This window comes from Musa acuminata, chromosome BXJ2-5 (genome assembly GCF_036884655.1).
Source record: "Musa acuminata AAA Group cultivar baxijiao chromosome BXJ2-5, Cavendish_Baxijiao_AAA, whole genome shotgun sequence".
Lineage (NCBI taxonomy): Eukaryota > Viridiplantae > Streptophyta > Magnoliopsida > Zingiberales > Musaceae > Musa > Musa acuminata.
The window spans coordinates 36,701,485-36,773,573 of record NC_088342.1 but is presented as its reverse complement, the minus strand read 5'-3'; the positions used below and the strand labels follow the sequence as shown (position 1 = coordinate 36,773,573).

Here is a 72,089-nt window from a genome sequence, read left to right as displayed (position 1 = left end):
TTTTAGAAGGTAAACATACTTCAAAATTTCCAAATTGGTGTCAGAAGAAAGATATATGAATCTAGTTTCCAAAGAATAAAGTTTTGCATAATTCAGAATTTTCACTAGAGAGTTATGAGCAATTTAGTGATACAAGGCCAGAATTGATCATCTCTGTTTTCCAGAATTGATAGAATAGATGTTTCAGAAGGCAATCATACTTAAAAATTTCCAAATTGATGTTAATAGAAAGAAATACGAATCTAGTTTTTAAAGAACTAATTTTTCATAATTTAGAATTTTTACCAAAGTGTTATGAGCAATTTAGTAACAGAAGGTTAGAATTGATCATCTTTGTTTTGTAGAATTGATAGAATAAATTTAAATGATTGTTTTAGAAGGCAAACATACTTCAAAATTTTCAAATTAGGTTTCAAAAGAAAGATATGCGAATATAGTTTTTAAAGAATTAAGTTTTGCATAATTTAAAATTTTCACTAGAGAGTTATGAGCAATTTAGCAACAAAAGGTCAGAAGCTATAGTATCTATTTTACTGAATTCATAGGGTCTTTTCATTTATATGTTTGGATAGGTAAATTTACTCCAAATCTTTTTTTTTATATAACAAATGAAAGCTCTATAAGTCTTCTTTCATATGAAAGAGGTTTTTCCTTAATCTGAATTTGGTGTAAAAAGTTATGGACACACGAGTACTAAAAGGTCAAAATCTGAAAAATTTCGGATTAAATATTTGATGTATAAACGGCATAGATATCTTACATGCAGCCACAATGTTCCAATTTTCTCAAAATCAAGGTGAAAACAAGGATCAAAATTTATCTCTAGGATGGGTTAGAATACTTGCCTTTAAAAGTTTTGATTTCCAAATGTGGGGGAATTGATGCAAAGCCTTAAGTCAAGATAAAACTTCTTCTTCTTCAATTCTTTCTCTTTCCAAATGAACTATTAAATGCTTTTCATGATTTATTTGATGAATGTAAATCAATTAGTAAAAAATATAAATTATTAAAAAAGGAGCATGATTCTCTTGTTAGTGATTATAATAGATTAAAAGTTGAGCATAATGATAGTTTAGCTCTATGTACGAAATGCCATGAAGTAAAAACACTTAGAAAGGAAAACTTGCTACTCAAAGAAACTTTAGAAAAATTTAAGATTGGTAACAAGTCATTGAACATGATCCTTGCCAATAAAGGTCGCGTTCATAAAAAAAGTGGAATCGGATTTGTGAGTAGCTCTCACCAAAATATAACCACCTTTGTTAAAGGCCCTATCTTGCATATTTCACCTCAAAACAAAAGTAACTTTTGTTGCAAACTTGGACATATAGCTTATCATTATCCATTTAAGAAGTGTAGTTTACATAAATTGATTTGGGTTCCTAAACGAACCATAAAGGATTCAATGCAAAATGATAAGTTAAGCCGATCGATTTTTAAGGCACTGAAGGTCAAATGGGTACCTAAAAATCATCCTCTTTTGTAGAAATGTATACCATCACAAGCTAGGAGCAAGAGATGGTACCTTGATAGTGGATGCTCAAGGCATATGACCAAAGATTCATCTCAATTCTCTAAGCTCACTAGCCTAGACGAAGAATATGTCACCTTTGGAGATAACAACAAGGGTAAAATCATTGGCAAAGGAACTATAGGTAACACATCTAACTTTTTTATTGAATATGTGTTGTTAGTTGATGGCTTAAAGCATAACCTTTTGAGCATTAGTCAATTGTGTGATAAAGGATATATTGTTAGATTTAAATATAATGCTTGCATTACAGAAAAATCATACAAAAACACATCTATGATTGCTCTAAAATAAAATAATGTATACACTATCGACATTTATAATCTTTATAATGAAATATATTTTTTGGTTTTAAATAATAATGCTTAGCTTTGACATAAGAGATTAGGTCATGCTAGCATGAAACTAATCTCTCAAATTTCATCTAAAGAATTTACAAGAGGAATTCCTCGTATCAAGTTCGTCAAAGATAATGTGTGTGATGCATGTCAACTAGGAAACCAAATAAAAGGTAGCTTCAAACCTAATAACCAAATAAGCACCTCTAGATCTTTATAATTAGTCCATATGGACTTGTTCGGATCAATTTCTACATCAAGCCTAGGAGGTAGCAAATACGCATTTGTCATCGTGGATGATTATAGTAGATCAACATGGACTTATTTTTTTACACACAAAAGTGAATGCTTTGGGTATTTCTCAAGTTTTGTAAACTTGTTCAAAATGAAAAGGGTTTTATGATTTCATCAATTCGAAGTGATCATGGTAGTGAATTTCAAAACTGTGATTTCCAAGAATTTTGTGAATTTAATGGATACAACCATAACTTCTCTACTCCAAGAAATCCTCAACAAAATAGAGTAGTAGAAAGAAAAAATAGAAATTTACAAGAAATGATAAGAATCATGTTAAATAAACATAGCCTACCCGAATATTTTTGGGCCGAAGCCGTAAATACGATATGCTATGTCATTAATAGAGTTCTAGTAAGACTCTTACCAAAACTCCTTATGAATTATAGAACAACAAAAAACCCAATGTTTTATATTTTAAAGTTTTTGGGTGTAAGTACTTTATCTTGAATGAAAAAGATGCCTTAGGAAAATTTGATGCTAAATCCGATGAAGGAATTTTTTTTTTACTATTCTTCTATTTCTAAAGAATTTCATATCTTTAATAAAAGAACTTTGATTATAGAAAAATCTATTCATGTTTTTAATAAAGTTTCCGAAGTTAAGAAAAATGATTTTGATGATGATGTTAATTTTGATGCCTTGAATTTAAATGAAACCCTTTCTCCATCTAGCAACTTGGATGTATCTACTTCTGAAACATCCTTACCCAAGGATTGAAAGTATGTAGATGCTCATCCTAAGGAGCTAATCATAGGAGACACATCTAAAGGGGTTCAAACTCATTCCTCTCTTAAGAATTTTTGTGTAAACGCTGCTTTTCTCTCCCAAATTAAACCTAAATGTATTGAAAAGGCCTTAAAAGATGATTCATGGGTCATCGCAATGCAAGATGAGTTCAATTAATTTGAGAGAAATGAGGTGTGAAAGCTTTTTCGTAGACCAAATGATCATTTAGTTATTGGTAGTAAATGGGTCTTTAGAAACAAGCAAGATGAATTTAGTATCGTGGTTAGAAACAAGGCTAGATTAGTGGCTAAAGGTTTCAACCAAGAAGAAGGTATTGATTATGAAGAAAACTTCGCTCTTGTGGCTCGATTAGAAGCCATAAGGATGCTCCTTACCTATGCTAGTAGTAATAATTTTAAAGTATTTTAAATGGATGTTAAAAGTGCTTTTCTTAATGGCTTTATTTCCAAAGAAGTTTATGTTGAACAACCTCCCGGATTTGAGAATGATGATTTCCCTAATCATGTGTTTAAATTGACTAAAGCTCTCTATGGATTGAAACAAGCCCCAAGGGCTTGGTACGAGAGACTTAGCTCATTTCTAATTCATAATAATTTCTCTAAAGGCAATGTCGATACTATATTGTTTATCAAAAATTTTAAAAATAATTTTCTTAATATTCAAATTTATGTTGATGATATTATTTTTGGTTCCACGAATGAATCTCTTTGTGAATCATTTGCTAAAAGTATAAGTCTTGAATTTGAAATAAGTTTGATGGGAGAATTAACTTTCTTTTTAGGCTTACAAATCAAACAACTAAGTAGTGGTATTTTTCTTAGTCAAACAAAATATACTTTAGATTTGCTAAAAATGTTTAATATGGATAGCTCAAAGGCTATCAATACTCCCATGAGTACCTCCATTAAGTTAGACATTGATGAAAGTGGAGAAAGCTTTGATCAAAAAGCTTATAGGGGTATGATAGGAAGTTTACTATACCTCACTGTAACTAGACTGGATATCATATTTAGTGTAGGTCTTTGTGCTAGGTTTCAATCTAATTCTAAGATATATCATCTTAAAGCAGTTAAGAGAATTCTTAGATAGCTTAAAGGTACTACAAATCTAGGATTATGGTATCCAAAATCTGAGAACTTTAAACTAATTGCATGTGCTGATGCAGATTTTGCTAGATGTAGATTAGATAGAAAAAGCACATCCGGAACATGTCAATTTTTAGGACGCGCACTTGTTTCTTGGTCTTCCAAGAAACAAAACTCGGTTGCACTATCTACAACCGAAGCTAAGTACATTGTAGCTATTGCAGGTTATGCACAAGTTGTGTGGATGAAAAACACTTTAGAGGATTATAATATTCATCTTAAAAACATTCTCATAAAATGTGGTAACACAAGTGCAATATATTTAACAAAAAATCTCATTCAACACTCTATAACTAAATATATTGATATTAGGCATCACTTTATACGAGATCATATTAATAATCATGATGTAATCTTAGAGTTTATTGATACGAAACATCAATTAGTCGATATCTTTACAAAACCTTTAAGTAAAGAACAATATGATTTTATTATAAGAGAGTTAGGAATGTTAATTTATCAAAATGCATGAATATGATGTATATCTTTTTCGGATTATCTTTTTGTATCTCAAAAATGGAGCTTTGATGAACTTATTTCATTTTTATCTTCCTTGGTATCAAGTTTACTTCATACCCTTGCTCCATCACTTAATGATTTTTGATACACTCAATCACTCCATAGATTTTATTGACAAATACATCTCTCATGGGTTTATCTCTTGTGAATTTTTTGAGAAATGGATTTGACTTATGAATTTCTTTTTCATATGATGCTTCTTAGTTTTCTCATGAAAGATGAATTATAAATGGATATCTTGATCCTTGAAAGATAAATTTTTAGTATGAGATGAACACTTGTAAGAGTGAGGAGTTGATTTCATATGAATATCTTGATCCTAACAATTGGAGTTGATTTGATTTCACATGAATATCTTGATCCTTATGAAAATTGAAGCATGATTTAATAAAACTCTTTTATCGTTTTTGACTTGATTCAAATCATTTCATAAAGTTGGTTCTTAATGGATTTTCTCCTTGTTAGGATCAAAAGCACTACAAGGCGGGGGGGTGAATTAGTGCAGCGGAAAACTTTCGACGTTTAAAACTGCGTTCGTACGATGAAATCGTTTCCGACATAAAACCATTTTCGGAAACTTAACTTGAAAGCGAGTTCGTAAAGGAGTGCAGCAAAAATAAAGAGGAAGTAAAGCACATATGGAGGTTTGCAATAAGGTAAGCAGTAAGAATAAATGCAAACCAGAGAGCACCGTAATTTTAGAGTGGTTCGGTCAATCTTGACCTACATCCACTTTTGGCTTCCTCCTCCAACGAGATCACCGACGTCCACTAGAGGCCTTCCTTCAATAGGCGAAGGCCAACCACCCTTTTACAATTTCACTCCTTTTGACAGGCTTAGGAGACAACCCTTACAGAATTTCTCTTCTCTCTTGAAAGCTCAAAACTTGGAAGAAAAGAGGGAGGAGAACTTCTAGCCTTTACAACACTTTTGAGCTCTAAAAATCACAGAGTAAGATTGGATTTTTGGTTTCTTTAGTTGCCCTTTCATGCAGGAAAGTGTGGGGTTTATATAGGCCCTAAACTGGTTTGAATTTAGAGCTCAAAAGTGTCTTTTCCCGAATTTTCGGGGTCTTGGCAGTACTACCTCCTGACTGGGGCGGTACAACCACCTGGTAGCTCGAAGACTGAGCCTCTAGGCGGTGCCACCGTCTGACAGGGGTGGTTGCACCGCCTAGTCTCGCTCGGAGACTGAGCCCAAGCGGTGCCATCGCCTGACTGGGGTGGTTGCACCGCTTAGTAGAGCTCGGAGATCGAGCTCAAGCGGTTCCACCGCCTGTCAGGGGCGGTTGCACCACCCAGCCTAGCTCGGAGACTGAGCCCTGGGCGATGCCACCGACGAACCAGGCGGTGCCACCGCTGGCCAAGAAATCTAGGTCCGAATGAGCTGATCCATTCGGCCTAATTTGGGTCTGTCAAGGGCCCAATTGCCCCAAGATTAAATTAATGGGATCACCTCTCATTTCTAACTTAATCATCGTGCTAACTACGATATTTCTTAAGACATTTACTGCAACTTGCTCCGATGCGTCAATCGCTTCTTCCGGCGGGCTTCCGGCGAACTTCCGTCAATCATCCGATGAACCCTCGGTGATGCTCCTGCGGACTTTCGGCAAACTCCTGGACTTGCGACGATCCACTTGGCGAGTTCCGACGAGCTTCTTTTGGCAAGCTCTTGGACTTCTCGGATTTGTTCCCGCAGAACCTCCGACGACCGTCCGGACTTCCGTCGAATTCTCGAACTCCCAACATGATCATAGTCTTGACTCCGACGTAACTCTTGTTGCATGTCTTACTTCCATCATAGTTAATCCTGCACATGTAAAATAAAACTTCGATCAAGACAATTAATCCTAAGCAATTAACCAAGTTGTCTTGCATGTCATTGGTCCCTCAACGCTTCGTCCAACTCTTCGGCGCATCATCCTCTCCTGCGGCCTATTGCCCAATCGGCTAGTTGACTCCGCAACTCTGATATTCTTGGTGCAATACCCACTCTTCTTGGCCTAATGCCCAAGTCCACGGCCCGAAGCCTTCTTTCGATACGTCGACCGATCCACCGGCCCGACGTCCAATCTTCTGACATGTTCCTCCGGCATAACATGATATTTCCTGCTTTAATTGTCTCATCCTGATCGAAGCATCCTGCGTTACTCAAAATGCATATTAAATCATAATCAAGTGGTTTCATCATCAAAATACGAGATTCAACAATCTCCCCCTTTTTGATGATGACAACCACTTGACGACGGAGTTAACCTTAACTCCCGGAGTTTAAACAAACTCCCCCTATCAATATGTCATATTGATAGAAACTCTTAGATTCAAAACTCCAAGCAACATGTCATCATAAACTTATGCATAACTTATCATGTCATCAACATACTTCTCCCCCTTTGTCATCAACAAAAAGGAGAAGTACAACTATTCTTGTGTTTGTGATATAAGTTCAACTCATTGCATGAAAAACATAATATCAGGTTTTATCATCATGTAGTTTTGAAGCTAGAAAATTTATCAAGTATTACATCATGCTTAGAACATTCAAGCTATCAAGTTTTCGATATGCAAGTTTTACAACATATAAGATAGCACTTTTGCTTCTTTTGAGATAGCAACTTCTACATCATGCAAGCTAGCAAATTAGAGATGTTCAAGAAGGCAACTCTTGCTTCTTGAAATATGCAAGTTGCAAGCTAGCAAATTTTTGCTTCCATTGCAAAGTGCAAGTTAGCATGCTTTGCATCTTGAGATAGGCAAGATAGCACATTTTTGCATTTTCTTGAGATTTCAAGCTATCAATTCTCGGTGATGTTCAAGATAGCAATTTCTTCTCTTTTGAGAAGTGTAATTTTTGCTTTCTTCTTGAATTGTGCAAGCTAGATATCTCCCCCTTAGTCATTGTCAAAAAGAAGGGAAGACCCTTTCTAAAGAAGGGAAGACCCTTTATGTCAATTTCTAAATCATGACAAAGGTGAGTAATCATTCTTATTTTAAAATTCCATAATTGAGATAAACCTTGAATTCAAATTAAGACAATTTTAATCATGATTCACATCATATGCAATACATCACATAAAAAGCATAAGTATTGCATGCATCATTTTAGCAACAAATCGTAGCATTTCATCACATGACAAGATATCAACAAGTAAAATTATGATGCAAGTTCTTGATATCTTAACATAATGCAAACATGGCATATGACAATCATAGCATTTCAATTATCAATTTACCATATATTTCGATGCAAGCTTCTTTTGATATCTTAACATAATTCAAATTCAAATATGACACTTATAGCATCAATTCATATATTTCTCATTCAAATATGGCACTCATAGTATCAATTCATATATTTCTCCCCCTTTGTCATCAACAAAAGGAGAAGTAGCTCTAGCTATTTTAAAAGATATGCAAGTTTTTGTAACATGAAGCTAGATTTTTAGCACAACATATAAGCACAAAAGCATAGCAAGATTCTTAAGTTCAATCATGGCAATTCAACACTCCCTTCTTGTGCAAGATTGCACTTTACTTTTCTTTGCATGTTCTAACTAGCAAAAGCTTTCTCCCCTTTGTTTTTGTCGAAAAGAAGGTAAGAGTATAAGCTGGCCAGCATTTGCCTTGAGCTAGCAATCTTTCTCCCCCTATGTCATTGCCGAAAAGAAGGGAGAAATCAATGGTTAAAAAATTTTAATCATTATACAAGCCATATTACAAAATCATGTCATGATATCAAGAAAATTCAAGAATGACATGATTCATTCGACAAATCTTTTTAATAGAGCAAAAGAATTATACAACCAAGGATCATGATTAAAATATATCAATATCATAGATCAAGTCATGATTCGTGATTCATCATAAAGCAAATTAATTTTCAGTCATTATATAAGGCATTTAAAGAATTTTTGAAACATAGGAGAATGATTAATTTAAGCATGCAATGTTTCAATCAAATTCAAGTCATGAATACCAATACTTTCATATTGTGAGTATCAATTCATGAATACCAAAAGATATTATTTGTGATTCTAATTTTGCAAGATCAAGATTATGAATTCGAAAAAACTCATTCAAATCAAATCGTTAACTTGAAACTCATAATCAAGTCATCAAAATTAATTTCGAGATTTACAAAATATTATGAAATCATTAATCTCGATCAGATGGGAAAAATATTTTTTAAGTGATTCTTTTTCATCTAAGCATGCCTTAGTCTTTATATGCCAAATCAAGATAAGCATGAAAGTTCAAGACGTAAAGGCAAAATCTTATAAAACAACTCATCAAGCAAGATTTTAAACATCTATTTTCAAGCCATATAAAGAATAAGTCAAGGATTCAATTATCTCATGTCATGAATTCCAACAGGCATCTCAAATTATCAACATCACATTGAAAAGATATTTCAAAAAGATATATCGATAAGTGATTCATTTGTATCATTTCATTCATTCAGAAGATTCTCCTCTTTGGTAAATAAATCTAGGAGAACAAAATGAATTAAGGGAGATATAACATGATTGAAGCATTGAACATGATTCATATTTAAAATGTGTCTCATGTCATAAGTATGAATCAAGCATTTGTGAAATCTGAAATTATCCTCAAAGTCACATTCAATAAATTCATACATGACAAGCATAGATTTATTGAAAAGTCGATAAGATAGAGGATCGCATTTCGTTTTTATAAATTTCTATTCATGTGATTTGCTTCTTATAAGCATGCCTTTACCTTTAATAAAACAAGTGTCAACATTTAAGACGGAAAGGTAAATTTCATAAAACAAATCATCAAGCATGATTCCATGATAACATCCTTTTAATATCTTGATATTCATCATCAAGTATGATTTCAAAAAGTATGTTCAAGAGAAATCATTAAGACCAAATGCATGATACACTCATTTATTTTCAAAATATTCATCATGTTTATTTTCATGAGATTCACAAGATTAGTCAAATAAATTCATTAATTTCTCTTTTTGAAAAATCAATAAAGTTGGAAAAATAATTTTTTCAAGAAGAAACCTTTCCACTTTTTAGTTGTTTTAATTCATGTGATTTATTTCATACATGCATGTTCTTTTCTTTTATGCCAAATAAAAATATGCATCAACGTTTAGGATCGAAAAATGAATTTCGTCAAAAAAACCATCAAGACCAAATTATCATGTATAACTTTTAAAATCTCATGTATAAAATCGTCAATCATGGTATCAAAAACATTTAATATTTTCATTACATCATTATGCATTACTTCAAATCAAATATGATTTCATTTAATCAAAATCGAGAAATTAGTTAATCAAACATGATACCATTCAACATTGTTAATCAAACATGATACACATTATTACTTCTTATCCACATATAGCATGATTTCATAAGGTATTTTTTAATTATTTTGTTTATCATAAACATGTAATTTTCATGAATATTTTCAAAATTACTAGAATGATAAGCATGATTCCTAATTTTTGCATTTTAATTATAACACATGTAATTTTTAAGAAAATTAATTCTAAACAAAAAAAAAGAAAATGCATCATGAAAAATATCAAGTAATTTCAAAATAAATTAAGGGGGTTTCGATTACCTCATCGTTGAATGTCCTTAAGGCGTAGTTTGCCACCTTGCCTTTCTTGATTTTCTCCTCGTCTTCGGAGGAGCTCGATTCATCCCAAGGTGTATTCTTTTTCTTGCGTTCAAAGCAAGTAGTTCCATTCATTTTGCTTTTTAATTTTTGTTTTATGAACTTTTTAGATTTCATTTGTAGTTCTTGTTCACCATCACTTGAGCTTATGCTCGAGTGGTCTTCAAATGTTCTATGTCTCAAATCCTTCCTGTTCTTTGCAAGGTTGTTTTGTTCATCATGTACATTGTGCACCATTTCATATGTCATCAACGAACCAATTAGTTCTTCAAGTGGAAAAATATTTAAATCTTTTGTCTCTTGTATTGCGGTTATTTTAGAATCCCACCTTTTTGGAAGGGATCTTAAGATCTTGCTTACGAGATCAAAATTCGAAAAAGTTTTACCAAGAACTCTTAGATTATTGATGACATCCATGAAATGGGTGTACATGTCACCTATAGTCTCGCTTGGTTGCATTCGAAAAAGCTTAAAATCATGCAATAAAATGTTAACCTTCGAGTCTTTGACTCTACTAGTTCCCTCGTGCGTGATTTTAAGTGTTCGCCAAATATCAAAAGCCGTTTTGCACGTAGAAATCTGATTGAACTCATTTTTGTCCAAAGCGCAAAATAAGGCATTCATAGCCTTTGCATTTAAAGAAAAATACTTTTTCTTCAAATCCGACCATTCGTTCATCGGTTTAGAGGGAAGTTGAAAACCACTTTCAACAATATTCCATAAATCCAAATTCATAGAAATTAAGAAAACTCTCATTTGAGTTTTCCAATAAGTGTAGTCCAATCCGTTAAACAACGGTGGACAAACAACCGATAAGCCCTCTTGAAAGCCATTAAGAGTTATTTCTCTCGAGTGTAAATCCGAAATAAGAAATACTGGGCTCTGATACCAATTGCCAATTGTTAGGATCAAGAGCACTAAGAGGGGGGGGGGGGGGGGGGGGTGAATTAGTGCAGCGGAAAACTTTCGACATTTAAAACTGCGTTCGTACGATAAAATCGTTTCCGACGTAAAACCGTTTTCGTAAACTTAACTTGAAAGCGAGTTCGTAAAGGAGTGTAGCAAAAGTAAAGAGGAAGTAAAGCACATATGGAGGTTTGCAGTAAGGTAAGTAACAAGAATAAATGCAAACCAGAGAGCACCGCAATTTTAGAGTGGTTCGGTCAATCTTGACCTACATCCACTTTTGGCTTCCTCCTCCGATGAGGTCACCGACGTCCACTAGAGGCCTTCCTTCAATAGGCGAAGGCCAACCACCCTTTAACAACTTCACTCCTTTTGATGGGCTTAGGAGACAACCCTTACAGAATTTCTCTCCTCTCTTGAAAGCTCAAAACTTGGAAGAAAAGAGGAAGGAGAACTTCTAGCCTTTACAACACTTTTGAGCTCTAAAAATCATAGAGTAAGATTGGATTTTTGGTTCCTTTAGTTGCCCTTTCATACAGGAAAGGGGTGGGGTTTATATAGGCCCCAAACTGGTTTGAATTTGGAGCTCAAAAGTGTCTTTTCCCGGATTTCCGGGGTCCTGACTGGGGAGGTATAACCGCCTGGCAGCTCGGAGACTGAGCCTCTGGGCGGTGCCACCACCTGATAGAGGCAGTTGCACCGCCCAGTCTCGCTTGGAGACTGAGCCCAGGCGGTGCCACCGCTGACCCAGGCGGTGCCACCGTTGGCCAAGAAATCTGGGTCCGAATGGGTTGATCCATTCGACCCAATTTAGGCCTGTCAAGGGCCTAATTGCCCCAAGATTAAGTTAATTTGATCACCTCCTATTTCTAACTTAATCATCATGCTAACTACGATATTTCTTAAGACATTTACTACAACTTGCTCCGGTGCATCAATTGCTTCTTCCAACGAGCTTCCGGCGAACTTCCGTCGATCATCCGATGAACCCTCGGTGATACTCCTGTGGACTTCCGGCAAACTCCTGGACTTGCGACAATCCACTTGGCGAGTTTCAACGAGCTTCTTTTGGCAAACTCCTGGACTTCTCGGATTTGTTCCCGCAAAACCTCCGACGACCATCTGGACTTCCGTCGAACTCTCGAACTCCCAACGTGATCATAGTCTTGACTCCGGCGTAACTCCTACTGCATGTCTTACTTCCATCGTAGTTAATCCTGCACATGTAAAACAAAACTTCAATCGAGACAATTAATCCTAAGCAATTAACCAAGTTGTCCGGCATGTCATTGGTCCCTCGACGCTTCATCCGATTCTTCGGCGCATCGTCCTCTCCTATGGCCTATTGCCCAATCGGCCAGTTGACTCCGCAACTCCGATATCCTTAGCACAATACCTGCTCTTCTTGGCCCCATGCCCGAGTCCATGGCCAGAAGCCTTCTGTCGATACGTCAACCGATCCACCGGCCCGACGTCCAATCTTCTGACATGTTCCTCTAGCACAACATGATTTTTCCTGCTTTAATTGTCTTATCCTGATCGAAGCATCCTGCATCACTCAAAACACAGATTAAATCATAAACATATATCAAGTGGTTTCATCATCAAAATACGAGATTCAACACTCCTTACTTTCCTTTTTCATGCCAAGTTTTGAAGAAAAAAAAAAAAGGAGGGGGAGAAGTTGAAGGAAGTTATCTCTTTAATATTTATAACTTTTAATATGAGAACTTTTGAATGATACCATATCGTGAATACTTGAAATATGATTGGTATATAAATTAAAATGTGGCATGAATTTTTACCATACTTGCATTATTGAATCGTTCTCCTTTCTGTTGATAATAAAGGGAGAGAAATAATATCAAAATATGATAAATTGATGACAAATGTATGCAATATATTTCATCATATATACTTGAAATGTCTGCTTGATAAATTTTCTTCATTATGATAAGATATCTAGAGCTTAATTTGCTATTTTACAATTAATATCTTGCCAAAGAATGATGAATTGCTATCTTTGTCATCTTTTATATTTGAAATATCATACTTGAAAATGGATGTCATGCCTTGACATTATTTTGAGAATGTTAGATCATGATAGTAATCATGATGTGCATGTTGATAAGTTTAAATGAATCTAACTTATAAGTTTGATACTTGAATTCAAAAGCTTTGAATTCAAGAGTGTCTTTTCTCAAGTATGACATATAAATAGGGGGAATTAAGGTTAACTCCGTCATCAATTGATTGTCATCATCAAAAAGGGGGAGATTATTGAATCTCGAATTTTGATGATGAAGTCAATTGTAATTTGTTTGATCTAATCCATATGTTGAGAAAAGTGTGCAAGATTAACAACGATAGCAGTAAGACATATAGCAGGTGTTGTGCCGGAGTCAAAATCGAGATCACGTTGGGAGTTCGAGAGTTCGTCGGAAGTTCGGACGTTCATCGAAAGTTCTACCGGAACCAACCGAGAAGTCTAGGAGCTTGCCAAAGAAGCTTATCGGAACTTGCTAAGAAGATCATCGTAAAGTCCAAGAGCTTGCCGGGAGTCCGTTGGAGCATTGCCGAGAGATCATCGAAAGTACGTTAGAAGCTCGTTGGAAGAGCAATTGACGCACCGAAACAAGAAGAGCTGTGATCATGTCTTAATTATCATAGTTAGAGTGTAAATTAAGTTAGGATTGAGAGGTAATCCTACTAACTTAATTATGGGCCAACTAGGTTCTTAATATGGCTGATTTGGGTCGGATTGAATAGCCTAATCAGCCCTTGAAAACATGGTCGACGGTGGCACCGCCCAGAAGACCCAATCTCCCAAGTGGTTTGGGCGGTGGTATCGTCCATACTAGGAGGTGGTACCGCCAGTAGTTATTGCTGCCAACGGTGGTACCGCCCCTGTCAAGCAGTGGTATCGCCAGAACTCGATCTCCGAGCTCTATCAGGCAATGGTACCACCTAGATTGAGCGGTAGTACTGCCCAATATTAGTTGTCAAGCGGTGGTACCGCCCAGTAATGGCGGTGATACCATTAGGACCCCGAAAATCCGAGATTAGATACTTTTTAGCTCCATTTTCTGCATAAAAACATTGAGATAATCTTGAGTTATTGGGGTGTAAAAGTATTATAAACAAGTGCTAGAGTTCTCCTCCTCCCTTTCTAAGTTTTGAGATCATTCAAGAGAGGAGTGAGACTTGTAAGGGTTCTCCCCTAAACCCGTGAAAATGAGAAAGTGCTGTAAGAGGTGATTGGTCTTCACCTATTGAAGGAAGGTTTTAGTGGATGCCAGTGACCTCGTCGGAGGAGAAATCCGAAAGTGAATGTAGGTCACATTAACCGAACCACTCTAAAACTTGGTTTGCATTTACTTTGAGCAATTTACTTTTATAGCAAATTGTCTCTTCTCCTTACTGTGCTTTTACTATGCCTATGTCTTACATATGCTTTCAAGTAAATACCTCATGAGATCACTTTTAATCGTACGAAAATTTTACAAAATCGACGCTTTTCATTTATGCAATTTATATTACTGTAAATCTCTTTAATATTCTCTTACACTTTTACGAAAAGCTTTCAAGTTCAAATTCTCTCCGAAACGGATTAAATCAAAACTATTTTCGTCGGAATCGATTTTAATCGAAATAATATCTTTCGAATTCGGAAAGTTTTCTACTGCACTAATTCATTCCCCCTCTTAGTGCCGCTCTTGATCCTAACAGCTTACCCCTTTTGATTTCAAGCACAAATACAAACCCACTTACATGATATATTTCTATGTTTCAAGGCTAATAAAAAGTCTTACAAATATGTTAATAGTTTTTAAATGAACGAGACTCTTATTAATCAGAGAATAAAAAAATTAAAATTTTCTTTTCATGTAATACATACTAATCGATAAACTATGATTTCTCTTTGTAGTATTTTATATATTAAAGAGGGTAGCTTTTCTTTAAAATATCATAGTACTATGATATCTCCCCGTCATTTTCTGATTTATGTTTTGGATTCTCGAATTCAAATAATTCAACAAGGGCTGAGTATTGATAAGCAAATTTTCTATGTCAAGCTAGTCTGGTTATCCTCATTAAATCTGTTTTTGTGACTTCCCCGGTTCATATGGTAGCAATTTCTTGGATGTCTAAATCTGTTCTGAAATGTATTAATAAATTATCTAGGCATTTCTTATGACACGAAGGCCATAATAACCATGGTTATATCTTCTTTCATGGGACACTTTCACTGCTCGAAAGGAGAAGGATAACCTTGATATTTAAAATCTTGCTTTGATGACTACTATTTTGCAGGCTACAAGTATCCACAGCTACTCTATAGTATTTGGTGTCAAGTGGTGTATGCTAAATATGGTTACGTGTCTTCTTGGCAGATTAGCCATACTTTTAATGGTAGTGGGTCATAGACATTATTTTTGCGGGGAATGCATAAGCTTCATTTCGATTTTTTTCTTCCTTATGAGTGATGGTTTTTCTATCAATATTTTCTATCGTAATTAGATTTTTGATATGTCATTGTCTTTCGAACCCACTTTCGTTAATATAGAGTGTGTGAATGAGTTTTCTATAGTTTCAAGCTTGATTTCTGATCAAAAGTGGGATTCTTCTAAACTACATTAGCTTTTTGTTCCAATGATTGCTTATATGATTTTGAGGGTTGATTTATTGGATGTACTTGAGGATGACAAATGGGTTTGCATCTCTGATGTAAAAGGACAATCATCAACTAGGCATATATATGCTTTTTAACCTCTAGTATACTGTTGGTCATTTACAATGTTTTGACCTTAGCTTATGGAAAATATTGGTCATTCCTTATTCTGTTTGTTTTTGTTGAAAGTTGCTTCATGGCAGTTATTGACTTCTTAGTATTTTGCTCACCTTGGTTTTATGGATGTGAAACTCTGACTATTTTATGATGGTCACACTGATGATTTATCTCGCTTATTTCTTGGCTACCAATTTATCTATTCTATATATTTAATCCTCAAATATAAGCTGGATATCTCATTTTGGTTCTATGGTCAACGATACACTGATGCTTGGCTTACGGAAGGATAAAATATAGGTAAACATTCTTGTTTATAACCATTAGAGCAATTATTGCATATACCTTTTGGTTAATTTGGAAGACTCAGAATGATACCTTATTTAACAGGAGAAGGTTGTCTCTAATGAAATTTTCTATAGGGTGGTGACATTCTTCGTTGTTGATCCTATCCAGATTCCTCCTTAGGCCACTGTCGTTCCTCCTGCTCACATTGTTATATTATGGAATCGACCAATAATGGGTTGGTTTAAATTGAATGTGCATGACTTTTTTTATAAAGATTTTGACTTTTAGGGAAATGCTAGTTGTGCTTGAAGGACTTACCTCTACGTGGAAATGCTTGTTGTGCTTGAAGGGTTGCAGTTAGCTGTCAAGGAAGGGGAGCAAGCCATTGACGTTGAAACAAACTGGTTTGAGGTTATGCAAATCCTCGACAATGAATCCATCCCACAGAGAAAGGGGTGCAAGCCATTGACGTTGAAACAAATTGGTTTGAGGTTATGCAAATCCTCGACAATGAATCCATCCCACCTTGGAACATGATTGGTATGGTCAGAAATATCAAAATTATATTAGGTCCTTTCCGAATTATAATATTATTCATATCTTTAGGAAATGAAATGGATACGTATAGTGATTGGTTGATTTTGTTATATCTATTAAAGATTAAAAAGATCATGAATATCTGTTGTTACTTTTTGAGTGCTAATTATTGATTGTACTCGTTTCCTTAAGTAATACAAATTTTTTTCTTGGAAAAAGAAAAAAAAACCAATCTCCTAAGGAAATATATAAAAAGGATTTAAGATTTTTCTATTATATTGAGAAAAGACAGTGATGCTCTTAAAGAAAAGAAAAAGGATATTTTGCGAGAAAATAAAAAAAAGGGACTTTTCCAGGAATTCGCCATTAAGCAATATCTCCCCGTTTTAAACCCTACTTCAAAACCCTTCGGCGCCGGTGAGGAGCCATGCTTCCCTTTTTCCAATCGCCCGCCGTTAATATCCATGCCCAAGTGCCCAACGATCCCTCTCTCCAACAGGTATTCTCTTTTACTCCTTTCTCTCCTTCCCTATTAGAGTTGTTTTTTGCCTTAGCAGTTTCTAGATTTTTTTTTTCCTTGCCAACTTTTATCGTATGGAAGCAGGCGGCCCTGTTCAACCAGATGCAGTTTCCAGACCCTTCTTTCGTCAATTCAAGCAATCGGAATACCAATTCGAACGGTTTCAGTGCGACAAATGTTGCTGCCGCCGCCGCTGCTGTGGCTCCTCTGATGGCTCCGTCTTCCTTTCTGAATTGCCCTAATATTTTGCCCGTGGTGCAAAATAATCGCTTGAGCGTCTTCCCTCAGCAGCACGTTCAGTTTGGGCCTGCTCAACACCTGAACCAGCAGCTTTTGGCGTTGCAACTTCTCGGGATATCTCGTGGCATGCCTCAGAATGCACAACAGTTCCAAGGGCAACTGCAGAACCTGAACATGTTCACCCCGCTTCCACCTGGTGTTGGCCCCTTTTCTGTGAACAATCGGCCTCAAAATTTCAACTTTATTGGTGGCTTACCTAATGGACAGATATGTTTTCCAACTACGATGATGCACAGGAATCAAATTGCTGATCTCAACTCTCCTGCATCATCGTGCTTGGGTTCTAACAAACCTGAGCATCTTGGGAATCACCCAATGGTTGCTGTGGGAAATTCACATACAAGTTTATGTAATGGTGCATTGTGTACGGGAGGGAAGAAAATTTCCTTCACTCATGAAGGCAAACATGAATCTCTTGTCAATCCTAAGAAGTTGCATCAGCCTAATATATGGAGTCCTACGAAAAATCATCATCCTTTGAAGTATAATCAACCAGGAAACTTGTGGCCTCAGGTAGCAATCACCAGCACTAGCCTTCCTTTTAAGTTAAATAATGCGTGGATATGGGAAACCTGTTTAAAATTGTAATACTTCTCGTAGACTACCTTAATATGAACTTGTGAGAATCCTTTGCACATTGGTAATCTTGTGTGAAAATGTAAAAACAAAACCGAGGTAAAAAGGTTAACCTAGTGTACGAGGTTCCCACCAAATGTGGATCAATGTATGTAAGTCTCCTCTTTATATAGAGATTGTTTCTAAGATATGAGCAACCTTACCATCATGCCAGCATCTGTCCTTTAATCTTCTGTGAAATATGTTATTCTTAATTAGATCATATTTATTATCATTTGATGAGATAGTATGGCCATGATGGCAAGATGCAAGTGTGGTACATGGTTATGCACCCTTGTATCTATTATTAGCTATGCAATCTAACTGGCCCTATGGTTTATATGCTTGATTGAGATGATTCATCATGAACTAACATCCTTAAGCTGGCATGCTGTGTGACAGGGCAGGACTTGTGGATAACAAATCAAACACTTTGGTTATGCCTAAAGCACGATGAGTTATATCATGTGTATCTCATTCTATGTTTCTTCATATGCTATTCCTTATATTCTTACTTTATGTGCCAATTATGAAAATTTTAAGTATGGTGGCATCCATATGAGCTTATGAAGCCAGTTAACATATGAAAACTTGGGTGGAACCATTCATTTGGATGCTTATAATAATAGTTAATTTGGAAACCAAGGGTAACTTTTCAACACGTGGTATGTTGGGCTCACCCAATTCAGTAATCGCAACTGGCCTCTCGCATATCAGAAAGTTTCAGGATTCCAGCTTGGTTCTTCTTATCTCTTATCTAAGATTGTTAACTTTGCATTTAGTTCTTTTGGTGCATCAACTTTTTAATTCCAAGTGTTCCACTTATTTATAGAGTAAGGGCATAATTCATGACAGATTTGTTAACCTGATGTAGACATAGAAGGTGCATCTCTTAAATAAGTGCATGGTTGGTCTTGATGGTTAGTAGTGCATCTCCGTACGAGGACAAATGATCCATCATCATGCTAATTAATATCTAGTGGTCTTGATTGATCAAGAAACAAGTACATAATGGATTGTATTTGAAGGGGAAATTATTTATACACTTGTTATGTTTTGGATAGTGTTTTAAAAGCACTTGGCGCCAAAAGGTGCCAAGGCGCCAAAAGGTGCCAAGGCGCCAAAAGGTGCCAAGGCACCAAAACGCCCAAGGCACTAGACGCTTGCCTAAGTGTCCACTCAAGTGAAGTGAGGACTCCCGAATATTAAAAGTTAAAATATATATAGTATGATTGATAAATATGATCACAATGTGGTGAACTTAGAACGACTAAGTTTTAACTCTTAACAAAGTAACAATGCACCACCTCAATATGGTGCAACAAGTTACTTGAAAGTATTACCTATAAAATGAGAAGATGGAGAAGTAACTGGAGGCTGTGGAGGAAGGTGGGGGAAGGTGGAAATCAACGGTGGACAAAGCTAGGGAGGTTAGTGGACGAAGCTACAGCGACGAACAGACGAAGTTGTAGTGGCGAATGAAGCAGTTGAGGTTGCTGACGATGGCAGACGAAGTTGGAGAGGGTGACACACAACGTTGTTGACAACGACAGACGAAGTGGATAGACTGTACTGTCACAAACTTAGCTGGAATTGCCTAAGTCGTGAGGCACCCTTGCGGCAAGTTACGGACTTAGCTGGAGTTGCCTAAGTCGTGAAGCACCCTTGCGCCAACTCTTCAGACTTAGTTGGGATTGCCTAAGTCATGAGGAGCATATATGTGTTCGCAAAGAGTCAGCCTAGTTGCAACCTCGTATAGGTCCCGAATGATCTGTAAAACATAAAGTTGATTAGTTTGAAAACGAGCGATGGACAAGTCTAGACATCTCACGAAGAGGGAAGCTTTACAAGAAATTCAACGAGCACCTTAAGTGCAAGAGAGAAAAGAGAGGAAGGGGAAAACAAGGACTTTAGAAGGTTGAACGAATAGTTGCAAGTCCGCAAATAACTACTTATCGGGTGTCGGGCACGAAGGCAAGTTCCTGTCAAGTTAATGTGCGAACTTGTGAAGATTGTTCAACACTTGACACTACCTCGAAGCCCCATCCCCCCTAGTGCCACCCGGCGGGTTCCAGGGTGCTGAGATGGCTGATGTTTCGCGTGAGGTTGTGGTCTACAGAAAATAGGCCATAACACGCGAAAACGAAGCCATTTTATGGTAGTTTGGCCTGACACGATGAACGGTCGCACTGCAGCACTGCGACTTGTTGTTGCTTATATTTTTCAAGCAAAAACACATAAAACCAAAGTAAAACATGCAATGTATCTGTACAAGCATGCAAAAGCGACGAACTGTTCGTTGAAAGAAGTTGTTGTGGGTGGGTGACGATCGTTCGTGATATTCTCCGCCACTTAAACTGTCGACGCCCTCGTCGATGCATGCTGGAAGGCTTTGATGGATGCTTCTTCATGTCGTCGAGCGTCTTCAGGCTCCCAACTAGCTTCGGTCCGGGGAAGCTTTCGTCACTTCACCAAGTACTCGATCTGCTCAGCTTCGTTGGGTAGCTTTGTCTTGCGATCCACTAAAATGGTTTCAACTCGCTTCTCGTAGGAGGTTGTGGTGTGAGGTAGCTAAGTTGGGACATTTCGAAAAGCATCTTGCGGATCTTAGTGGTAGGCTTTTAAGTTGCTAGCGTGAAAAAATTATGAATTTTGAGCCACGTCGACAGTTGCAACTTATAGAAGACATTGCCTACCCTACTAATAATTGGGAAGGGCCCTTCATACTTACGCATCAATCCTTTGTGCACTTTGTGCCTAAAGAACTAGAGTGATACTGGTTGGAGTTTTACCAACACCAAATCATCGACTTTGAACTTCTATGGTTGCCTTCCCAAGTCTGCCTACTTCTTCATCTTTTTGGTCGCCTTCTCCAAATAAGCCTGCGTAATATCTGCATTTCGGTGCTATTCTTTTACAAAGTGATATGCTGACGGACTACTCCCTGTATAACCGATAGCCAAGGTGTAAGGAGTTGACGGTTGTTATCCTATAATGATCTCGAAGAGGCTCTTGATGGATGCAGAACTCCACTGTAAGTTGTAGGAGAATTGGGCTATGTCTAACAACTTTACTCAATCTCATTGGTTGGCACTTATGTAGTGCCGAATGTATTGCTTAAGGAGTGAGTTTATCCTTTCAGTTTGGCCATCCATCTAGGGGTGAAGGCTTGTGGAGAAGTACAACTTACACCCTAGTAATTTGAATAGCTCGGTTTAGAATCATCCTAAGAATCGAGCATTTTGATCACTGATGATGTTGTGTGGGACTCCCTAATACTTCACCATATTCTTCATTATCAACTTGGCTGTCTCCTATATTGAACAGTGTAGGGGTGCAACAATGAATGTTGTATACTTCGAAAACCAATCGACCACCACAAGTATCGACTCGAGTCCCCTTACTACCGGCAAGCTTGATATGAAGTCCAAGGAAATACTCTCCCACAGCCTTTCTGGTATGAGCAGTGACTCCAAAAGTCCTATCGGCTTCCGCTGCTCCATCTTATCTTGTTGGCAAGTAAGGCATGTTTGAACATATTCCTCCACATCAGTCTCCATCTTCGGCTAGTAAAAGGCCCTCTCCACGAGAGCCATTGTCCGGTGGATGCTCGGATATCCAGCCCAAAGGGAATCGTGGCACTCTCTCAAGAGTTCATACATCAAATTATTCACTCGAGGAACATAAACTTTATTCTCTTTGGTGTAAACGACTCCCGTCTGGACCCAAAATCGTCGTGCCTTGCCTTCTTTAATTAGTTGCATTAGGGTTACTGCCTGAGGATCACTGTATAGTCCATCCCTGATTCTAGAAAGGAAGTTATAGTGCAATTGACTTGTTTGGCCTCCGCCTTCCAACTGCATGGAATTCACCAGTTCTACCTTTCGGCTCAATGTATCTGCCATGACATCTGCTCTTCCGGGCTTATACTCCATTGTCATGTCAAACTCAGCCAGGAAGTCCTGCCATCGTGCTTGTTTTGGGGAGAGTTTCTTTTGAGTTTAAAAGTAACTCAAAGCGATGTTGTCCGTTCTCAACACAAATCGCGATCCGAGAAGGTAGTGCTGCCAAGCTCATAGATAGTGGACCACTACTGTCGTCTCTTTGTGCATCGGATATCGTCGCTCGGTCTCGTTGAGCTTGCGGCTCTCGTAGGTCATTGGGTGACCCTCCTGCATGAGTACTCCCCCAATAGCAAAGTTTGAAGCATTTGTATGGACTTCAAAGGGCTTCTCATAGTCCGACAATTCGAGTACTAGTTCTTCCAACATAACAGCCTTTAGATATTTGAATGTCACTTCACATTTGTCGGACTATCGCCAAGGCTGCTCCTTCAGCAACTCCGTCAGTGGAGCTGTGCGCTTCGAATAACCAGCTATGAAGCGCCGATAGTAGTTGACGAAACCAAGGAAGGATCTCAGCTTCGACACCTTCTTTGGAGTTCACCATTCCGCCATAGCTTGCACCTTTGATTTGTCCATCTGAATGGAACCGTCACCGATTCAATGCCCCAAGAACAAGATCTTCGTCTAAGCAAAGTAGCACTTCTCCCTTTTCACGAACAAAATGTTCTCCCTGAGAACCTTGAAAATTATCCGAAGGTGCTCGATGTGCTCCTCGAGCATTTGGCTATAGACGATGATATCGTCCAAGTAGACGACCACAAACTTGTCCAATTACTCATTGAATAGTTGGTTCATAAGAGTGCAGAATATGGCCGGAGCATTGATTAAGCCGAAAAGCATCACCAAGAACTCAAACACTCTATATCTAATTATACAGGTACCCTTCGCTTCGTCGCCTTCCGCAATGCGCGCTTGCCAGTACCTCGACCAAAGGTCGAGTTTGGAGAAATACTTTGTTTTACTCAGTTGGTCGAACAAGTACTCGATGAGCGGGATGGGATACTTGTTCTTCACCATCACCTTGTTGATGGCCTGATAGTTTGACGCATAGTTGGAGGCTCCCATCTTGTTTCTTTTGGAAGAGGACTAGAGCTCTGAATGGTGCTTTGGAACTGCGGATGATACCGCTGCTTGGCAGTTCGTCTAACTGCTTTCTGAGCTCTGCCAACTCTGGAGGGGACATGCGGTATGGTGGTCTTGCTGGAGGTTTCACTCCTGACTCCAACCCAATGTGATAATCCACGCCTCTACATGGTGGCAGGGTTTTCGGCAACTCGAGTGGCATAACGTTTGTGTTCAGAACGTTCGCCACCGCAACAGGTTCATGAATGGCCTCCTCGTTGAGTGACTTTAGCTTCACAACAACCATAGAGGTTAATCCTTCTTTTCGTACCCCTTTCTTCAATTGTAATGCAGATATTTGTTGGGGTTCCTTGGTTCCTTTCTGAGAGACGGGAACCACGCAGGGGTCGTCACCTCTCATCAAACACAGGGAGTTTAGGGATGGTATTGGCACCAACTTCACTGCGTGCATGAACTCCATTCCGAGAATCACTTGAAAGTCGCCCAGTGGCACCGCTATCATGTTTGTGCACTCGCTTCATATTTCGATCTTGATGGGGACTCCCTTTGCTAGCTTGGAGATCCGCTTGGCCTCTGAGTTCACCGCTTTCATCCGACTTGGGTTCTTCTCCAAGATCAGCCCAAGTCGCTTTGCTTCTCGATCGACAAGAAAATTATGGGTAGTGCTCGTGTCCACCATTGCACGGCTTGTTTGACCATTGAGCTTGATGTCCACGTATATAAGCTCGCTGTTCCTTGCTTTCTGTGGCTTTGACTTCATGTTCTCCCCCACTTGACCCTGCAACACATTCAACAAACGCATTGCTCCCATCCGGGGTCCTTGCGACTCCTTGTTGTCGCTGTTGGATTTTGAACTACTTGAACTAAGAGCGATGACCTTGCCCTTGTCCGATTTGGGGGGGGTGGATTGAAGCTGTTAAGGCATTGAGTGTTTGTTTCTATAGGCACTCCCTTACCATATGCGGTCCTCCGCACAAAAAGCATTTGTCAGGTTTTGGGGCCTTGCCTTTTGAGCTTGGCCCTTTGTGGGAACTCTTCTTCCCCTGTTCGCCCTCGAACTTCTTCCTTCGAGAATATTTTGGTGGTCGATTTCCTGAAGATTGTTTTTTTCCCCGAGTCCTCCGAGGAAACAAAGTCAGTGAGCCTTTCTATGGCTGCAATTGCTTCGATCATATCGGTGACATTCCTTCGATGCAGTTCTTGTTGTGCCCACGACTTCAGGCCATCAAGAAAGCTAAATAGCTTATCCTTTTCGGACATATCCTGTATGTGAAAATTGCTTCACGTAGTCCCGAATGGAAGTACTTTGGCAGAGTTGTCTCAACTTCCTCCTTGTGATGAACTCTGTGTTCTCGGGTAGGAACTGAGTTCTTAACTCCCGTTTTAAGTCCTCCCATGTGTCTACTCGACACCGACCTTGTTGGATCTCCTCCTAACGGGTTCGCCATCAAAGTTTTGCATCTCCATTCAGATATATGGTTGCTACTAAAACTTTGGTATCTTCAGAATCGGGCCTTGCAGCTCGAAAGTACTGTTTCATGTCAAACAAGAAATTCTTGATCTCCTTTGCGTCCCTAGCACTTCTATAGCAATGAGGCTTAGGTGCTCTCAAGTTTTGTGGTGGTGTAATGCGGGTGTTGCTCCCTCCCACATTTAGTACCCTTGTGAGCGCTGTCACTCTGGAAGTGAGTTCTGCCACGACTTCGTGCAGATGTTTTACGGAGTGTTTGGTGTCTTTCGTCAGTTGATCGACTAGGGACTCGACCTTGTCGATTCGAGATTTCGCTTCTTCTTGTGAGCTCTCTACCTCAAGAAGCCTTCTTTGGCCTTAGTAGAGTTCCTCCAAGCTCGCTTCAAGAACATCCAGGCGGGTTTCCGCCGTTGCGAGTCTCTCCTTGTGACTATTTTTCCTGATTAGCGCTCCAGATTATGCCTCTCCCATTCGTGGAGAGTAGCCAACTTCTCGCTCGTCAAGTTTGTTGCTACGCTTCTCCTGAGCGGTTCCAACAGCATGAGAGTGAGTTTGCACTTGCAGCCCACCTGTGGCTGCTTGGGGCAATTGTCTGGCTTGCCTCGTCTTGCTCGATTCACCACGATGCTTTGCTATAGAGAGATTGCGAAGTTTATTCGTTGCTTGCTCGAATTGCTTGCCCGTTCTGATACCATAATGTTATGGACTTAGCTGAAATTGTCTAAGTCGTAAGGCATCCTTGCAGCAAAATCACGGACTTAGTTGGACTTTCCTAAGTCGTGAAGCATCCTTGCGCCGACTCCACGGACTTAGCTGGGATTGCCTAAGTCATGAGGTGCCCTTGCGACATATGCGTCTACAAAGGGTCAGCCTAGTTGCAACCTCGTACAGGTCCTGAAGGACCTGTAAAATAGAAAGTTGATTAGTTTGAAAATGAGTGACGGACAAGTCCCGACGTCTCGCGAAGAGGGAAGTTTTACAAGTAATTCAGCAAGCACCTTGAGTGCAAGAGAGAAAAGAGAAGAAGGGGAAAACAAAGACTTTCGAAGGTTGAACGAACAGGTGCAAGTCCGCAAACAACTTCTCACAGGGTGTTGGGCGCGAAGACAAGTTTCTGTCAAGTTAACGTGCGAACTTGTGAAGATTGTTTAATGCCCGACACTACCTCGAAGCCCCATCCCCCCTAGTGCCACTCAGGGAGTTCCAAGGTGCTGAGATGGCAGACATTTCGCATGAGGCTACGGTCTATAGAAAACAGGCCGTGGCATGCGAAAACGGAGTCATTTTGGTGTAGTTTGGCCCGATACGGTGAGCGGTCGCACCTGCGAACTCTCGTTGCTTACATTTTTCAAGCAAAAACACACAAAACCAAGGTAGAACATGCTACCATGTGTCTGTACAAGCATGCAAAAGCGATGAACGGTTCGTTGAACAAAGTTGTTGCGGGTGCGCGACGATCGTTCATGATAGTACGAAGGCGGTAGACGATGTTGCAGTGGTAGATGACACATACAAAGGTGATGAATGAGCAGTAGGGTTTTTGCTTCTGGTTTCTTTCAATGGGTTCATGTTAGGGTAAGTGCCTGTACAACTTACATTAGTCGATTTGATTGAACCGACTTACTCGCCTAGTTGAACCTTGACTTGAAGTCGACCTGATTTGGCTTAGGCGCTCGCCGGAGGTGCCTAGCGCTTGGGCTCATGCATGCACCTGAGCAACGTTTCATTGAAATGCCTTGCCCTGAGGTGTTGCAAGGTGCTTGGGTCTTGCCTTGAGTAAATTGTGAATAAACTCACAATTGGTCATATGATCTTCATTAGCTTATTAAAATTGATCAAGTAAATATATGCTTTATTGGATAAATCAGAATAAAATAGAAGCTGTACCTTTGGACATTATGAGAAAGCAAGATTAATGAGCCTCATTCCTAGGTCCTATTAGTACTGGCTCATGTTGACATACATACTTAACATTTTTTATAATCTTTTCTGATCAATTATGGATCAGAATACAACGTAAGGTCACATTTTTCCTTGGCATTATGAATAAGAGGTTATCATAATATTTTTACATATAACAGTTGAATGGATATTGGACTTCAAGTGGAACTAATTTCAATGTAGTGCATCTGATTCATATTCCTTCCCTCTTTGGTCTCCTTTTTTCCTATTTGCAAAGATTTGATTTTTGAATAAGATTGTATGCTATATATGATTCCATAAGTAACTATACATCTTATTATGTGAATTAATTTAATTTGTTTTTTCTTTCTCATTAATTTCCACATGAATTGTTGTGCCTACATGCCAACCCAGGCTGTTGATTCATATTCCTTCCCACTTTGGTCTCCTTTTCTTTTCCTATTTCCAAAGATTTGATTTGTGAATAAGATTATATGCTATATATGATTCCATAACTAATTATACATCTTATTATGTGAATTAATTTAATTTGTTTTTTCTTTTTCATTAATTTTCACATGAATTGTTGTGCCTACATGCCAACCTAGGCTACTGACAAGAATATGGCTAATGTAATGTTGGCCAACCCGCTTAATCTCTCCTTTAATTTTCTTTTAATGATTTCATGTGGTCAACACACGTGATCAGAAAGCACATCATGAAGCACTTACCATGCCATACATTGAGTAGAATGAGGCATGCAGTAGCATGTATATCCTTGAATTCGTCATTCATAATTTATAATGACATGTTTTATCTTAAGAGTTTATTTGTCTTCCTTTTCCGTGTTTCAGTGTGACCAATTTTCATTTAGAATTATTGACATTGTATGTTGTTGTTATTGGCCAAAACACTTCCATCCTGGTTTATGTCTGCTAAGTTGTGATCTTATTTTAAAAATTATGTTGAACACAAACTAACAAGTGAGTCAACAAATATTTGTGGGCTGAATCTTATTTTAAAATTAAATGTGTCCATATGATTATTAATATCTTCCTTGAGGAATTTGAAAACAGTACATGTCTTATGGCTATCTCTTAGCTTAACTCTCTTGTTAGTTTGTGTTCAACATAATTTTGATCCAAAAACACTTCTTGAAGTCATGAGGTACTTGCTACACCATACATTGACTAGAATGAGGCATGCAACAATGTGTATATCGTTGATTCTCATCATATTTATAATGACATGGTTTACCTTAGAGTTTATTTGTCTTTCTTTTCTATGTTTTTGTAGGATTAATTTTCATTTAGAATCATTGATATTTTATGTTGTTGTTGTACTAGACACCTCCATTATAGTTGATGTCTACTAAGTTGAGAAATTAAATGGTTTTCAACAAATACAGAATTGGCTGAATCTTAATTTCAAAATTTAAGTGGTTAGATTATTCTTCATATCTTCCTTGTTCAATTGTGGTATAATTTTTCAACAGTTGAAAGTGGTAAAATGAACTGCTGACTTCAATTATAGGATGAAAGATGTGATGTTTTACTAGACTGCCTTAATATATCTTAGAAGATTTGTCATAGCAAAACCTAGAAGACTTAAAACAGTACATCTTATGGTGTGTTGGAAAGTTGACTTGCATGGTTTCCACTAAACCATAAAATATCATGTAATTTGATGACAACATTACAAAACAATAATCACTAGTTCCGAGCATCAAGTTACCAAATCTCAAGTTATCGAGTTCCAAGCTACTATGTTCGAAGGCACCAACTTGTTACATGGTAGTGCTTAACCACCCTCAAACCATGGACAAACTGACAGGTTGGAACTTGAAACAATAGGATTTGATTCTATCTAAAGTGGAAATCACCTATAATGCTTCTAACTCTTTGATGACAATAATTTGTTTGGAGATTATTATGGTTATTTTCCATTTGACCTAGACCTTGCTACTATACTTGCATCGTATTCTCAACTTAAAAGGGAGAAGTTTTTGCAATTACCATGGCAAAGATTCATATAGAAGCTAGAAGTCGAAACCAAATTTTAAAAGAAAATGTGAAGAAGCATTGTGTGTGAAGGTCTTTAGAGGAGACTTTGTGTAGCTCCATCTGAAAACAGAACATGTCCCAATAGTAAATTGCAACAACCTTAAAGAAAAGAAAATTGATCCTTGTTGAGTTTTCAAGAAAATTAATGATAATACATATAGGATTGAACTTCCTCTTGATATTCACAATCACTCCACATTTAACACTTAAGGCTTATTACCTTATCATGGCAATGCTAATGACAACTCATTGATGAATTTATTCCCCATGTGGTTTGGGGAAAATAAAATTTTAATTTTAATTTGACTTGGATTACATTAATATACTTGATTTGCCATAATTTTGCCATAAGACTTCAAACTTGACACTGCTCAATATGATTGAAACCTGATTTGTAGGGTTTTCTAATGAGGTAAAAAATAATATAAAGATTCATGGCAACATTTAAATAAGAAATAATCTCAGGTTTAAAAAAATCAAGTTCCAAGCTGCAAAACTCCAAACTATCAAGTTGCAAACTGCTTTCTATGGGACCATGAATTAGCGATGTTTTATAATTTGTTTCTTGGTGAATTGAGTTGATTAACTAGGTTATTGAAGATAGAGTGGAAAGGGCTTGTGAGGCAATCTTGTATTAGCCCATATGAATCTATGAGTTATTACTTAGCTTAAGTTCCTAACTCTTAGTTAACCCAAGAGAAAAAAAGGGTTTGTTTCTCACAAGGTTTTAATTTGAAACTGGTTCCAGAACCTATTGGACCGGTACCATACTTAGAAGTTTTCCTTATACCAATTTTTATTTCTCTCTCTCTCTCTCAACTTCTTCCCTTATTCAGCACCCTCAGTCTAATACCAATCTCTCTTCCTTCCTCACCTGCAACGTAAGTGGCCAAGTTAGGGATGAGTGCTGCTTAACTGAGGCATGGTACAAAGCCCAATTTGAAAAGGGGGTGTAAGGAACTAGCACTAGAATGTGACATGATTCCCACACTATACACCTAAATATTCTCCAATCAGATTTTGAACCTTCGACTATTAGGCATCACTTTTTGTTATTTTGATATGAATGTTTGTTGGTTCTGTAATTATATTCTTTCATATGTTTGTTGGTTCTGTAATTATATTCTTTCGTATGTTTGTTGGTTCTGTAGTTATATTCTCTCTTATGTTCATTGCTTCTGTAATTATATTCTCTCTTAGGTACCTTGTTGTTCCTTGTTTTCTTTGTTTGTCTTTTCTTGTGTGATAATTCACTCATTCTTCTTGACAGGCTCTTGCATAAATTTTTGGACTTGGAGATGCCTATCAGAGTCATTAAATCTTTAAACGTCCAGTCCTTCTTGTTCATTTGCTTTCATATCTCATTTCTTTTACATCCTTAATATTAGCAGTACTTTCCAAGATTGAGTGCAAGAGAAAGCTTAAAGATGATGTATAAAATCCAGAAAAAAATCAATAATGTAATATTGCATTTGAACTTAGCATTGCAGCACTGTGGGTGCAGTAACTGCGAGGCAGATTTTTTTTTTCTTGGTTGCTGTTGTCACTTGGTTTTTTTTATTTTAGTGCATGAAAGGTTCACAACAGCTTGGATCAATGTTAGAGGATTTTTATCTTGAACTAACTTTGTTTGTGATTGACCATGTAGACATTTATTCTATTGACCTAATATCGACCTAGCTATGTTACTATTTAGGTAACTATATTTCCAGCTAGATAAGATATTCTATAAGGAAAAGGGATGCCTTGAGAATGAGGAGCTTCATAAAAAAGGGTGAGAAGCTTAGAAAGGAGAGTGATTTAAACAAGATTCCTAGAAGACCAAATTTTTTGCATATGATGATATGAATAAGTTGAATGAAAAACTCCCATTTGAGAAAGTCAAACTCAAAGTAGGGTACAGTTCATTCCAGAAGGATAAGTAAAGTTGAAATTTTTTAGTACAGCTCCAGTAAAGGTTAGGGGTGAGATAAGTAGAGTGGAAACTCGTGCTTACTGTGCTTTTGTTTCCCTTTTTGTTCACTGGCCATGCCACCAATGTTTGTATGCTTTAATTTCATTAGAGCCTATATCAAGCTTGCTCTTTCCATAATAAGCCAGTCAGTGGTTAGGAAATTTAAATTGTAATGTTATATTACCCAGGTAGTAAGTCTACCTGAGTGGTGATTATGGGTTACCCTCATCAAAGTGAAGTATTTGCAAAGAAAATCATATTGTCTCATTACAAGAATTTCATATCTTATTTCTTACCAAGGATGTTTCCATTTTTCGGCAATAACTTTATTAATTCCATTATGGATTTTCTAACAACTGAAGCATAGAATAGATCCAAAAAAGATTATTTTGTTATATGACTAGCTTATTTTGAGCTTTACTTGATTAACATATGATTCTCTGTAAATGTCCATGTTACATTCTTTTAAAAATGTAAGTTTTTTTTCCATTATGTGTTCTTTCTCATGTGATGCTTGGAGTCCAAAGCATAAAGTCAATAATATTTAACCTCCTGAAGTCATAGGCTGTTTTCTTGACAATTTTAGTATGCACATAGGTCTCTTATACTCTAGCTTGGTTTTAATTACAGGTCCATTGTCTTGAAGATGGTGGAAGTGATATAATTTCTGTAAATTCTGCAAAAAAGGGTTTCACTAGACATCTTCATGGGCAGAGAAAGACAAAATATACAAGGCATGCTCATATCTTGAATCTATCTTTTACATGTTTGGTAACTAGTTGACCATGAAATTACTTTTACAGAAAACCACAGTTTCAAGATTCCAAAAGCATAGAGAGCAATAAGAGGATGTTTAATGGAACTAGTGGAAGAGGTACTAACTTTTGTGATATGACACTTAGCTTATTTTTATATTTGGTTGCTGTGATATCAAAGATGCATCTATTTGTTAAATCGTGAGCTGTTCATACTTAGTTTGTAGGGTTGCCAAAAATGATTAAATCTAGATATATAACAATGCAAGAAATTTCTTTATGCACCCTTAAGCTTCTAGATTTATAAACTGCTGTATATAGATCAAGCCTTGTGAAATAAACCCTATGAAAAGTTGAATGAGGTGGCAGCAATAAATAAACCAGTATGTTGATTAGAGTTAGGTATACAACATTGCAAGTATTCAAGAAGTTGGATCGCACAAGATGCTGATACCATTAGTTTAGATAGGTATGTTAAATTTGTTTATCGACAATTTTCAAGGCAAGATTGTAGGTTTTTTTTTTTTTCAGTTCATCACACTTAAATCGATGAATAAATTGAGGTGCTTAATAGGAGTTTAGGTTGAGGTTTGATGTTTGGCTGGTGATCCTGGGTTCATTTGACATCAAATACTCCCCTTAGTTGAATTTTTGTATAGCAGTCTTGTCAGTCATTTTACAAAATTTAGTCCTTTTGAAATAGTCACTAGACACCATCCTTAAAAGTCTATTGATCTAATTCCTATTCATTCACAGGGTAGACCTAATAAATTTGTTACATCCTTTTATAAGTACATTCATGATTTGGAACTTTAGATTAAGTTTTTACGTAGTTTAATGATGACAAAAGATACATATAGCCGATTTCAAATTGTCAAGGCGTCACTGTTGTTATAGGTTGTTGCATGATTGGCTTCTTAGAAGATCCTAATGAAATGAAAAAGTAATTATAAAAAAGTATTTTATTAGCTAAGAACTTAAAGGATAAACATGATTTTTGAGAGACACCATGATGGTAATAAGAAACATAAATAATTAATTTTTGATTACCTGATCAAAGAACAAAATGTTATTAAAAGGGAATTGCAAGCCTTAAGACATGGATTAAATATTCTTTAACTCAAAGATGGTCCTGAGAACATATTCGATGAAATTATATATGATGAATTTAATGAACTGAGCAAACCATTAAATGGATCCTTTGAGTATATAAACTCCACTGAAAAATACTATAAACAAAAATGTTAATTTGGTATCTCATACAAACTAAGGTTTGGTTTTCATTGAAACAAAAAACCCTGAGATTCCAAATCTAATGTTAATTCTATTAGGGAGGGATTGTCCCTGTTAAATACTTTGAAAAATTATAAGTTGTATCAAAACATCCAAAATACATGTTGGCAATGGAAATGTTCTAAAGGTTAACTGCAAACTTCCTGAATTCATTTCTGTTCCAATAGGATTTTGTATTAAAACATCTTTCTTGTTGTTAAAAGCCTCAAACAAGGAGTTATTTGTTTCACTCCTTTGCTTTCATTGGAGTTATTTGTTTCACTCCTTTGCTTTCATTAATTACACCATTCACAGTAACTGAAGATGGAATTTCTGCTAGAATAAATGGTATACGGACTAATATAAAATTAAACAAAACCTGAAGAATCCATTTTACATTAGTTAAAAGAAGCTATATTATACAGAATATTTTGTAAATGAATAATCTTCACTTCATAATCCAAGGTACAAGGATTGAATAAAACTCTCGAAGACCCTGTCTTCTAACCCAAAGTAACACAACTGAAAGAAAAAATATTGAAAATGATATTAAAATACGGATCTTTCTTTGGCCTTTTGCCACAAATGGACATGAAGTTTAACTTTATTATATCCTTGGATTTGATGAACACAAAATATCTACCAAGGCAAGACCAATATAAATGAACAATATTAGAAATTTGGAAAAATTGTCTTTTAGACAAAGAACTTAATTGAATAAGTGCTCTTTGGAGATGTTTTACATTTTATGTTGAAAAACACTTCTGTGCGAAAGAGGAGTTTTTAGATTGATAATTGACTAGGAACCCTTAAACAAGGTCTTACAATGAATTAGACATCTTATTAGTGTTTTCAAAAGGAACTTGGGCAACACCTCGGGGCAAGGTGTTACATTGAAGCATTGCACAGGTGCGCACCTGAGCCCAGGCGTTGGGTGAATCGGGCGTGCACCCGAGACAAAGTGGTTGCTGTTCATCTCGAGTTTAAGCTTGAGCGAATAAGTTGGTTCAACAGAACCAACTAATACCCTTTACTCCACCCCACCCGTGAAAGCAACCAGCGAAACCCTACTGCCTCCTCCGCCGTTGTAGCTTCGTCCGTTGCTTTCGTCTGCTTATTTTATTTGTTTACCATGCTGTCTTTTATTTGTCTTTTTAGAACTTAAATTAGGAATTTTAACCTCAATCACTTAATATGGTTTGAAGAAAGGAACATTTGAACAACCATGCACCTTACTTGGCTAGTATAAAAAGACAACCAGATCCAGTATAGTTTCCATGCTTATTAATCTTTATAAAAGAGCTACCATGATATCGTTTCTATGGCTTGTGTCCATTACCTCTTCTAGAAAATACACACACATTATGTATAAGTAAGCTTAGAAGAGCTGTTAGGTAGGTGTAATTACAAGAGATGTAATTTGGTACTTTATATAATTCCAATTTGATATGTCATTTTTATTTTTGTGATCATTTTTAATTATTTATCAATTATAATATATATATTTTAAATTTTAATATTTTAGAGCATCTCGTTTTTGTTAGGCAGGCGTCTAGCACTTTGAGCATTTTGGGACCTTGGAGCCTTTTGGCTTCTAGCGTTTTTAAAAACACTACATCTTATTCCTCAAACAAGATCTTATTAGGAGAATTCAAGGATCAAAAGTTTATTCAAATTTGATATGAAATTTAGATTTTTTGACTGATTCAAATTAAAGAAAAGATAATAAGACTGTTTTCATTAAACCATTTGGGCATGATGAATAGAATGTCATGCCTTTTTTTTTTAAAATAAAAATGCTTCCTTTGAAATTTCAAAAAATTATGAATTAGATCTTCCTTCCATGTACTTATTTATTTTATAATAGTCTATATTGATGATGTGTTAATTTTCGGAACATATTAATCAATGCTAGAAGCATCTTAACATTTTAATTAAAATTAGTATAAAAAGTGGTCTGAATCATCGAAAGGTCCTGAGTCGAATCCTGCATTTGCCACTTACCCTTTGCAAAAAAAGTTCTACCAAATAATTTCAATCAATCAGGTAATACAATTTGCTGATGAATTCCCTGATGAAATGAAATACAAAATAATTATAAAATTTTTAGGATGTTAAGATTATGTCTCAGACTCATAACTTTTGCTAATGACTGGAAGATTTTTCCTAACAGACAAGAAAAATCCACCTGTTTGGAATGAAAATCGCACTCAAGCTGTTAAAAGGATCGATGATAAGGTGAAAAGATTACCTTGCTTACACATTAGATACCCATATGAATTTACTATGGCTGAAACAAATGCATTGACATAGAGGATATGGAGGAATCCTAAAGCTAGGAAAAGGAAGGAAGCACTGCACTGTTAGTAAGATTTACATCAGGAAGGTGGAACGAAACATAAATAAACTAATCAACAATTAATAAGGAGATCTTGGCTATTCTCATAGTAATATTTAATTTTAACTTGGCTATTCTCAAAGTAATATCTAATTTCAAGGAGAAATGTTAAACCAACAATTGCTTTTAAGATTTAACTGCAGGTTTGGTAAAGAGGTCTTGCAAAATGATATCGAAAATCTAGTTCAACAAATATTTGCTAGGTGGCAAACAATATTATCTTGCTTTGACTTTACTATTGAACATAGTAATGGAGACAAACTTTCTACCTGACTTCGTCTCATAATTTTATGTAGGGACAAGACTGGTAAAAAGGAGCTATTCTCATAGAAAGTATCTATAGAAACTCCAATGATCAGAAGAATATAAATATGGAAAGAAGTTCATCTCCCAATAAAGAAGGCCAAGATCAAAATCTTTATATCTTAAAGACTGAGGATCTGATGCCTGAGGTTATAGATTCCACGTCCAGTTCTAAAGAATTAGTCCTAAATATCTTCTTTGAAAGTCTCATTTTATTTCTAAATTAGATTGAGAAAAAATTATCACTTAAAGATTGGAATTTAACTCAGAATCTTAAGACTCCAAATTTTTTTTCTGATGTTGTATGAAAACATAAATATAACTACTAGGAGTGTCAAGATCCATGGATAAATATCAACAACCAATTTAATTATTTTAGTTTCATTCGTCTCAAAACCAGGATCAACCATCTGTCAAAAAATATGTTTCAATTACAGCTGGTGGTTTAAGTTTAGAGTTCTGCTAGATATGCTCTCTCAAGAAATCTGAGTGAAGATCAGTAACGATTTATATGATGAATTATATAAAGACCCCTATCTAGTTATGCAATTTTGTGGAGAAACTGGACTATCTTGTATCCTTAAATTTTGTCAACAAGATATTTGTGAAAAGATGGGATGAATTTGATTCCATACTGATTGTATAAGGACAAAATATACCCAAAGGACTTTATAGATATATTACCAGATTCAAAGGGAAATGTTACTGAAGAATTAATATGAAAAAATCCTACTTTATCTGTAAAAGATCTTCAAGTTTAGGTTTGTGGAACCATGTTTAAAATTTTGGAAGGATCTGCATAACCCTTGGAAATTTCAATTCAAACACCTTTATTAGGGAAAAGTGCTTCAAGCTCTATGCGAACATCATCCACAGACCTTTACAACTATATTTGCGCCTTAAGCAAGAGAATGAAGAATATTCTTACTCAAATTAGGAGGATTACTCTGGATATGAAATGCAGTTAAAAGATTGAAAGTATCAGATGACAGAGAAGTCAACCAAGAAAAAGTTACACAAGATTCTCAACAAAGATTGACAAGACCGAAGATTCTCAACAAGGACTGATAAGACAAAATACCTCACAAAGGCCACTTGATCAAAGATTGGAAGATAAAGTAAAGCTTCAACAGTAAAGGTTTCCTTCATTAGGAAACCATCGCACAGAAAACAGTAAGATGAACTTTAGAGGAGAATTCCAGAACCATCTGTATAAGAGAGAACTTTAGAAGACGGGGACCAGAGAACTCGTCTCCTAAGACTTTGCCCACTTTGTTTTTATTCTATAATTGGAGAGTCAGCCCTAAGAAGTCTGAGAGCTACATTATCTGAGCAATCTTGTGAACTCAAGAGGAATTGTTGTAAGAAGATAATATATCTGTAAGCACTTTCTTTAATATCTCTGCAAAAGTTTATGTTGCACTATTGGTTTTGCTTCCTTCAGAAGCAATTACTGTCGCAGATCGACAATGCAATTACCACTCTTGCTAATTATGAATAATCATGGTAGCAGATCCACTTACTGCTGTAGCGACTCTAGAAATATCTGTATAAGCACTCATTTTTTTGCTAGTTTACAAAAACAAAATATGTTGCATGATTTGTTTTGCTGCCTTCTGGTCTCTTGGGTAAGAGTTCCTCAAACAGTTGTCATACTCACCGTGTAGAAATTGGTATTAGAGCCCACAATACAAAGAAAGTTGTTTTGTATGCCGAGTAATTTAGCCTGGTGAAGGATGGAGCTCCCCTTGTTGCTGTTGCCATACACCCCATTCTCTGGATTTTGGATGGCTTAAAAGTCTGACAAACAATTTCATTAGTAGTAATCAACACATTTTATGGCATATTTTATTAGGTCTTTTATTTCTGTCACTCTATAAGCATGGGAGAAACCTGTTAGTGTGTCAGAACTATATTGGTAAAAAAAGGCCTCTTCTGCATGTTTTAATGATATAGAAACAAGTATCGAAAATGGTTAAGTTTCTACGATTTCCATCGAAGAAATGTATCATCTGGGCATTTTCCATTTTATATCAGATTCTTATATTAAGATTTGGTATCAAAACTTGTCAGAATATAAAAGAGACACTGATGAAGGGAATGATTCCAAGATGAGAATTTGGTGGTTTGCCAATATATTTTGCACGTGACCTGTTTTATTCATTCTCAGGTGACATATTCAAACAGATAAAATGATATTGAAATGCTTTTTTATATCACTGTTATTTAAGGCCACTTACACATCCTTTCCAAAATTAAAGAGAATGTATCGGTAGTGCATAATTATCTTATCCTGCCATGAGGTAATGTTGTGAAGAGATGCACGAACAAACTTTACATGCAGACCTCAGAAATCTTCTTAATGTGCCAAACTCTCATGAAAAGCATGATCTCAGTAAATTCCATATGCCCATCTTTTTGTTCTGGTTTCTTATTGAATTACTTTCTACAGTGTTTCTATTTATGAATTGTGTTGTTGACCATTGGCCTTTTTCTTATGAGATCCTGCATTTGCTCATTAGAATTATTAGTTTGCTTTTTTATTCTTTTACATCATTGACTATAGGTTAACATCACTATTATTTATAAATAAATGAAATCCCAACCTCTATGTCAAATTACCATCTCTGTTCAATCTTATCCCTAATCACTTCTCTATAAAATGGATATAAAAAACTGGCCTGCATAAAATCTCCAGTCATACAAAATTCCAGAGAAAGATTGTGATTGCAGTAAGTTCATTGTTTTAGTATTTTGATAATATTTGAGAAATCATCTACAGATGATAGTAAACAGCAAATTGTATATGGTGTGTCCTTTGTTTATATGCATGGCAGTTCCATTGGACTAGTGCTAATAATACTTCTTTGGTACATGTCCTCTTTGGAGAGTAATTTGGGTTTGGGTACAACATTTGTTTTGAAATGGCAGCTTGTCATTCTTGTTATTTAGGACTGTCACTGTGAACCTGCAGAATTATATTTCAACCTTTTAAATAGGAGCTTATCAATATTAGCATGTCATTATCTTAACAGGATGAATAGTATTATCTTATTGCAGGAGATTTATTTTATGCAATAAGGAATATCTGATTCGGTTTTTTGTTTGTTGTGTTGGCTAAGCAGTTCAGAAGAAATGGAAAGGAGAACCTCAGTTTGCAAAGTGTAACAAACCAATTTTAACAGAACGCCCAAGGTACTGAATTACTCAGTGATGCACTCATACAGATAAAGAAAATTTGAAGTACTTTTGCATGCTACTTAGCACCATTATAGAAAAAGGCAAACAGGAATACTGTGGAACAGGTAAAGTGAGGATGTGTAGAGATGTGATGGTCGGGGCTAAACAGGGCTATTTGTGTACACAAATGCATACACACACACACACATACAGGCATATATGTATCTGAGTATACATATTTATGTGTATATGTACATTTTGTACGTATTTATAATCAAATTCCCTAATAAGGTTTTCACAGTAAATTTGTCCTGTCCACAAGGTAAGGATGAACATGTCCCTTCACATCTTTCTCTGCATGGCTTTTACTTTTTCGTTTTTCTTCCAAATGATCTTCTGTTGCTGTCTTGAAGGTGCCTTCCTGTAACTTACACTGAACATGAAATCCAACAATGGATTGAAGCACGACGGAAGAATTTCCCGACCACAGCCAACATCAAGAAGGTAACTTGAATATTCACTCTCTATCAGATATTCAGTTCTCAAGAAAGTTTTTTGTGCTGCAGAAATTGGTTCAATCTGATGTCAATAATGAAGATGCTGATGACGATGCCCAATTACGCCGCCAGGTAATCGATTATGTTCAAATTATTTAATCTCCACATTCTATCTTTTTTTTCTTTTGCTGGTTAAATTTATACAGATTAGCTGAAATATGCTTTAAAATTTTTATTTGCCACTAGTCCTATAAAGATTGTACTTTGTATTATCAATATACATCCTTTGGTCATTTGAGACTCTTGTGGCACCATCTTGTCTTTCAGCAATTGAAGCAGGTTCTAGCTAAACAGGCAGAATTGGGTGTTGAAGTAGCTGAGATACCCCAAGGCTATCTTTCTGAACTGGAGAACCAATTTGGTGGGCAGGAGAATAATTCAAAGGTGCTGAATATGACCAACAATTTTCCAAACAAACACATCTGCAAGAGGGTCAGGCATCAAGAAAAGTGGCAAGCAAAAAGGCTGAAGTTGACAAATGAATCATCTGCTGATGCTGCTTCAATTTTGAGAAGGGAACCAACTCTTTTGCGAAAGCTCCTGAGTTCTGATATTAGAAGAGACAACAGCAGGCTTTTACAAGCTTTTAGGTTCATGATCCTAAATTCTTTCTTTGAGCATTGGCCGGGAAAACTTTTGGAGTTTCCATCTTTTACAGTGAGAGGCATACAATGTGAAAATGGGACTGCAGTGGAGAAGACATCATCTTTGAATTGCATAAACAATGTTGAATTTGAGGTTGGCCAGTGTTCTGTAGTTAAGGAAATTGAGGGTCCGAAACAAAATTGTGTTAGGGATGATGCAGGTTTTTCAAGCGAGAATGGCCAGTAATAAAATTGGCAACACCGAACTGGATTACCCGTGATCACAAAGGAATATTCTTTTGATAGATCAGTTAATAGATGTAGAACATTATGTTTTGCTATGTATTATATGAATTAGCTGATGTCTGAGATTTGTCATCATCGAAGTTTAAGCTGATGTTTTGAGGTGAGAAGAATTATGGTGCTTACTTTAACTGTTCTTCTGTACAAATTTGAGACCTATGAGTTAACTGCTGATTCAACTGCTTACTTTAACTGCTGATCCAGCAAGACTTATTGCATCATCGTAAACAATAAGCTATTATGTTAAAAGTCTGCAAAGCAAAGTTGTTCATGAGCTTCAGGCATCTGCTTTAAGACAAGCTGCAAGCATTCTGTGGTTATGATTCTCCTTATTTTCTCAAATTAAACATCCGCATAGTCTATATTAAGTTCACTCTATAGTCTATATTTAGTTTAGTAATAAGAGGTGCAGAAGGTCAGAGGACTCTATAGAATTAGGAGAATGAGAATAAGATGTCAGAGAATTAAATATCGAGTCAAAAAAAATCAATCATCGATCCTGTGGATCGATTAACATGAATGGTCAACGTGTTAAATGATTGGTTAACATATTGGAGTATCAATTAAAATTTTGAAGAAAAAGTTAATATGGCAAAGGATCGATCAGTACAAACTAGTTAGGGTATTGTTTTTGGTCGGATGGTGGTTGTATTATTTGTACCCTTTCGAGCCTTGAAAAGGAGGAAGACGCATGATTGTTGACTTGATGTTGACCAGCCAACCTTGGATCAAGTTTGATCTACATAGGAAACCTCAGTAGTGCCCAAAGTCTCGAGTTCTCGAGGTCATGTAGTTCTCAGCATATTTCTATCTAATAATCTTTCATAGCTAATTATTGAATCTTATCCATAGGATCAATAATTCAGGGGTTTATTGGATATATAATAAAATAGAGGCTCCGACGGATATCTCATATCCGAACTTCTACTTATCGCAACGTCTACCATATATGTGTAACCCTCTAGGCCCAATATCGAATTGACCATGAGTCATACTTGTAGGACTCTTTCTAGTTTAGTGAATTATTATCTTCATAATAATTCACTTAACTTATCGATTACGAACGTATTAAGCTACTATACCACAACCCCCCAAATGATACAGGGCAATCCAATCCTTTGAATCTATCTATTCTCAATTACCGTATAATATAGTCCCTCATCCATCTAATATATTAGAGATCGTATAACAGACATGGTGTTATCAGACTCATACGGTTTCTACTCAAGGCTCGCTCTAATCGGAGTCTCCTAGAGAACTATTTGTCTCTTAATCCGAATGACCCTGGCTAGGGATTTGTCTAAATAAGAACACATGGGATATTCCTCTCATGACACTAAGAGAGGATGGTCTTCTATCGACACTCAATAGCCCTCATAAGTTTGACTAGATGTATCGAGATGCCGATAGAATCGTTGAGGATGAGATGGACGATTAAAAGGCATAGAGATGCACCACTACACACATAGATCTTGATGTGAGTGATTAGGCCCACTAGCTCGAGCCTGATCGAATTAGGTTGTGGTCTATAATCATCTAGTATGATTGCTCATATGATGTGTGATTGCTTGTACACATACTAGATATGTATATATATTTGCATGCGATGTAGATATATATTAAATCTGTATGTGTGTGACATATCATTTTAGGAGATCAAATCAAAATCTCCTCTCTCGACAATAATAAGTTGGTAAATATGAGATAATTAGATTAATCCACGTTACCTTCCATTGTTATAGGTAAGGACCAATTCTCGATGTAGGTTGAGTTGGTTGAGTCTCTCGAGACACCTATATCACGATTCGCTATCTTGCCTATGACATAGAGATGTCACTGGTGATTTGAGGACATAGTATGCTTGGTTAAGTCCCTCGATGGTATATTATCGAATTAGACTCATCTTGTAATGATGGTGTTGACTTAATCGAACATTATAGTTGGTCGAGTCCCTCGATACCATGGTGGTTCAGAGGCCGAACAAGACAGGAATTACAAGGAGTTATGATCGGAAAGAGTTGCCTACCTTTTGGGCTAATTGTGATTGGTCAAGTCCCTTGAGGTTATACTAAGATGCTGATTAGATCTCGATCCCCACTAGAAGTCTATCTGAGACTTCCGTTTCACATGTTGAGGGTGTCTCGTGACTCTTCAGTAAAATAGTGGGAGCAAATTAAGATAGAAGTCCATATCTTGATTGTTTATTTTTTTATAAAATCTACATGTTATTTATTTATGCTACATCTTTATTTTCAGAAAATGTCGCTTTCAAATCCCTTACGTAAAATACTTAATAGCAACCGCTTCATTGGTCCAAATTATACGGATTGGCTCCGCAACTTAAGAATTATTCTCACTGTGGAGAAAATTGTATACGTCCTTGATATAGTGATGCTCATGCTCGAGGAAGGGGTAAACGAGGATGAGACCGCTCGCTACGTGAAGTACATAAATGACTTCACTCTTGCTCAGTGTTACATGTTGGGCTCCATGAATCCTGAGTTATAGAGACAACATGAAAAGTGTTGAATCTTAGATTTTGATAATGAAACCAATCGATATGTGTTTATGTTTTAATATGTGTTTTGAGTGACGTAGGATGCTTCGATCAGGATGAGATAATTAAAGCAAGAAAAATCATGTTGGGTCAGAGGAACATGTCAGAAGATTAGACGTCGGGCCTGTGAATCGGTCAACGTATCGACAAAAGGCTTCGGGTCGTGGATTCGAGCATCGGGCCAAGAAGAGCGGACATTGCACCAAGGATATCGGAGTTGCGGAATCAACTGGCCGATTGGGCAATAGGCCATAAGAGAGGACGATGCGCCGAAGAATCGGACGAAGCGTCGAGGGACCAATGACATGCCGGACAACTTGATTAATTCTTAGTATTAATTATCTAGATCGAAGATTGTTTTATATGTGCAGGATTAACTACGATAGCAAGGCATAAAGCAAAATGAAGTCCCGAAGTCAATGACGCGATCATGTTGGGAGTTCGAGAGTTCGTTGGAAGTCTAGACGTTTGTCGGAAGTTCTGCGGGAACTAGCCGAGAAGTCATGGAGCTTGCCAGAGAAGCTTGTCGTAACTCGTTAAGTGAATCATTGCAAATCCAAGAGCTTCCCGGGAGTCCGCCGAAACATTGCCGAGAGTTCGTCGGAAGTTCGCCGGAAGCTCGCTGGAAGAATAGACTTACGGACTTAGTTTAGCTTAGAATATGTCTTAGGAATCGTAATTAGCACGTAATTGGGCTAGGATTGGGCCAACCCAATTACGGGCTAGCTAGGCCCATGTAAGAACTATGTTGGGCCCAATAAGAAGCCCAAATAGTGCCCCAAGAAGACTCACCATCATGGCACAGTTTTCGAGACTGTGTTAGGCGATGGTATCGCTAGTCTGGGCGGTTGTACCACCCCTTGCGGGTGCCAGGTGATGGTATGCCAGTTTAGGTAGTGGTACTGCCTAGCACAGCATCCTAGGTGGTGGTACTGCCAGACCTGGGTGGTGGTACCGCCCAGGACAGTGTCAGCCAAACTGACACTGGGCGGTGGTACCGCCCGTGCCCGGGGAACGCGAGATGAGATATTTTTAGGTTCTAAGTTTGAATCAACATGAAGCCTATAAATATCTCTCTCATCCCTCGTTAAAGCACACAAGTATTGAGAGTAAAAAAGTATAGAAACCTTGCTGTAATCTTGTGTGAGCTCCTCTCATAGTTTTAAGTGTTAGAATAGTTTGAGAGAGGAGTGAGTGGGATGTAAGGGTTATCTCCTAAACCCGGTAAAAAGAGAATTGAGCTGTAAAAGGGTGGTTGGCCTTCGCTTGTTGAAGGAAGGCCTCTAGTGGATGCCGGTGGCCTCGATGGAAGAGGAATCAGAGAAGTGGATTTATTTTTGCATTTATTTTTGCTATAAACAACCGTCTTCTCTGGTTTGCATTTATTTTTGCTATTTATATACTACAAACCTCTTTAATAGCTTACTGCCTTCAATATGTTTATACTCGCTTTCAAGTTAAGTTTCCGAAAATGGTTTTATGTCGGAAACAATTTCATCGTACGAACATCGTTTGAAATCGATGAAAGATTTTCCGTTGCACTAATTCCCCCCGCCCCCCTTTTTAGTGCTGACCCTGATCCTAACAAAAAGATGGACATCAGATTCATTCTTCTATATGTCCATAAACTATTTTTGGAACAAGAAAGGACTCAGTGATATGAGATATCCAAGAGCCTCTTCCACGCTAGGATGGCTGAGGGGACACCAGTTCAGAACCATGCCCTAAAGATTATAGAGTAGATAGAGAAACTCACAAGTCTAGGAATGGTCCTAGAGGATAACTTATGTGTAGATCTTATGCTTTAGTCCATACTAGATTCCTTTTCACAATTCATAATGAATTTTAATATGAACAAGCTTGAGGTGACTCTCCCTGAGTTCCTCAAAATGTTGAGGGAGGCAAAGAGCACTATCAAGAAAAAGAAATTAGTTCTATATATTGATGAGACCAGAAAGAAAAGGAAGGTAGAAAAATCCCCTAAGAAGGGTATGGGCAAGGGCAGATCGAGTAAAGAAAAGGTTGCCAAGAAAGACCTAACAAAGGACAAAGGCCAGTGCTTTCACTATGGCAAAGATGGGCACTAGAAGAGGAACTACAAAAAGTACCTTGTAGAGAGAGTGAAACAAAAGCTTAGAGAAGCTTCAGGTGCTATTATGGATGTAAGTGTGTCCAAGAGGAAACGAGATTATGTCACATCAATAAGGGAATGATTCAAAAGTTGCTAAAAGATAGATATCTAGATCCATTTAGTAGGATTGGAGAGAGAGCTATTGAGCTACTGAAACTCATAAATAGTGATGTATATGGTCCCATGTCAACTCATTTCATAGGTGATTACTCTTACTTCATTACTTTTACTAATGATTTCTCAAGGTATGGATATATATACTTGATGAAGTATAAGTTCGAGGCCTTCGAAAAATTTAGGGAGGATAAGAATGAAGTGGAAAACCATACTAGAAAGAGTATCAAGACTCTTTGATCAGATCAGATCAAAGAGGTGAGTACTTAAGTACAAAGTTCACTCAGTTCCTCAAGGACTATGAGATTTTGTCTCAATGGATACATCCTTATACACCTCAACTCAATAGTGTATCCGAGAGGAGGAATTGCACATTGTAAGAGATGGTATAGTCCATGATGAGTTTCACTGACCTATCTATCTCATTTTGGGGATACACTCTATAGACCATATCTTACCTTCTGAACAAAGTTCCAACTAAGTTGGTAGTATCTACCACATATGAGATATGGAAAGGGAAGAAGCCCGATCTTAAGGTTGTTAAAATTTGGGGTTGTCTTGCACACGTTAAAAGACACAACCCCGATAAGTTGGAATTTAAGATGGAGTGGTGTAAGTTTGTGGGACACCCCAAAGAAACTTGTGGGTATTATTTCTATCATCTCGAGAACCAAAAGATTTTTGTAGCCAAGCGAGCGGTGTTCCTTAAGAAGGAACAAATTCTTGGTGGAGATTCCGTAGTCCTAGTGGTGTATCTGGTCCTTAGACTTGAGACACTAAGGATATCCTATATGAGTACTCCACTCTTTGATACCAAACTTATAGGTCTGGAAGTTCTAGATCTAGCATAGTTGGTCAACGGGAGTGGTAGTTAATCATACGAGAGCTATTGAGTGTCAATAGAGGATCATCCGCTCTCGGTATCATAAGAGGAATATCTCATATATTCTTGCTCAATCAAATCCCTAACCAAGGTCATTCGGATTATGAGAGAAAGAGTTCTCTAGGAGAATCCGAATAGAGTGAGACTCGAGTAGAAACTATAAAGACTTGACAGCACCATGCCCGGTATATAGTCTCTGGGATATTAAATGGATGAGATACTATAGGTACATAGTAACTAAGGATAGATATGTCCAAATGATTGGATTCTCTTGTATCGTTTGGGGACTACAGCGTAATAGCTTAGTACATCCATAATCGATAAGTCAATTGAAATTATTATGGAGATAATAATTCATTAAGTCAAAAGGAGTTCTGACAGGTATAACTCACGGCTAGTTCGATATTGGGCATAGAGGGTCACATATATATGCCAGGCATTGCAACGAGTAGAGGTTCAGATAAAAGATATCCGTTAGAGCTTCTATTTTATTAGATATCTAATAAGCCTCTGAATTATTACATCTTATAGATGAGATTAACTAAAAACCAATGAGAGATAATTTTATAGAGATCCATTAATCTAAGAGGCTTGGGCAGTTGGATGAAGATCCAATAACCAATAGGGAGGATCTATTAGGGTTAATATGATAAGGGACATCTATAAATAGGAGGGAGTCATAGGCTCATAAACTAGAGGTTTCTTGGTTGCTACCTCCTATTCTCCTTTCCCCTTCTCCTCATTAGATAGTAAGTGTGGAGATTTGGGTAGCGATTTGAGGAGTATCATCATAGCCCTGTTATGTGGATCACCGTTAGAGAGGAGGACACTTGACCTCTTTCATCTACTCCTATAGATTTGTAGCGATCCAGGGATATACAATCTCCCTAGGGAAAACACTATCTCACACGTGGATTTAAGTTTCATGGGTTTTTGCACACCAATCTTCATATGACGACGAACACATCATTGAAAATTTTGAGAATTTTGGTTTTCTGTTCTTCCGCTGTGCATGTGATGTCACCCCTAGATTTTCCTGTTGGGAAATCATAGGGGGCGACATCATATGCGCAGCAGAAGAACAAGAAAACAAAAATCCCCGATTCCCAAAAAGATGTTCGTCGTCGTGCGAAGATTGGTGCGCAAAAATCCGCAAAACACAAAAACTGCGTATAGAGATTGTGTTACCTAGGGAGATCGTATATCCCTGTTTCCTTGCAGATCCTTAGGAGAGGGTGAAGGAGGTCAAGCGTCCTCCTCTCTAGCGGTGATCCACACAGCAGGGTTGCGACGACGCTCCTCAAAACTCCAGGCCTACTCTGAGGTGGAGAGGGAGAGGAGAATAGGAAGGGCAAGCAAAGACTCTAGCCTATGAGGCTGTGAATCCCTCCTATTTATAGAGATCCCGTGTCAAAACCCTAATGGGTCCTTTCCCTAGTGGGTATTGGATCTGCATCCAATAAGACAAGGGCTCCGTCGGATATCTCATATCCGAACCTCTACTCATCGCAATGCCTACCATATGTGTGTGACCCTCTAGGCCCAATATCGAGCTGGCCGTGAGTCATACCTGTCAGAACTCCTTCTAACTTAGTGAATTATTATCTCTGTAATAATTCACTCGACTCATCGACTACGGAAGTACTAGGCCACTACGCCGTAGTCCCCAGACGATACAGGGGAATCCAATCCATTGGACCTGTCTGTCCTTAGTTACCATGTACCTATAGTCCCTCATCCATCTAATATCCCAGAGACCGTATATCGAGCATGGTGCTGTCAGACCCATACGGTTTCTACTCGAGTCTCGCTCTAATCGGATTCTCCCGGAGAACTCTTTCTCTCTCAACCCGAATGACCCTGGCCAGGGATTTGTCTGAGCAAGAACACATAGGATATTCCTCTCATGACGCCGAGAGTGGATGATCCTCTATCGACACTCAATAGCCCTCGTAAGGTCGACTACCACTCCCAATGACCAGCTGTACTAGATCTGGGAACAGCCAAACCTATAAGTCTGGTATCAAAGAGTGGAGCACTCATACAGGACATCCTTGGTGTCTTAAGTCTAAGAACCAGATACACCACTAGGACTACGGAATCGTTGTCTGACAATAAGGCATCATCAACCATCCAGCATTCCGTAAGCGGATCAATCAGTGAACTCATTCTCCAATGAGCACCTGTACTGTATCCCTAGTGTCCCTACACGAGCAGCTATGAGACCAGCTGCATCCATCATATGGACGGGTATACAGCACACCAGTCTATCCGGTTATCACGATGTCCCTCTCGAGTAACCTATGACCGGGATTATTTAGGATATGTGTTTAAAGGTGAATCGATCTCATTATCGTGATCTCATCACGATCCGATTCCCATTGCACAAATCCAAGGACATCACAATATATATGCATTTATGCAATAGTTATAAAGTGATATACGCCAAAATATAATAAGCAAAAAGATTCTGTATCAAGTCACACGTGCCATCACTCACGTGATTGGCTTGATGGGCACCTATGACTAGCAATCTCCCACTTGACCTAAAGCCAATCACCTATGTGTCTGATCCCCATCAGACTCCTGTGACGCTCATAGACAATCTGAGGCAACGGCTTTGTCAGTGGATCTGCAATGTTATCTTCGGATGGAACTCTTTCCACTGCTATTTCTCCTCGGGTTACGATCTCTCTGATAAGTTGGAACCTCCTCAGAACACTTCTGATGAGACCCGGGTTCCCTTATTTGAGTAATCGCCCCGTAGTTGTCGCAATATAAGGAAGTCGGCTCCTCGTTACTCGGCACGACTCCCAAATCTGTGATGAACTTCTTCATCCAGACTCCCTCCTTTGCTGCATCCGATGCAGCAATATACTCCGCCTCTGTGGTCGAGTCAGCAGTAGTATCTTGCTTGGAACTCTTCCAGCACACTGCTCCTCCATTCAAGGTGTACACATACCCTGAATTCGACTTGCTATCATCGACATCAGACTGAAAACTTGAGTCAGTGAAGTCTTCAACCTTAAGGCTATTACCTCCATATACTAGTAAAAGATCCTTAGTCCTTCTCAAGTACTTAAGGATACACTTTACTGCTTTCCAGTGCTCCAAGCCTGGATCCGCCTGATACCTGCTCGTGACACTCAGAGCATGCGCTATATCAGGCCTAGTACATAGCATGGCATACATGATAGACCCTATTGCTGAGGCATAAGGTATCATATCCATGTTTGCCCTTTGGAATTTTCCATGCCAAACCTTTTGACAATGGTTTCTATGTACCTGGACTGGGACAAGCCAAGCATCCTCTTGGATCTATCTCTATAGATTCTAATCCCCAAGATATAGGATGCTTCCCCTAAGTCCTTTATTTCCTACACTAATAATATATATAAGATAGCAAAAATAGCCTTCCTGCATAAGACAATGAGTTTGAAGTGCCGATATCAAGCAAGGAGGTAAATCTTGCCTAACACCCTCAAAATAAAAGATGGGATGAACTAGTATGCAAAAAGTGATCATTTTTTTATAACAATTTATACTGATATGATAAAAAGATAGTCAATCCAAACCAAATATAATATCAAAACTCCAAATCTCTAGGAGAATCAAATTAGCAAGAAGTTCATGTTTTCCAATAGAAATCAGGCAAGATGACCAAATCAAGCGAATCTCCAATAGTCATAGTTATGTATAGCATATAATCTAGTGGTCTAAGTTGAATGCCTAAGTGATAAGCAAAATATTACAAAACAATACATAGATTGGAACTATGGTCAAACAAAATTTTTGTATTTCCATTATAAGCATGAATAATATTTTCGACCACTGATTTAGAAGCTTTAGAATTATATTTAGTAATAGCATACACTTTGACATGGGCGAATGATTTAGGAGGTAATGACTCTTTCTTCTTATTCAAAGGGCAATCTTTTAATTTATGATCCAACTTCCCACAAGCTAAACAGGCTTTAGTCACCTAAAAACATGGACTTGTTTCACTATTTAACCCGCATTTTACATATGATTGAGTCTTTTATGGTTACTTCCTTTTTCAAATCTAGATATCTTGACTCTCTTATTACTATTTTTTGATTTATTTCCTCTCTTGTTATTGTTGGTAAACTTGTTCTTGCTATTCTTGCCCCTGATCTCTAGAGATTCTTTTTATTGTTCCCATCCATGCTCAACCTCTACATCCAACATAAGGGTGGCAAAAGAAATCCTTTGATTATCAGAATAATTTAGTGCATCAAATATCTTCCCTATTCGCATTATCTATTATTTTGCCACTAATGGATTAAGTTCACCATTGAAATATGAAGAACTAAGCTACTTAAATTATTCTGTTCCTAGTCCATTCTAACTTGATATCCCTGATCAACACTTTCATCCCACTCAATTAATCAGAAGCATATAAAGTAGGAGGACCAAACGTCCTCGTCATTCTAGATTCCTAAAAGACATAAAAAAAAAAATTCATTGATCTCTATATAATTTACTAAACCTCAATATATTTTACATATTAAATAGATCAAATATCTTAGTGATCCTCAAATCATGCTCTGATACCACCTCTGTCACACCCCCCGAATTATCATATTCAGAAGGTGTGACCCTGTCTTAAATCAATAATTTTAAAATTTGATCAATAATTCAATTTAGGATCTAAACTAACATTTGTGGACACTAAGAAACATTCAAGTATCATTCACACCCATAAAACCTATGTGGTTTATAATCATACACCACATCACTCGATAATTCATAAAATCTAAAGCCAACTCAACAAAATAGTAACCACATCATAAATCTATAAGTGTGACAATCTATATGATTACAAAACCAATGTTTACAACAAGTTCATATTATTGTACAAATTAAACTTAACATTTCAAAATTCTAAATATGAGAGGTCTTTTAAAACTTTTACACAATATATCAATTCAAATATGTCGACAACATTTCATTATATGCAAAATACACTTATACAACAACAACACAATAGCCAATAAAGACTTGTCCATAATTTGAATAGCTTTTCACTGCCTCAACCCAGTTCTAACATTTTAGTGAGTGACAAGCTAACCTGAAAAATTTATATAACAACAAATGAGCTAAATAGCTCAGTAAGTGACAAACATATTAATGGTAAAAGAGAGCATGCATAGCTACAAGCAAACTTAGTATCCCAATGCAAGGCAGGGATACAAGAGTTTATAGATATTATCTCATTAGATGTAGAATCGCAAATGTCATTTCATTCAAAACATATTTGGTTCATAACAAATGGAGTAAAGTATAATTGGAACATATCAATAATTAAGAAGCATTTCAGGGTATATCAATGACGTATGAAATATTTCAAAGCATACCAATGACATATAAAATATTTTGAAGTATATCAATAGCATATGAAATATTTCGGATCATATTAATGGTATTTGAAATATTTTCGAGTATATTAATGACATATGAAATATTTCAGAGCATATCAATGACATATGAAATATTTCAAAGCATATCAATAGCGTGTGAAATAATTCAGAGTATAATAATAACAAATAAAATATTTCAGAATATATCAATGATATAAAAAGTATTTCGGAATATATCAATAGCATAAGAAGCATTTTGGAGCATATCAAATAATAAATATGAAACAGAAGCTCAAATATTGTATTTGACATTGCATTCAATTTATTCTTATCCAAAGCACATATAGAAGCACATAACCAAACCTTTGGATATCATATCAAACACATAAAAGATGAAGTAAGATCATAACATAATATAGTCTATTCATTTCTGAATGACCACCAAACATAAGTCTCCCACGTTTGGGAGTTCCATCCACCCACATTTGAGTAAAGTCATAGGTGACCAATAGAGCATCACGAGCTTTAAGTATAACTCCCTTTACCATTTCTAACAAAGATTCACATTATCCCATAAATACCAGAGAATAAAAAAAATATTATAAATAATGAAATTAGCACATATCGGAAGCACATGCGAAACAATGAAATGTACATGTGCTTTTATGAGTGAATACGATGCAAACATATTATTTCAAAAATGCATTCAAATTTAAAAGAAAATAAAAGTAAGATTATACAAGGATTCCAAGCAATTGAATATAGCTCAATTGAAGAAATAATGCTAGATAAATTCAATGTCTAAAGAGATGAAATCGGAATAGGCACATTTGACGAAAGTTTTATTCTGATAGATTCTGTGAGGGATATTGTATAAATAATTTGAACTATCAATTATACTCTAATTTATTTAAGAAATATGTCATTAGAAATATATTTTAATCTAATTTTATAGAAAATAAGTTTCATATGAATTGGACTTTCCAATAGAGAGTTATAAGTAGTTTAGTATCAAAGGTCAAAAATTACGATCCTTATTTTTATAAAATCTGTAGGGTCAATTGAAATAGAAGTTTGGGTAGGCATTTGAACTTCAAATCTTTCAATCTAAATATCAAAAGAAATATCTATGAGTTTAGTTTCCATAATAAGTTTTGCATAAATAAGAGTTTTCAACAAAGAGTTATAAGCAATTTAGTAACAACGGGTTAGAAATTTTGGTCTCTATTTTACTAAACTTATAGGGTCAATTCAATTAGATGTTTGGGTAGGAAAATTTACTCCAAATCATTTAAATAAGCTATTAAAAGAAAGCTTTATAAGTCTATATTCAGATCAAATAATTTTGTCTAAATTCGAAATAAGTACAAGGATTTATAGCTAAAGAAAGGTAGAAGGGTCAGAATCTCAATAATTTTTTAGATTCAAACCTTTATATCCAAATAAGAGAGATATCATATTGCCAGGCTTGAATTATTCAAATTTCTCATATTCAAGGTAAAAGTAGAGATAAAATTATAGTAGAAAAGGATTATAATACTTGCCTTTCAGTGATTTTGATCCAAAGAAGTTTTAAACCCAAATCCTTCTTCCACTCTTCCTCCTCTTCTCCCTGTTTTCCCATCTTCTTTCTTCCTCCACAACTGCAGCTCATGCAGAATGTAGAGAGGCATAGTTGCTTACTCTCCCCTCTCTTCCTCCTCTTCTTCTACTCCTTCTCTCTCTCCCATAGTTGTAGTCACAACCCCCTCCTCTACTTCCTTCCTTCCTCCCCTCCTCTTCTTCCTTTCTCTTCTTCTTCTCCCAACTACAGCCTCTTCTTCCTCCCCTACTGCTCTTCCTCTCCTTCTTCTCTCCTAGCCATAGCCTTAGCTACAAGCCCCTTCCACTTCTTCCTTCCTTTCTCTCCTTCTCTTCTTCTTTCCTAACCGTAGCCACAACCGCAGACTCTTCCTTCTTTATCTTCTCTTCTTTCACTCCTTCTCTTCTTCCTTCCTCTTCTTCTTTCCCAACCACAGCTGTCATAGCCATAGCCCCTTCTTTTCATTCTCTTCTTCCTCTCGTTCGCTTCTTCCTTTCTCTTCTTCTTTCCCAGCAACAACTGCCACAACCGCAGCCACAACTACAGCCCCTTTTTTCCTTTCTCTTCTTTCTCTCCTTCTCTTCTTCCTCTCCTTATCTTCTTCCTTCCTCTTGTTCCTTCTGTTGAATCTCATATTTTGATGATATAACCAATTGATAAGCATTTATGATTTGATCTGCGTCTTGAGTGATGCAGGATGCTTTGATTAGGATGAGACAATTAAAGCAGGAAGAATCATGTTGGGCCGAAGGAAAACATGTCAGAAGATTGGACGTCGAGACGGAGGATCAATCAACATATCGATAGAAGGCTTCAAGCCATGGATTCGGGCATCAGACCAAGAAGAGTAGATATTGTACTAAGGATATCGGAGTTGCGGAGGTTAACTAGTCAATTGGGCAATAGGCCGTAAGAGAGGACGCTACGCCAAAGAATCGGATGAAGCGTCGATGGACCAATGACATGCCGGACAACATGATTCATGCTTAGTAATAATTGTCTATATTGAAGTGTATTTTATATGTGCAGGATTAACTATGATAGCAAGGCATAAAGCAAAATGAAGTCTCGGAGTCAAGAACGTGATTTCGTTGGGAGTTCGAGAGTTCATCGGAAGTCCGAACGTTTATCGGAAGTTCTACCGAAATTGACCCCAAAGTCTAGGAGCTTGTCAAAGAAGCTCATCGGAACTCGCTAAGAAGATTGTCGTGAAGTCCAGGAGCTTGTCGGAAGTCCTCTAGAACATTGTTGAGAGATCGTCGAAAGTTCGCTGGAAGATCACCGGAAGAAACCTAGACTTACGGATTTTGTTTAGCTTAGTATATGTCTTAAAATTCATAGTTAGGATATAATTGGAATTATAATTGGGCCAACCCAATTAGGGGATAGTTGGGCCAAGTTTGGGTTATGTGGGCCAAGAGAAAGTCCCAAACAATGACCAAACATGTGAAACCATCGTGGCACAGTCTCCGAGACTATGTCAGGCAGCGGTACCGCCAGTCTAGGTAGTGCTACCGCCTAGACATAGTCTTCGAGGAGGTGGTATCATCGGTCTGTGTGGTGGTATCACCCAGACACAATCTTCGAGAGGCTGCAAGCAGTGGTACTACCCAGACTGGGTGGTGGTACCACCCAATGGCAGGGTGTCAAGTGGTGGTACCGCCCGTACATAGGAAACCCAGGTTGGGATATTTTTAAGCTCCAAGTTTGAATCAACTTAAGGCCTATAAATATCCCTCTCATCCCTGTTCAAGATACACGAGAGTAAAAAAGGAAAGAAACACTACTGCAATCTTATATGAACTCCTCTCCTTCTTCTAATTGTTAGAATAGTTTGAGAAAGGAGTAAATGGGGGTGTAAGGATTATCTCCTAATCCCGGTAAAAGGAGATCAAGTTGTAAAAGGTGATTGGTCTTCGCCTATTAAAGGAAGACCGATAGTGGATGCCGGTGGCCTCGACGGAAGAGGAATCAAAGGAGTGGATGTAGGTCATAACGACCGAACCACTATAAAATCTAGTTTATGTTTTCCTTCTTGCAATTTATTTTTGTAGCAAACTGTCTTTCCTCCTTATTGTGCTTTTACTATACATACGCTTACGAACAAGCATTGAATTTCAAGTTATCTTCTGAGTTCAGTTTTTATCGTATATAACATTTTTAGAACCAACATTTTTACCGCTGCACTAATTTACCCCCCCCCCCTCTTAGTGCCGACTCATTCATAACACTTTCTTAGCTGTAGCTACAGTTGCAGTTGCCATAGCTGAGTCACAGCCATAACCGTAGCCCCTTCTTTCCCTTCTTTTCTTTCTCTCCTCTTCTTCCTTTCTCATCGTCTTCTCTCCGATCCGTAACCCTACCCACAGCCTCCTTTCTCTCTTCTTCTTCTTCTTCCCTTCTCTTCTTTCTCTCCTCTTCTTCCTTTGTCATCATCTTCTCTCCTATTCGCAGCCGTAACCCCAGCCTCCTTTCTCTCTTCTTCTTCTTCTTCCCTTCTCCTCCTCGATACACCGCACCTCCTATGTTTCCTCGTATGGGAAACAGAGATGCGTGAGAGTCGATAAGATAAAAATTATCATTTTTAATTTTTTTATAACTTCAATGGGGTATAACCTTAATGAGAGCAATGGATAGAGTAGATCAAAGTCTAGAAAAAAGAAGAATATCAAGTATTATATTTGTGACGAGATGAGGCACATTAAGAATGTGTTTTGGATGAACAAGAAGAATGTAGATAAAAGAAATGAACTGTGATTCAGATGATTTTGTAAAGTTAGTATCTCAAGTGAAGGTGAAGTGTTCTATGGTGAGGCAATAATGATCTTGTTGATGTTTGGCTAGTAGATTCAGTATATCATGGCACATGACCTCCAGAGAATGATTCTATCAGTATCAATCTTTTTTAAGAGGATTTGTTTCTCTAAATAATGATCATACCGTAGAGATTATCAGTATAAGAATATTATTGACACTAATCAATTGGTATGATATGTCAAAGGCCTAAAGAAAAAATTATTGTTAGTAGGATAGTTGGATGAGCTTGGCTATAGGACCTATATTGAGAACGAGCCTATAAAGATTGTCAAAGGAGAACTCATCGTTATGAAGGTGGAAAAAATCCCAACAAATCTATACATATTTTTAAGAGAGACACTACAAGAGGTAGATGTATCTATTGTCTCATCTAGCTTTGAAGAAAAATCTACTATGTTATGACATCAAATACTAGGACATATTAGAATGAGGCTTGAAGATTCTCTCCAACAAAAGCTTTATTTTTGGACTCAAATTGATAACTTTTCTTTTTAGTGAGCATTGTCTTACAAATAAGCAGAATGAATTAAAATTTACAAGATCTACTATGAGAAGTATATACATATTTGTCATGATTCATTTTAAGTTTGGGAGTCATCGGTTGCATCACTAAGAGGAGCAAATTATTTTATTTCATTTATTGATGATTATTGTAGGAGATGTTGCATATCTAATTAAGAAGGCAAATATGTTTTTAGTATCTCAATCATTTAAAATAAGGGTAGTAAGTATTTTTAGATAGATAATAATGGAAAATATATAAACAAGAAGTTTGATATTTTCTACAAACAAGAAGGTATTGAGAGACAGTTAACAGTATTATATAGTTTTCAACAAAATGGTGTAGCAAAGAATTATTGAGTACTGCAAGTATAGCCATGTCATTCTGGATAAAAATAATAAGAATCACTTATTATGCTATTAATTGGTCTCCTTCAACAACTACCGAGTTTAAAACATTTATAGAAATGTGCACTAGTAAACTGGTTAATTATTCTTTTCTATATATATTTGATTGTCCTACATATGTAATGTTCAATACTCAGGAAAGAACAAAGTTTAATGCTAAATCCATAAAATATATATTCATCAACTATGCTAATGGAGTTAAGGGATATGAGTCATGAGATCCATTGATCATAAAATAATCATAAAAAAAGATGTTATATTTATAGAAGATCTATAAAAGGATGAAAGTGACAGCATAGTGAAAGAAAATTTAAAAACTATTGAAATTCAAGTGTAAGAGGATTCTTCGAAAGCAACATAGGGGCATGATAAACAAATATTAATCTAGTCTAAGGGTAAAGAAGTTCGAAAGTTAACTTGTAAGTAGGTACCATCGGCTTAGCACAAGGAGTATGTTTTGGAGAGCAATGTCGCATACTGTAATATAACTGAAGATAAAGAGCCATCAACTTTCTAAAAAGCATTATGTAGTAGTCCAAATGCATCCGGATGAGAACAATGTACAAAGAAATTAAAGCTGTACATCAAAATTAGACATGAGAACTTACACCACTACCAAAGGAAGAGAAGCTATTGAAAATAGATGGGTATATAAAACCAAGAGAGATAGAAATAATCAATTGGAGCGATATTGTACAGGACTAGCAGTCAAAGGATATGCTTAAAAAGACGATATTGATTTTAATGAAATATTTTTCATTTTCATTCGACTTAATATAATTTGAATAATTCTCACTTTGTATGTTACATTTAACTTACATATAGAGTAATTAGATATGAAAAATATATTTCTTCATAGTGAGCTAAAAGAAGAAATTTATATGCTTCAACTAGAGGGTTTTGTTGAAAAAGGAAAAGAGAACTTGGTTTGCAAGTTAAATAAATCTCTGTTTGGCTTATTGCAGGTGTTAAAGTATTGGTATAAGAGATTTGATTACTTCATCATTAGCCTTCAATATAGTAGACTTGATTTAGACCATTGCACCTATTACAAGAGGTTTAATGATAATAATTTTATTATGTTACTACTATATGTTAACGACATGTTGGTGATAGGCCCCAACAAAGATCGAGTTAAAAAATTAAAGGCATTTTTGACTAGGGAGTTCGATATGGACTTAGGACCAGCAAATAAGATTTTAGGAATGTAAATTCAATGAGATAAAAAAGATAAGATTATAGGAATGTAAATTTATTTAGACAAAAAAGAAAAGAAGATATGACTATCTCAAAAGAATTATTTGAGGAAAATCATATGGTGCTTCAACTTATAAAATTTTAAGTCCTTTTCTATTTCACTTCCTATGAATTTATCCTCAAGTGTATACTCTTTTCAATGAAATGGAGAGAATGAAAATATCTCGAGTACTATATGCTATAATATGTAATAGGCCATATATTACACAAATAGTTGATGTGGTGAATCGATTCATTAAAAATCCTAGCAGAGAGAGCACTGAAATACAATTAAGAGGATTATGAAATATGTCAAAGGAATCACAGATGTTGTATTATGCTATAAAGGATCGAATTTTATTATAAAGGATATATAGGTTTTGGTTTTGCAGGTGACATCGATAAAAGAAAATCCATCACAAACTGTGTCTACACTTGCAGAGCTGGGTTTCAAAGTTGTAGATTGTTGCAGCCCTATCTATTACGAAAGTAGAGTACATGGTAGCCATACAAGCTTGCAAAGAAATATTTTGGATCAGAAAGTTAATTGAGGAATTCAAGCATAAGCAAGAGAATATTCTCATGTATTATCACAATTAGAGTACCTTGCACATTAAGAAGAATCCAACCTTCTATTCAAGAATAAAGCACATAAGAGTCAATATCACTATGTTCAAGAAATAATAAAGGATGGTATCGTATAGAAGATTGACACAATGGACAATTTAGTAGATGTTATGACAAAGTAAATCAATACTAACAAATTCATGAGGAACAAATTCTCTTATGGCCCAGTGGAGACAGGCAACATGACTCAGCAAGCAAGGGTGAAGTATTTTATTTTATTTTTTTTTATTTTTATTTTAAGTGGGACATTTGAAGTGATAAAACAAAAAAAGAGAGAGAGATAGGGTGGTTGCAACCACCTACCATGCGTGGGTGCAATGTGGAAAGTTTCAACACCTCATCCGATCCGATCTATTGTGCGATGTATACGTGCAAGAGTTTCTCCTTGTGTAGGACTCCAGTGACCTTATAATATAACAGATAGGAGAGGGGAAAACTCAATATAGCATAGTGAGCCATCCTCAGTAGAATAATAGAGAGAAAGATAGAGAGAGAAAGAGAGAAGGAAAGGAGTTTCTTCTTATTTTGGTTACTTTTTGTGAGTCTTTTTTCTTCTATTTTTTTATTACAAGGGAGAATGTGTCTTCTTTTTTTCTTGTATTAGAAAGAAGATTGTAGTAAGTTTCTTCTGGTTTGTCTGGATATTTTTCTCAACCAGTTGAAAAATTTTACCATGTTATATCTTGTTGTTATTATTTTATTATTATTTTATCTATGATTTTACTATTTTAACATAATAATGTTTGTCCACATCCCATTTTGGTTTTATTCATTTTCCTGACATGTAACTCAAGAGTTTGGGTGAAACCAATATTATTGAGATTCCTAATAATTGAACCATCATCCTCTCTTTCAAGCAACAGTGGCTTATAGCACAGACATCTACAGCTTGAAAGAAAACAAAGGAAAAAGTTTCGCAGCTGCTACACTGAAAGTCGACATCTATTGAGAAGAAAAGACGATACATGATATCTTGACCTATAATAACAGAATACCGAAGCAAAGTATAAGAAATTGGTGCACTTCTGGTTCTAACAAATAATTGTCTTTTGAGACACAATCATTTTGCCAGAACTTTGTCTATTGTTAGAAAGAGCAGGCAAGGATAAAAAACTTACGATTGAGGAAGATTAAACATATTATGGCTGGAAAGCAACCCTTGGACCACTGAACCTGGGAATGGGTGTTGGAAACAAGCCACGTTGGTGGTAGTGGTGTGCTCCAAGATGCAAGGACTTCTCCACATAGGAGATGGTGGGAGAAGGGCTCACTTGCATGAACATGTAGTTGCCTGCGAAGAGCTCCCCTAGGTTGGGTCTTCCCTCCATCAATCTCTTGAGCACCTTGGCGATTAAAGCTCTCACTGAATCCCCCACAACTCTGGCCTTCCTCCTAAAGAACCTTCTGAGCCCGGCCACTCGCACTCTCGGCCTCCGCCACCTTCCGTTTCTCTTCAATCTGAACCAACCACTCCTCCCCTTGAGCACTACCACCCCTTTAAATTCCGCCTCAGCTGCGTCTTCTTCTGATTCTGGAGACAGCTTCTTCAGCTTCTGGTACGAAGGATTGTAGTAGCTGGAAGCCATGTTTCATTCCTGTATGGAAGCGGTGCGGAAAGATGGGGCAACGAAGCTATGGAATATAGTCTCCACTTGCTTTCTGCATCATAATTAAGGAGGGTCTTGAGGGGTTGGGGTGACGCTTTTAAGGCTATTAAATGCTGAAAGAGTTTGGTGGGGGAGTGGAATTATTAAGTTAGGAGGTTCGATGGACTCATCATCAGGTAACCGCAAAAGGCATACTATACTTTCTAAGAAACACACTGACTTTGTGGTAGACATCAACTCTTCTCTCATGCATCACATTTTAACTTTTGGAGATGTGTGTTGCAAAATTGTTTTTAGCCCTCACTTCTTCATAATTAACCAATAGCGTTGATGGTGGGAAACAAACGGAAGGAGAAACAGCTAAAAAAAAGGGCCTCCCCACTTTTACACGTGATGCTCGCACTTGCTCGTTCATGTGCTTCGTTGAAAACTGGATATGCAACTGAAAATTTTGAGCAGATAAACGGCTAAAACTGCAACGAAACCTATATTATGGGATATCAAATATTATAATCCATCTAATGTGATAATTGGTCTATCAATTTTATTTAATTTTAATTATTTATTAAAAAAAGTTAAATTGATAATAATATCTTTAGATATTATAATCTGTCTAATGTGATAATTGGTCTAACAATTTTATTTAACTTTAATTATTTATTAAAATAAGTTAAATTGATAATAATATCTTTATCAAATTTTTATACGTCAAACTTAATCTTATCCATTTTTTATGTGATAGGATATTATAAATTTGAACTTTTAACTATAATTATGAGAACTACAGTAATAGATCAATCTAACGCTATGGTTTTTAAAAAACTATAAGGTAAAAGTATGTAAGAAACGTTTTTCCTACTGCATATTTTTTTGTGTTTTTCCCATTAGTTTCTGTTCTAAAGCGTCGTGAGGAGGCTCCTTATTCATACACTTCTTAAAAACGACAAGAAAAAAATTACATAGGAAACGTTTTCCCTACTGCGCCCTTTTATTTTTTTTCCTATTAGTTTCTATTCTAGCATCCCGAGCTTCTTAAAAAATACAGAAGCTCCTTATGCACTCGCTGTCAGTGCTCCACACTCTTCATCTTCTTGTGCGAGGTTTGCCTACATTATAACTTCATTGGGCCTTCGTAGATTTGAAACATTTATGATCATACTTTTCATGATAGATTTATTCTGTATTTTTTTCTATAATTTGGGGGATTTCATGTGTTTGGATAAAGATTATTTGTATTATGATATTTTAATGTTTTGGTATGATTCGTATAGGAAGAGGGATGGTAGTATTTAGGGTTTAAATGAGCCAAAACTCATCAAACAATAATGTTATGACATCATATTCATCCTCAGTCACACTCTGTTACCTTTACCAAGTACTTAGGGGTTAGAGTTTCAGATGGTATTGTTATAATGAATACTTCCAAAGTTTGACTATAGTCTTTTGAATGGTGCCAAAGATCAAAAGATCTCTACATCAAGGAAACCATCTTTTCAATTCATAGAACATACATAAAAAAAAAATATTATTAGATATATTTTATAAAATTAATTATTTATCACTATTTTAAATATATTTTTATATTCATATTATGTCTAATTTGAATTGGATTTAAATTTGATCTCAGTGAACTATTATTTTCATCACTTTTTCAATTGATGAGAAGTATGGATAAAAGTTGGATATAAAATGAAAATAGAGTTAGTAAGGAGTATATACAAGCGTTTACAAATTTTATTAATTTTGCATTTGAGTGAGTAGCTCAAGAAAAAATTTTATGTCCATGTATCTGAATTGAGAAATTATTCAACAATGTCTTACTTATTGAATCTCGGATCTTGATTATGAAATCAATTAATGAGTTTATAGATTAATATACTTTTGAGATAAATAATACAAAAAATATATCGATTAATGACTCGAATTATCAAAGAGTAAATTGTCGAAGCAGGAGAGTCATGTTGTGTCGAGAAAAGTATCATGTCGGAAATTGAACATCGAGCTGAAGGATTGATTGACGTGCCAAAGATTGGACTTTGTACTATAAGTTTAGGTATCATGCTAGGAGGATCGGGTATTACGCCAAAAGATCATATGTCATGGGAAAGTTGACATGTCGATAGATCGGGCGATATGCCGAAGGAAATGATAATGTGCCAAAGGTTCGGACAAAGTACTGAAAGATTGGACGACATTCTGGAATGGCATACAAAATGCTGAAAAGCTTCGTAATTGTGCTGGATATATAGTTGGATTGTTAAATGTCCTGATCGAGGTGTTACTAGGTAAAATTGTGTTGGAATTGGGCCTAAACCATGCCAACTTATCAAGAAAAATAATGTACTTAGACTTGGGCCAAATTAGGCCTATTAGAAGGCCAAAACAATAGCCTTGATTAGGCTTGGGTGGTGATACCACTAGGCCTAGGTTATGGTATCGCCTGAGTCAATCGAAAAGCACAAATAGTGCTTGTTAGTGTTGCCGACGGTGATACCGCCTAGGATGACAATTGTACTATCCAAAATTCAAAAATTCTAGTGCTGGTACTGCCCGAGAGTCCAAAATTACGACGTCAAAAGTTACAACGGTAGTACCGCTATGTCACGGACAAACTTCTAAATAGGATATTTGATGTAATGCTTATGTATGTCCGTGTCTTTTGGTATGTTCATTCTTTGCCTAGTATGTAAAGGGACATCTGAAGGCTTAATAGTCCCATTTTAGTTGGGTTTGGTGGCCGCTTTAGACTTGTAAATAAAAGGTTGTGTCATGTGAACACGTGTGAGAGATTTTCGATCTGTAATGGACTATTTTGACCCTTTGTTGTGCAACTGTTCAGATCTTGTAAAGTATGTTTGTAATTTGCATTGTCTGAAGTGTTTTCAGAAATGTTTGCTTGTGGATCCCGAATGAGACGTTTTCTTCAACCCGGTCTCTCTTTTGTGGGTCCTAAGAGACCGTAGGAGGCTTCGAGGAGGCTAACCTTTATGGACGGACACGCAAGGGTGCCGCACGACTTAGGCAAAACCAGCTAAGTCTGTGACAGATGGTATCAGAGCGGGACAAGCTCTCATAGAAACGCTTAACATGCAAACATGGGGGACCTAGCGGGGCTGCGTTGAGGGCAATCAGCACACGCGCGACCGTTTAGGGGAAAACGAGCATGAAGATGTAGGGAAAAGAGTCGCTCGGAGGAATAGGCATATGAGATTGGCATTCAGAGGAATGGCCAACCCTTCGCGCAAGAGGCACCACGAGAACAGGCAAGCTTGGAAGAATGTGGAGCGCACAAAGGGTCGGATGGTTGAGTTTGAGTTATGGCTCAACATTGACAACTATACTTGATGGTGCTCAAGGCAAGCGAGGCGCTTGGTAAAGGATGAGACCATACAAGGTGGGATGAGTTACTCAGCGATCGAAAGAGTTGTACAAAACTCACAAAGGTGAGGGGAATTGCTAACTCAAAGAATTCGGTACTCATACATGGGCTTGTATGCGGACGATGGAATATTCACGGCCATCCAAAGGCGACCGAAACTCGGCACCATGGAGCATTGAAACTTTCTCCTCGGCATGTGAAGGATACGTCTGTAGGAGGTTGAAGTGTGCAATGAGTTCAACATGTTGTTAGGCCTTGAGTGGTGCAACGGGGGCTGTATTGACATGGAGTCGCAATCTAGCAAGTGCGTTTGCAGGAGGCAGAACAATGCACAGTTTGTTCAGCAAATTGGAGTAGTCCAAGGGGATGGTGGTCTCCGAAACGAAGAGAGATGTTGCTCCAACGGGACAGTTATCCAGGAAGGATAAGTCCTGGCTCTCCAGAGGGAGAATCATATGGGACAGACCTCACATGTTGAGGAGGAGTACCTCAACAAACAACAACTCCATGAAGCTCAATGGACCGAGCAAGCGACGAGGAGTCATCACATGATCTCGCTTGAGAGAATGCATTGGTGGATGCATTGCGAGATCAAGTGGGGAAGCGACCCAAAGGAACACAAATGAAAGTATACTTGGAGTCGATATGGAGGTCAGACTCAAGGGAGGGCTAACCCGTGGAATGGTGGGCGCGAGGGCCACCATCAACTCAATACAAAAATGAGGAGCGGAGCAACTTGGGTGTAACTTGGTGAAGTACCCAAGTCGCATGAAGGGAGCCAGCATAGAACAGGGAACATGGAGCGGAGGCACAGTGCTTTCCTTAGACAGAGGTCAAGAACATGAACTCTTGCAGAGGCACGAGTAGGATCATGTTGTTCCATAGGTCCTTCATTCTGATGGAGCAGACTCATCTTGCATGGTGCCCAAAGACGAAGGGAGCTTCTGGGCACATGCACCTTATCTCAGAAAAGCATTTGATGGAGGAACTAAGGCAACTCAATTTGCGGAGGCGAAGTTGGGTTCAGAAGGCCTTAGCATGGGGCAAGAGGATGCAGAGGCAGGTACTCTTGAAGAATATACCACAGTGTTGCCATTCAAGTTACCATGAAGGAAACGGTGCGTAACAAAGATTGTACTGGTAGGGGCAAAGGCCCAGGATCCAGACAATGGTGCACTAATTGCAGCGAAGTCGGGGGACTTTGGGTGCTACTAGGTGACGGACTGTCCTAGAGTGGTGCTTCATCTAGGTGTGACCCAAGAGTGGGTGGATGAAGGTCGATTGCTAAAGAAGCAAACAAAATCGAAGGTGGAAGAGACCCTATGATATATTGGTAGAGGCCACACATGGAGGGATCACAATTCGAGTTCATCCCACAAGGATCAGAATGTAATAGAGATATCACCAAGAGGCAACATGGTGCAGCGGATCATGGTGGAACAATTTGTGGCAATACGATACACACGACATAGTCCCATGAGGGACTAGATCATACGGAGGTATGATCGGGAGCTACTGGAAGTTCCACTTCGATGAACAACACGACGGTAAGAAGGGCTATGGATTCAAAGAGTGAAGGTCATAGTACCGTAGAGGCGGGTCTTCCGTGTATGCATCGAATTTTACATCGAATGAAAGCCTTGGTCATCAGCATATGGGGGTTGTGTTCCACTAATGGAAAAAGTTCGAATGCAAGTACCAATAAGTCCCATGGGAGGGACTTGATCATGCAGAGGTATGATCGAAACAGCTAGAGAGTTGGACTGCTCTAGAGCCCATATTCGCTTAAGGGAGCCCGACAAGGTCGAGTAAGCGAACGTTGCTACCAAGGAAGCTAAGGAGAATAGAATCGGTGCAAATCCTATAATGCGATGGCAAAGGCCATGCATGGGAGTTGTAATCCATCTTTCCATCGACCAAAGGGAGCTATTTGGAGAATACAAAGGTGTTGAAGCAAGGGGTCGAAAGGGGCGAGGAAGCGATGACGAGTCCAAAAGGACATAGCTACCCAAAATCAAGCATCAGTTAGAATGGAGGTGGACTCAGAGGAGTGCCATGGAGACAAATCTACTAATCGTGAAGAAAAGGGATGCAGATGCGAGACGACAGATAGTAGGGCCATGGGCATGGCAACGCCATGGTACCATAGAGGCGGGACTTCCGTGAAAGTCATTGATCCCTTGCTCTCATGGAGGGAGAGCGCTTGGTTCATGAAAGGGGCCGAGGAGGTGGAGCATGCAGAGGCAAACTCCAAGTACCGAGACAAGGCTGAAGGGTAGAGGCCAAGGAACTTCGTAAGACCGGTGTCAATGAGCTTCTCATCAAGATAGCCGAAAGTGAAGGACTTCGGGTCATGCAAGAGTGCATGACCAAGGAACAAATCAAGCAGTATGTGGTGTTGTACCTTTGCTACTCAAAGGAGTAGGCAGCAGGGTTGATGGAGAAGACGGTATAATCCCAGAGGTGACCAAATCTATTAAAGAATTACTCTAAGTTGGGGTGATAACTTCTTGCATTCTAGAAGTTCGATGGCATTGAGAAGGTGAATCACAGGAGCTAACTCAATGCAAGGAGTGCAAACACTTCAAGTGCTTCAGAAGTGTGAGCAAAGAGCAGGCGAAGGCCAGTAATCAGCTCGATGCATGGAGTACAACCTCGAGGAGGCGGGCGTAGTCAAGTAACCTTTGCCTTCTCAACTCTTAAGAGAATAGGCGAAACCGAGTACCCCAATTATTTTATCTATCCAATAGAGGAGTTATGCACATGTTCAAAGACCCTTCGAAGATAATGGAAGACAATAGTTATCAAATCCTCACCAACGGTGATCAGTGCTACTGAGAGTAGATTGTCCGCTTCATTTCCCAATGAACTGCCAATCGAAAGCGGAAGTGATACGAACCTATTTGGAAGTGACAACTAAGTGAAAGAAGAGTCAATAGGCAAATTTTGTGGAGGAATGACCCAAAAACTTCAGAAGTTTGCGAGATGATGCTCGTTAAAGCTCTAACAAGCATCCACCTAGTTCAAGCAACATGAGCATTTGAGAGACTAGCGTATAGTAAGGATGGTCTTTTCCTTAATCTAGAAGATCCGTAGGAACCAACAGGGATCAACACAACTCAGTCAACCTCACACTAGAGTCAGAGTCATTAGCGAGTTGAAGCAGTATGGCGGATTAAAGGTTCGACTACTCAAAAACAGCAGCGGAGAGCAGTTGGGAGCCAGGAGGCACTTTGCAGCTAGATCAAAAGATTGAAGACTCAGCAAAGGCAAGGAGTTGTAGTGTCGGCAAAGGCTTCGACGAGGATGTCGAAGGAATAAGTGGGGGAGAATGTCACGGACAAACTTCTAAATAGGATGTTTGATGTAATGCTTATGTACGTCCGTGTCTTTTGGTATATTCATTCTTTGCCTAGTATGTAGAGGGACAGCCGAAGGCTTAATAGTCCCATTTTAGTTGGGTTTGGTGGCCGCTTTAGGCTTGTAAATAAAAGGTTGTGTCATGTGGACACGTGTGAGAGATTTTCGGTCTGTAATGGACCATTTTGACCCTTTGTTGTGTAACTATTCAGAGCTTGTAAAGTCTGTTTATAATTTACATTGTCTATGAAGTGTTTTCGGAAATATTTGCTTATGGATCTCGAATGAGGCGTTTTCTCTATCCCGTTCTGTCTTTTGTGGGTCCTAAGAGACCGTGGGAGATTTCGGGGAGGCTAACCTTTGTGAACGGACACGCAAGAGTGCCGCCCGACTTAGGCAAAACCAGCTAAGTCCGTGATAGCTAGTTGTTAGTGGTAATATCACCCGCACCCCAAAATTTTCAAGGATTTGAATATTTTGGCTCCATTTTGAAGCTTGTTGGGGCCTATAAATACTCCACCAAGGTTGATGGAGCTTTAAATTCGGAGTTTGTGAAAGGTTGTAGCTTTGTCTTTGAGCATTATTTGAGTCTCTTCCTCCTTGAGTTTATAGGTGATTCTAAGTTGTAGGAGATGAGAGATCTTATAAAAGAGTAAGTATGGAGGTTTTCTCCTAAGCCTATTAAAAAGAGAAAAGGTATAATAAAGATAATTGATCTTCAATCGTTGGAAATGAGATCAATAGTGAAAGTCGGTAGCCTTAAGAGAAGAGGAATTGAGAGTGGACTTAAGTTGGGGAGACCTAACCATTATAAATCGGTTTATATTTCTTGTCTTACTTTCGATTTGTTGTTGCTTACTCATTTACTTTACTCACAACCCTTACTCGTGTTTTTGGTTAATCACATTTCTGATATGGATTTAATGATTGAACTTTAAAAACAGATAAAAAATTACTATAGTACTAATTCACCCTCCCTCTTAGTGCTATTACGATATTAACAATTGGTATCAGGGCCTGGTACTCTTAGTTGGATTAACACCCAAGAGTTCTCTAATTACTTTTTTAAGTAATCAAGAGGGCTACTCCATCACTCATCCTCCTATATTCAATGTGACGGACTAGACTTATCGGAAAACATGAATACATATTTTCTTGCTTTCTATGGAGTTTGACTTATGGAATGTTGTTGAGTTTGGATTTCAAAAATCTTGTAGACTGATGAATGAATGAAATGATTTTAAAAAGAGAATGCTTTCTTTAAATGCTAAAGTTATGAATACTTTATTTTATTCTTTAGATAAGAATGAGTTTAATCAAATTTCTACTTATGATATTATCCATGATATTTGATACATACTATAAGTTACTCACGAAGGCACAAATAAAGTAAAAGAATCTAAAATTGATCTTTTAGTTTATAGTTATGAATTATTTAAAATGAAGTCAAGCGAATTCATTGGTGACATATATACCCGTTTTATGGATGTTATCAATGATTTAAAAGCTCTTAGTAAAAATTATACTAATATTAAATTAGTGAGTAAAATTTTAAGGTCTCTTCTTAAAGGTTAGGATCCAAAGGTAATAACAATAAAATAAGCTAAAGACTTAGATAACTTTCCTCTTAAAAAACTCATAAGATCTTTAATGACTTATGAAATGACTTGTAAAGCATATGATGAGGAAAAGGAAAACCTTTCAAACAAAAGAAAGGATATTCCCTTTAAAACCAAAGAAGATTACTCAAGAAAAAGCTCAAGTGATGATTATGATGACATGACACTCCTTATAAGAAGATTCAAAAAGTTCATAAGGAGAAATGAGACAAATCCTACAGGACAAGAAGGTAAGAATAAAAGTAAACCCAAGAAGGATGCAGTCATATGCTATAAGTGCAAAAAGCCAAGACACTTAAAAAATGAGTGTCCATAATTGAAAAAGAAGTCATCAACCCAAAAGAAGAAGAAAACACTCAAAGCAATGTGAGATGAATTAAGTGAGTCAAAGGTTAAAGAGCAAATCAACGATGAAGAAGTGACAAACTATGCTTTAATGGCCTTTAACGATGAGGTATTTGACTTTCCTGAAACATCTTTATCATACAATGAATTACATGAAGTATTTCATGATTTATATGATGAATTTAAAAAGATAGGTAAAAAATATAATTTGCTAAAAAATGATAATGCCTTTCTCACTAATGAATATGATGAATTGAAAAATAAATATGATAACTATATATCAATACCTGTACTAAATGTAAAGAGTTAGAATCACTTAAAAAGAAAAATATATTACTATGACAAATATTAGAAAATTTTAAAATTAGAAATAAGTCACTGAATATAATTAGATAGTTTGAAACATAACTTAATAAGCATTAGTCAACTTTATGATAAGAGATATAATGTTAAATTTGAATCTCATGCTTGCATTATAGAAATACTAAATAAGAATAAATCGATTATTGCTTTAAGAAGTGATAATGTTTATACTATTGATCTTGATGATTTTCGTGATAAAACTTGTTTTTTAGTTTTGAATGATGATGCATGGCTTTGACATAGAAGACTAGGATATGCTAGTATGAAATTAATCTCACAAATTAGAACTAAAGAATTTGTAAGAGAAATGCCTAAAATTAAATTTATTAAAAATAAAATTTGTGATGTGTGCTAACTATAAAAACAAATAAAGAGTAGCTTCAAATCTAAAAACCAAGTAAATATCTCTAGACCATTATAACTAATTCACATGGATTTATTTGAACCTATTGATATCAAAAGCCTAGGAGATAGCAAATACGTTTTTATAATTATTGATGATTATAGTAGATATACTTAGACATACTTCTTAGCACATAAAAATAATTATTTTAAATATTTTATCAAAATTTATAAACAAGTTAAAATGAAAAAGATTTTATGATTTATTCTATTTATAGTGATCATGGTGATGAATTTAAAAATTATAATTTTTAAGAATTTTATGATTTAAATGGGTGTGACCATAATTTCTCTACTCCAAGAAATCCATAACAAAATAGAGTTTTTGAGAGAAAGAATATGAGCTTACAAGAGATGGCAAAAATAATTCTTAATGAACATAGCCTACCCAAATACTTTCAGGCCAAAGCCATTAACATAATATGCTATGTCATGAATAGGGTTTTTATAAGACATCAACTATCTAAAACTTCCTAAAAATTATGGAATAACAGAAGACCCAATATTTCATATTTTAGAGTTATTAGATGTAAATATTTTATTTTAAATGAAAATGATGCCTTAGAAAAATTTGATTCAAAATCTGATGAATGTATTTTTCTTGAATATTTCTCTATCTCTAAAACTTATCAAGTTTTTAATAAGAGATCCTTAGTTATTGAGGAATCTATTTACAATATTTTTAATTAATCTCTTAAAGTTAAGAAAAATAATTTTGATGATGATTTTGAATTTGTAAATTAAATTTGAATGAGATTTCTCCTCTCTAAAGTAACTTGGATATATTTATTCTAAAGAAATCTTACCCAAGAAATGAAAATATGTATATGTACATCCTAATAAGCTAATTATTGGATATACATCATAAGGTATTCAAACTCATTCTTTGTTAATTTTTTATATATAAATGCTACATTTTTATCTCAAATTGAGCCTAAATACATTGATGATACTATTAAAAATGACTCTTGGGTATTCTAATGCACAAAGAGTTAAATCAATTTGAAAGAAATAAAGTTTGGACACTTATTTTTAGACCTAGTGATTATCTCATGATTGACATTAAATGAGTTTTTAGGAATAAGCAAGATAAATATAATATCGTGATTCAAAATAATGCTAGATTAGTGGCTAAAAGTTTTAACCAAGAAGAAGGTATATATTATAAAGAAACCTTCACTCTTATTACTAGACTTGAAGCCACAAGAATATCTTTTACCTATGCATATTTTAAAAATTTTAAATTATTTCAATTGGATGTCAAAAGTACTTTTCTTAATGGTTTTATGTTTGAAAAAGTTTATGTTGAGTAACCACCCAGATTTAAAAATAATCTTTATTCAAACCAAGTTTATAAATTATATAATGCTCTCTATTGGTTGAAGCAAGCCCCTAGGGCTTGGTGTGAGAGACTTAGCTCCTTTCTTATTCAAAATAATTTTTCGAAGGTAAAGTCGACATAATTTATGTTAATGATATTTTTTTTTGTTATACAAATGAATCTTTATATGAATTTTAATATCAACATACTTCTCCGCCTTTGTCATCAAACAAAAAGAGAAGTTCAATTATCAAGTGTTTTAGACAAACAAGTTCAAGTCATTGCATAATAAACATAATTTCCAATTTTATCATTATGCAAGCTAGCAATAATTAAAGATGTGCAAGTTTAGCATGTTTGCTTTTCTTGAGATAGCAAATTTTTGCTTCTCTTTAGATTACAAGCTAGTAATTTTTACGATATGCAAGTTTTACAACATAAAGCTAGCATATTTGTCAAGTATTACTTCTCTTCGAAGTATAAATAACAAGTTTTTGAAAAAGAATGCAAGATAGAAAGCTAGCAAGATAGCAATGCATCATTTTAGAATATGCAAGCTAGCAAATTTTAAGATGTTCAAGAAAGAAACTCTTACTTCTTGAAACATGCAACTTTGTAAATTTTGCTAGATGTGCAAATGAGCACTTCTTTCTCCACACAATTTGCAAGGTAGCAAATTTTTGCTTCCTTTGCAATGTTTGAGCTAGCAATATTTCTCCCCCTTTGTATTTATCAAAAAGAAGGGAAGAATACAATGTTTGTAATTCTTTTTCCCTTTACATGAATTTTCAAATCATGACAAAGTTGAAGTGTCAATCTTTTTTCAATATTTTTGTGCATCATAATAGTTTCAAATTAAAACATACACAATTTTAAAACTTTACATTTCATTTTTCATGCATGATACCAAAAAAAAATAAATCAATCATCATTATGACTATATCATACATGATACTAAGACATTAAAATTTTTAAGTATTTATCAACATTTTGATCATGATGCTAAACATTTATCATTTAAAGTATTCATGATACCAAATATTAAATCAACATTTATAATACATCATTTTAGCAACAAATCATAGAATTTTAAATCATGATGGTAACTAAATGTCAAATTATATTGCATCCCATATTTCATGCATATTTTTATTTCATCACATTCATTTTATCTCATCAAGAAAAATTAATTGCGTGATGAATACAAGGAGTTATACAAAAATAAATCATATCATGAGAGATAAGTGTTAAATCTCGTATTTTGATGATGAAACTACTTGATATATGTTTATGATTTAATCTGCATTTTGAGTGACGTAGGATGCTTTGATTAGGATGAGACAATTAAAGCAGGAAAATCATGTTGTGCCGGAGGAACATGTCAGAAGATTGGACGTCGGGCCGGTGGATCGGTCGACGTATCGACAGAAGGCTTCGGGCCGTGGACTCGGGCATCGGGCCAAGAAGAGCGGGTATTGTGCCAAGGATGTCGGAGTTGCGGAGTCAATTGGCCGATTGGGCAATAGGCTGC

General features: G+C 36.8%; 1 protein-coding gene and 1 long non-coding RNA gene across 3 annotated transcripts; one reads left to right on the top strand and one right to left on the bottom strand.

Annotated features, from left to right (window-relative positions):
* The first annotated feature begins 17,137 nt into the window (after nt 1-17,137).
* Nucleotides 17,138-40,117, top strand: LOC103985155 (uncharacterized). Of its 2 annotated transcripts, none has more exons than XM_009402781.3 (8): nt 17,138-17,259; nt 17,365-18,093; nt 31,204-31,307; nt 31,377-31,447; nt 38,427-38,496; nt 38,895-38,985; nt 39,048-39,110; nt 39,306-40,117. In XM_009402781.3, the coding sequence occupies exons 1-8, from the start codon at nt 17,188-17,190 to the stop codon at nt 39,867-39,869; spliced, it is 1,764 nt and encodes a 587-aa protein (XP_009401056.2). In that variant the 5' UTR covers nt 17,138-17,187; the 3' UTR covers nt 39,870-40,117. The 2 variants fall into 2 exon arrangements, with proteins under 2 accessions (XP_009401056.2, XP_018682193.2); XM_018826648.2 differs by having other exon boundaries at nt 17,158-17,259; nt 17,362-18,093.
* Nucleotides 40,118-50,421: 10,304 nt separating this feature from the next.
* Nucleotides 50,422-59,843, bottom strand: LOC135612659 (uncharacterized). The gene is made up of 2 exons (XR_010487034.1): nt 59,281-59,843; nt 50,422-50,702 (listed from the first exon to the last, which is right to left on the bottom strand). It is a non-coding gene; the product is annotated as an uncharacterized LOC135612659 (long non-coding RNA).
* Nucleotides 59,844-72,089: the final 12,246 nt, after the last annotated feature.

Bases quoted from the DNA above. Each gene is read 5' to 3' on its own strand.
- LOC103985155 (XM_018826648.2), top strand. From the start codon at position 17,188: ATGCTTCCCTTTTTCCAATCGCCCGCCGTTAATATCCATGCCCAAGTG. The intron at 31,448-38,426 runs GTACTAACTTTT...TTGGCTAAGCAG, and splicing joins TAATGGAACTAGTGGAAGAG to TTCAGAAGAAATGGAAAGGA. The intron at 38,497-38,894 runs GTACTGAATTAC...GCTGTCTTGAAG, and splicing joins ATTTTAACAGAACGCCCAAG to GTGCCTTCCTGTAACTTACA.